At 43.9% G+C, this 72,089-nt stretch overlaps 3 protein-coding genes and 1 long non-coding RNA gene across 4 annotated transcripts; 1 reads left to right on the plus strand and 3 right to left on the minus strand.

The window, feature by feature from the left end:
* Nucleotides 1–5,958: 5,958 nt before the first annotated feature.
* On the minus strand, nt 5,959–18,157 carry LOC125939828 (uncharacterized). Its single transcript, XM_049655289.1, has 5 exons — nt 17,760–18,157; nt 17,325–17,439; nt 9,803–9,885; nt 6,689–6,908; nt 5,959–6,068 (listed from the first exon to the last, which is right to left on the minus strand). Exons 1-5 carry the CDS (start codon nt 17,955–17,957, stop codon nt 5,959–5,961), a joined length of 726 nt encoding a protein of 241 aa, XP_049511246.1. The 5' UTR covers nt 17,958–18,157.
* A 4,784-nt stretch (nt 18,158–22,941) lies between these two features.
* On the plus strand, nt 22,942–25,210 carry LOC119465266 (uncharacterized). The gene is made up of 2 exons (XM_037726069.2): nt 22,942–23,999; nt 24,631–25,210. Exons 1-2 carry the CDS (start codon nt 23,218–23,220, stop codon nt 25,208–25,210), a joined length of 1,362 nt encoding a protein of 453 aa, XP_037581997.1. The 5' UTR covers nt 22,942–23,217.
* Nucleotides 25,211–25,245: 35 nt separating this feature from the next.
* Nucleotides 25,246–27,693, minus strand: LOC119465267 (myb/SANT-like DNA-binding domain-containing protein 1). The gene is made up of 3 exons (XM_037726070.2): nt 26,994–27,693; nt 26,037–26,178; nt 25,246–25,614 (listed from the first exon to the last, which is right to left on the minus strand). Exons 1-3 carry the CDS (start codon nt 27,227–27,229, stop codon nt 25,246–25,248), a joined length of 747 nt encoding a protein of 248 aa, XP_037581998.1. The 5' UTR covers nt 27,230–27,693.
* An 18,261-nt stretch (nt 27,694–45,954) lies between these two features.
* Nucleotides 45,955–51,531, minus strand: LOC125940333 (uncharacterized). Its single transcript, XR_007463550.1, has 3 exons — nt 49,163–51,531; nt 47,766–47,853; nt 45,955–46,816 (listed from the first exon to the last, which is right to left on the minus strand). It is a non-coding gene; the product is annotated as an uncharacterized LOC125940333 (long non-coding RNA).
* Nucleotides 51,532–72,089: the final 20,558 nt, after the last annotated feature.

Here is a 72,089-nt window from a genome sequence, read left to right on the forward strand (position 1 = left end):
TGGGGAATCATGGTTTACCCGTCGCAATCGATCTGTGTGCAATTCTAACCGTAGCCCCCTGTCAGATGTTTACGGCAGTATCATACATCAATAGGATGTATTTTCTCCTTTTTTGCCATTTGTTTGCTGAAGAGGCCAACCGCATAGGTGGCGAATCGTGTGTATGTGTGAAAGCTTTTTATTTACAAAAGTCCTGAGGCTCGACTATTTCAAGCCGAGGCGGGCCGCACCCACGATGGCACCGTTAGGCCCAGACTTTCAGCGACATCGTGGGCCCTCTGGACAGCCCGTAGCTGGTCTTGAAAAGATTAACTGTGTAGCATCTTCTTCCAATGGAGCCATTCTTCTTCAGGGTTGGTGAGAGTCGCAGGACATTCTGCAAGCATGTGTCGGATCCCAATTCTTGACCTCCCTTTCTGGATAAATTCGTGTATGTTTTTCTTACACTTTATCTTTGTGTAAAGCCAGTGATAAAAGAGGCTAGGACTAGGACAACTACCTTATTATAGGAACAGGCCTTTAAAACATTTGAAAAATCATCGACATATCCAACACACGAAGTAAATTGCTCCATCAAGCTGATATGCCACATCAGAATCAATGCTAGCTCCAAGATACTACCCTTATCGGTGCAACACACGACCCGATGCATGTGCCGCTACGTTGTGCTTAAAAATCTTCAGTAGAAGAGACAAGTGCTGCTCGATGATAAAACTTTACGAGCGACAAGAAGCTATCATAAAGCCAACAGGCAATGAAGCCAAGGAAAGCATCGGGTAAATTAGGTGTGGTTGAAATTGGAATGTAGAAAATAATGAAGAAAAGGCAAACGAAAGGGTGGACGAAAAGATAACTTTTCGATAACCTGCAACCTCCGCATTACGCGTGCGTTGCACTACCAGTTGTGCTACGGCGACGGTCATCAATTCGTTCACTAACTTAAGTATTTATGTTTACTAGATCTAGCCCTAGGTGTGTTAGCCAGCGCCACTCACAACCATGGTGGGCGGATGTGTAACATCCTTTTTAGCCCGATGGCGTCCCGAACACGTGACTGTGGTAGTGGAACTGGTAGTGCAACACAAGCTTAAGGCAGAGGTTACGGGTTCTGCTCCCGCTGGCGACAAGTTATCTTTTCGTCCACTTTCAATTCACTTTTATTCATTATTTTCTACATTCAAATTTCAACCACACTTAACTTTCCCGATGCTTTCATTGGCTTCATTGTCTGTTGGTATTATGTGGCTAAAATTTACGAAATCGAGCCGCTCGGTTCCCCTTCTTCTTTCGTTTATTGATTGCGAGGCTCTCGAATCTGGAAGCCTTGATATCATTAGGTAGCTTGCGAGGGTTTATTAGCCATGTGCCTTCTCTCCCAAGATGACGTGTTCGTGACGCCATCGGGCTAAAAAGGATGTTCCACATCTGCCCACCATGGCTCTGAGTTGCGCTGGCTAACACACCTACTCTAAACAGAGGAACCTTTTACAAAGGTGCACATTTGCACATTTTTGTGCACCTATAACTTAAAAGTTACATGAATGTAGCTTGAAGAAAGCGAACGGAGGGGCCCGATTTTTATTATGATATCATAAGGAGCCAACAAACAATGACACCAAGGACACTTGTTGTCCTTGGTGTCATTGTTTGTTGGCTTCTTATGATATCAATGTTGCTTTACATTTATAACCTTTCTAGTGGTTACAATTGTAAAGGTTTCTTTATATAGGTTACATGCATTTTTTAGGAATGTAACGCTTGCAAAGGTATACCGTCTTTCAGAAAGACCTAGGTTACTTGCTCCAACATTTTCACGGCGCAATGCTTCAGGTAAAACGTCCTTTATTATAAAATGTGCTTCGTGTCTGCTCAAGGTCACAAAACAGAACTCTCCTGCACGGGGATTTGACGCGTACGAATATTATCCAATCAGGAAAAGGGTGCACAAACAACGCGAACCAAAATAATATTGTGATATTCAAAAATGTCCATGGACTTCAGTATTATTGAGAATAGACAAAGGTACACAATATATACTGCAACTTCCTGAGTCTTGGCTGTACAAAAGAAAACCAACGTTACGAAAATGATGCACATATTGTCACTTGCAACAGAAGGCCATTATAGCAAGAAGTACTGCACTGGCAGAGACGAGCACAAGCCAAGAAGATGGCTGACCCCAAAACGAAAACTTCTTCCTCTCTCCATGTGTGAAAACTGGCTCGCGCTCGCCGCAGCTCGTGACGTGGTGGCAATTTCCCCCTGTGAAAAAAACGGGCATCGTCCAGATGCTAGTGCTAGTCGACGTAGGTATAGGGAAAAAAACAGAGGGAACGAACGTAAAGTATGCACACGTGGGGGTGAGGGAGAGCAAAAAATAAGTCATAAAGTTGAGACGCTGCCGCACTATCGCGCGAAATAAGGCTTGAGTCGTACAACGTGCACAATCTCCGACTGGTCCCTTCGACGCTGGGGCGACATAGCACTATGCGGGAAAACCTCGTAGTTCACGTCACTAATGCGACGCAGCACTTTGTAGGGTCCAAAGTAGCGACTGAGCAGTTTCTCTGACATCCCCTGGCGGCGCACCGGCGTCCACACCCAAACTTGATCGCCCGTGTGGTATTTCACTTGGCGATGGCGAAGATTGTAGCGGCGTGCATCTACACTCTGCTGTAGCGTGATGTGTAGGCGTGCCAATTGGCGAGCTTCTTCGGCGTACTGCGTAAATTGCTCTACGTCAGGGGTGAGCAACGCGTCGTAATCGTGTGGAAGCATCACATCCAGCATGGTCTGAACCTCACGTCCATAGACAAGACGAAACGGCGTGAATCGCGTTGTCTCCTGGATGGCAGAGTTGTACGCAAATGTTACGTACGGTAGAACCTGATCCCACGTCTTGTGCTGTACATCGGTGTATATGGATAACATGTCGGCGATGGTTTTGTTCAATCGTTCCGTCAACCCGTTGGTCTGCGAATGATATGCAGTGGTCTTGCGATGGCTCTTGTAGCTTGGCTTGAATACGTCGTCAATAAGCTGGGCCGTGAAAGCTGTGCCTCTGTCAGTGATCACGTACGATGGGGCTCCATGTCGAAGAACGATCTGGTCTATAAAAAACTGGGAACATCGGCAGTCGTAGTGCGTTGTAGACCCTTGTCTCGGCGTATCTGATTAAGGAGTCTGTGGCGACTACTATCCATTTGTAGCGGCGGACGATGATGGAAAAGGCCCGAGTAAATCCATTCCTATTTGATCGAATGGTGCCCTGGGTGGTGCGATGGGTTGTAGCAGCCCCGCGGGCTTCAGTGGCGGGGCAAGTGGGGCACTTCAGACCGGTGAGAACAGTGTCCATCATTATTTGGAATGTCGCAGGTGCAGAACACAAGCCGAAAGGGAGCATTTTGAACTCATACAGGCCATCCGGTGTAACACAGGCAGTCCTCTCGCGATCTCGTTCATCAACTTCAATCTGCCAGTATCCGCTTTTCAAATCTATAGATGAAAAATACTTGGCGCGTCGCAGTCTGTGGAGTGAATCATCAATGCGGGGCAGTGGATAGATGTCTTTTTTAGTCACACTGTTTAGCCACCTGTAGGCAACGCAGAAAGGTAGCGTTCCATCCTTTTTCACGAGGACGAGCAGCGATGACCAGGGACTTTTGGAAGGCTGTATAACATCGTCCTCTTCGACTTGCATATGTATCGCGTCACGTTATTTGGCCGAAACTCGGTAAGGCTGTTGTTTCATGGGCGAGACGTCGGTTTACGTAATGATTCGGTGTCTCGTGATGGGCGTCTGACGCAACTTAGAGGACGAGGCGAAACATTCTTGGAATTGAAGCAGCAATTCATGCAGCGCTATTCGTTGTTCCTCCGGTACAGCCGAATTAATGTCTACTTTGACAAGTGATGCAGTCGCGGCCCCCGGTGTCGATGGGAGAGCATTGTCCAGTGATGCAGATGTAAAACGTTCAGCAATCTCAGTTATGTGGTAGGCTAGAGCGATGGCAGTGCGACGAAAAAGGTGACGGTACTCATTAGTAAAATTTGTCACAAGCAGCGTAGAACGTCCGTCACGAAGCGTGACAAGGCTGCGAGCGGCGCAGATACCTACTATGAGCAAGGGCGACAAGTTGCCTTCAGCGAGTGTCTCACCGTCACGTAACTTGTCGCACAGGACATCAACGAGGACACTAGAACTAGGGGGTAACGCGACGTTGTCGGCATAAACGCGAAATGTGCTGGGATGGGTGTCGTCGGTTTCTCATTCTGACATAACGGGTAGTTATTTAACGTGTCAAATGCATGAAAACATACAGAACGCTCAGCACAAGAAACACAGGTTGTCTTGACAATCTATAAGCAGAAAAATTTGCATACAAGCTAAACTGTGCTTATGAGTCAGAGTGAGCAATCCGGTGCCGTCTCGCACAGATGATCTCTGTGAACACAACACGTCAACGTACTTCTAGAAATGTATACAGTGAAATCTCGATGATACGAATCTCACGGGGTCACTGAAAATATTCGTATTAGCCGAAATTCGTATCATCAAAACACAATTAAAACTAGCTAAATTAAAGAGTCAGAGGTGAATTCACTCAGGCACGCGCACGTAAAAAGCATTTACAGTATAGATCACTTATAACGTAACTGTTTATAGCGCAGAACTGGCTACAACGCAGCTTTTTCTGACTCCCGTTTACCCTCCCATAGAACTCCATGTATACGCATACCCCTTACAGTGCAGCCGCGTGAGACGAAATACCGGTTATAATGTGGCTTCCGCTGGAAAATCTCGCCGACAAGGGCGGTAGCGAGCACGCTTCTCAACGAGGTGCGCCCATCGACGAAGGCGATGCGAAGGAGGACCATGAGACGTGGAGCATGAGCCAAAGGCGATAAAATCGTCACCGCGCGCCGAATGTGCGAGTGAAAGCGCGCCTTCACGCACGGAGAGCGAACGCACAGCGGAGAGCAAACACGACTTCCGTCACGGCCGGGCTCGCCAGCCCGGCCCTGCTTCCGTCGCGCGAAAGGCCGGGGGGTATGGGAGGAATGGGGGGGGGAGGCGTCGCTGTGCTGCGGGGCACCAAATGCGTATCTTGCAACCGGGCACAAGGGTGACTGCCCTTATAAAAATTTCTAGCAACATTTTAAGACAGTCTTTAGACAATTGTTACTAGAACCTACCAACAGTCAATTGAAGTCCTACCAACTGTCTTTATACATACTAACAACCCCCTAGTAACGCCCTGTCAACAATTGGCCACCAACTCCCAATAGAAACATGTTCATAGGACGTCTTTAGACTTCCTACCAATTTCATATTAACATTTGTCTTTATACACCCTATTAACATTCTTTCAAAAGAAGAATGTTCATATATCTTCTGCCAGCTTTCTACCAACCCCCTATAACATTCTTCCAATTGAAGAATATTTGTAAACGTTCTGTCAACTACCTATCAATCCCCTATTAAAAAGTCTTTATACACCATATTAACATTCTTCCAATAGAAGACTGCTTGTATAGACGTCAACTTCCTACCAATCGCCTATCAACATTTGTCTTTATACACCCTAGTTACATCCTGTCAACAATTGGCCACCGTACTTCGATTGAAGCATGTTCATAGACAATCTGCAAACATTCTAGTAACGAACAACCAACACAAGTCTTTAGGCTCTGTAGTAACATTGTGGCAACATTTTATTTACACATTTTTCTGTACTTGCTACTGACGTTTTACTAGCCCCCTAGTAACATTTGTCCTACATATATTTAGCCGCCCTATAGTAGCATATTGTAAACATTTGTCAGTATTTGTGAACATGTTGGTAAACAGCAATATGCAACCTAGAATGTGCATGTACATGGAAAAAAGATGCAAGTGTGCACTTGAAAGAAGTTTATTTGAACAAAATTTGAAAAATTATAGAATATAAAAAATAACTAATTTGGTTGCTGCACTGCATCTGGAGCGTAATCACGAGCCAGCATCGACGACGGCGTGTTTTTCACATTAAGTGCCGATGTTTCTTTATAATTTTGCAGTGTGAACCCTGCACAGAAGCAAGATGGTCACTGTTAATTAACATCATGTTCAGGTTAACACATCACATACAGAGAACAGCTTTTTAACAAGGTTGACATGCAAGTTCACATGAATGCTAACATTGTAGCCGTCATCCCTGTATACTTGCAGAGGAAATGGCAAGGATGGGGCACATTTATACAATGCATATACTTTACTGCATTGAGAAAGGGTGCAAGGTTGTTTCCGTAAAAGAGGGAACAGCCTAAAACTACTGTTACAGTCCCTAAAGCTCTGGCCTGCAAGATTTCAGTTTCCCAAAATATTCTCTTAACCAATTTCCTGCATAGATAAATTACTCACTCAAAAAGTCAATTACATGGTTTATCTTTAATATTTAATGCAAACAATAATATGAAAGCAATCAATTTTGCCTAAAGTACAATACTCTCTATGAGATCTATAAATTCATATGCAAGAGTATTTGGCTAACATGCATGACTCATTACGGCTAGTAAAGAAAAGTGCACCATGAACAAGTGGGCTTCGTTGTTGGCAATATCAGTACAAACAGGCAAGAGGAGACTAGCTGGAGTTCGGGATTAAAATATATGTCCTTTAAAGCACAGAAGGATTTTGCATACATACCGAGCACTGCATTCACCCTCCGAGGGTCCAATGCCTCTTTGACAACATTTTCCTTGTGGGCATTTGATTTCTTCCCAAATAGAGATTTGTTAATCAGCTCCTCAGGAGTGAAGACTGCCCGGAGGAGACCCATTGCAAAGCGGCAGGCTGAGTTGCTACTATCTTTTTTCAGCCGAGCAAGGGTCCCCTCCTCTACGAGCACCCCGTCGCCGATGTCAACCTGCCAAGTCGAGAAAACAAAAGAGAAGAATGAGTGAATATTTCTCAGATTATACAAACGGACAGACAACTGCCCAGAATGGGTCATGCGATGTTAGTAAAAATGAAAAGACCATGACTTGCAGTGATAGAATGGAGTATGCTGTTCAAGGCTAAAGAAACGAGCAAGAACAGTATTTCATGTCAACTTCCTGAGAGGCCTTGGTACTACAATATAGATGCATTCGCATTACTGCACATTACCTGGCCGTTATTCTCTCATCAGCACACAAGTATTTTGACATACTGGTTGATGTATGCAGTTTTCTAGTGATACATTCTTTGAATACGCAAGATGTGTGCAAAGTGTCCTGCACTATCCCGTGTGAATAATGCAACATGGCAGTGCATGCTCCAGAGACTGCTGCCCTAGACCAGCGGTCTGGCATATAACAGCTCCAAAATTTTGAGCAGTGTAGCTCAAGGAATCCAAATGCAGAATATATCTTTGTTCACTCCTGTATGTGGCATTGAGTTAACCAGGCAGTTGCGCCAGGTTTCCGTTTTAGAACCAACTGCCTGTTAAAAGTCTGCTCGTCTACTTCAGTGCAAGTGAGCACTTCAACGCCTTATGGCCCCTTTCGTTCTCGGCCCTTACTATTTGGCCACTGAGTCATTGATGACAGACACTACGCAGACACCGTTAAATTGAACAGTGGCTTCCAGCCTGCATAACATCAGAGCCCATTTCTACTTGTGCCTAAAGCTGCGACTATGAACGAAATGTGGTCAACGGTTTCCGCACAGATTGTGATCCCATAAATTGCGCAGTAACGAGTCTCACACGCTGTCATGATGGTCTTTCCACGAAATGCGAATATGGCATGTACATTGGTTTTGTTAAATCCAAACTGTAGAGTAAAAATCTGTCGCAAGTGCGGTTCAACTGGTTTTAGCCACAAACAGGACTTGAATGCTGTTCACAGAAACCCCTGGTCGATCTACAAGACAAACGTGGTGGTGCAGACATCTCCACTTTGGCATACCATGCCTGGAGAAAGTCGGTAAAAACATTCATTGTGATCCATGCATTTCTGTGGAATACATATGAGGCTGGGAGGTGGCTCACAATCTTGAATGAGTGACAATTTAGCTTTGGCTGATAACAAAAGGCCACAGTTTGCATGAGCCACATGCACAGCGAGCAAGAGATGCACCCTGCTCATTTTACCTCCATGGCATGTACCGGCACTCACATTCAATGTCTCACTTGACAGCACCACTTCGAATTCGTCGGCATAAATATTTGTGATGGCGCAAGAACTGATATCTCATTCCCATTCATAGAAGTGCACTTACAGGAAAACAGCACAGCGTTCAATATATCCAGTGTTGCGGTCAACAAGAGTTATAGGCAAAGCAGTGTTATGCTTTAGCGTGGGATTTCCACGTGGATATTACAACTGTTTGATGAGGACTATAATTCGAAACAAAAGTTTCACACAGATGGATCGTCAGTAATAGACCTGTCTGCATTTTGGGTACATATTAAGTAGCTTTTACCGTAAATTGCAACTGTTTAGTCTGACAAGCTTTCCAGCATTCTGGAGGGATTAAAAAAAAGCCAAGAACAAACCAGTAAATACAGGCTCCGATGTTTTTACGAGAATATACAGCTGGTAGTTGCATCTCGAGATTTATGTATTACCTTTGCATCTCTAATGCATGTTCACAAGCAGTGCATAGATAAATTTATCGGAGAACACATTTAAAAGCATGTTTGTCACCCTAGCGAGTTCTCGCATTCTAGTATTTGCACAGTTAGCCAAGCATAACTAATTAACTATTAGAGCTTCATACTTAAAACATATCGTGAGAATGGTGCAGGGTATTTTACAAAACGTTTCAATCAATGCTATTTACATCCTTACTAATCGCACAATTATTTTTGCATCATAAAGAAAGCCCACAATATGAAGAAATGGACACAACTATGCACTGGTGTGCCATGATCGTTGCGCTCTCGAAAGTGCTACACTGGTACAAACAGAGTTTCTAGCCTTGCACACTGGTGTTGAATCAATTACATGGCTGGGACGTAGGCATCGACTTTGAAATTCAGGCCAGCAATTTATCTCAGCTGCACTGCGAAAGCAACAGGTGCAGCCATTCCCAATGGCGATCAGCAGAACAAAACCTGAAATCATCGGAACCCTGCATCTTTCTCAGTGTCAGCGCTTAAACCTAAAGTGTTGTTTATGTGCGACACTATCGAAAACACTGTGATCATGCCATGCAAGCATGTAGCCCTGTGGTTTTTTTTCTCTCTATCTTGTGGGCCTTCTTAGTGGCGCTGCAAACGATTTCACAATCAGTAGGAAGCACAATACTGCTGCATAAGATGTTTCCTAGAATGGTCTAGAATTTACCCATTGGAAGTTCTACACTAGATTTAAGGCTTGAAAAGTTAATCTTGACTAATTAGGCAACTAAACATTATGCAAAAATTGTTTGCACTTGGTCCATAGGGTGGTCAACAACATCAAACAGGTTAGCACGGCTTAATCGTTTGGTACAAGATGACGCAATTGGCGCAGCACTTCTGTGGGTGTGTTAGCTAGGACTCCTTGTGTATGTCCGGCTGATGAGGCTCATTCAGATTGTTACGTGTTATCTTCTGTCTGTAAGTTTCTTCATTCTGCATGGTTCTTAATAAAGTTGTACACGTTAAAATTTGTTGTTTCCACTACAGCAGTTAGATTATATCAAAGTTGGGACCCAGGAAGAAAGTTAACTGCAGCCTCCTTTTTTTTACTTAGCACTGGTAGAAACGAAACAAAATAATGCATATATGGAGTTTCTTTCAAGCATAAAACTACATAAACTACACTGAGGCAGCACTTTCATATAACTTACTTTGCGTGAGGAAACTGAAACACTTTCTGTAACAGAAGCCTTCTCAAGCATGTGCTTCAGTCTTTTGACCATCTTGGAGGCATCTGAAACAAAGGACAGCAGGCAAACAGCAATACAATGTGCAAATGGTTATATAAAGCATAGAATAGTAACTATTTAGCTGTCTCGTATTTAGGGTTGCGCTATTAACAAACTTTTCAAATCAAGTACAAATATTCAAGAAAACAACCTGGAAGCATGAAATACTGCATACCTTTTTAAATTTCAAAAGTGAGATAGAAAGGGTGCATGGAGCCCATTTTATTTTTAAAAAAAGGTAGTACAAGGCTCATTTACATTATTTCATACATATGCCATTTACAACTGCACTTCCTGCCAAATGAGAAGCTTGTAAATGAGACGCAAGAAGTTGATTGTAGTAGAACCCCGCTGTTAATTACGTTCCCGGGTGCTGCGTTTTCCCGGCTGTTGCGTCGTTTTTGGCCGGTCCTGGCACAGCTTCCATGGAACCCAATGCATTGGTAACCCCACTGTTACGTCGCAACTGTGGGACCGTTCCCGCATCATACGTTGCGAACTGCCACCCCGCGCTTGCCTGAGCGGCCATTTTGACTTTTCATGTCACTTGGCTTGGTTGCTTGACGATGGCAGTGGCCGCCCAAAGTGCCGGGGGCAACACTTATGGCGTATTTTCGGTTTCCACCAGCAAAAGTATGTCCCTTGAGATTCGCGTTTGCTATCTAAAGATGATGTCTATGACGCGTTGCGGCCTTAAAATTGATTTTGGCTCATAGATTTTTCGTATAAAGTCCAAGGGTGATAACGCCGTTGCCACGCCGCATGCTGTGAAGCGTGAAAGCGTGCGAGGGGAGCCGATGACCGTGTCTAAATATCGGGCGCGAAAAAAAGGCAGAGAGGAAGTGCGCCAGGTTTCCGTTTTAGAACCAACTGCCTGTTAAAAGTCTGCTCGTCTACTTCAGTGCAAGTGAGCACTTCAACGCCTTATGGCCCCTTTCGTTCTCGGCCCTTACTATTTGGCCACTGAGTCATTGATGACAGACACTACGCAGACACCGTTAAATTGAACAGTGGCTTCCAGCCTGCATAACATCAGAGCCCATTTCTACTTGTGCCTAAAGCTGCGACTATGAACGAAATGTGGTCAACGGGTTCCGCAGAGATTGTGATCCCATAAATTGCGCAGTAACGAGTCTCACACGCTGTCATGATGGTCTTTCCACGAAATGCGAATATGGCATGTACATTGATTTTGTTAAATCCAAACTGTAGAGTAAAATTCTGTCGCAAGTGCGGTTCAACTGGTTTTAGCCACAAACAGGACTTGAATGCTGTTCACAGAAACCCCTGGTCGATCTACAAGACAAACGTGGTGGTGCAGACATCTCCACTTTGGCATACCATGCCTGGAGAAAGTCGGTAAAAACATTCATTGTGATCCATGCATTTCTGTGGAATACATATGAGGCTGGGAGGTGGCTCACAATCTTGAATGAGTGACAATTTAGCTTTGGCTGATAACAAAAGGCCACAGTTTGCATGAGCCACATGCACAGCGAGCAAGAGATGCACCCTGCTCATTTTACCTCCATGGCATGTACCGGCACTCACATTCAATGTCTCACTTGACAGCACCACTTCGAATTCGTCGGCATAAATATTTGTGATGGCGCAAGAACTGATATCTCATTCCCATTCATAGAAGTGCACTTACAGGAAAACAGCACAGCGTTCAATATATCCAGTGTTGCGGTCAACAAGAGTTATAGGCAAAGCAGTGTTATGCTTTAGCGTGGGATTTCCACGTGGATATTACAACTGTTTGATGAGGACTATAATTCGAAACAAAAGTTTCACACAGATGGATCGTCAGTAATAGACCTGTCTGCATTTTGGGTACATATTAAGTAGCTTTTACCGTAAATTGCAACTGTTTAGTCTGACAAGCTTTCCAGCATTCTGGAGGGATTAAAAAAAAGCCAAGAACAAACCAGTCAATACAGGCTCCGATGTTTTTACGAGAATTTACAGCTGGTAGTTGCATCTCGAGATTTATGTATTACCTTTGCATCTCTAATGCATGTTCACAAGCAGTGCATAGATAAAGTTATCGGAGAACACATTTAAAAGCATGTTTGTCACCCTAGCGAGTTCTCGCATTCTAGTATTTGCACAGTTAGCCAAGCATAACTAATTAACTATTAGAGCTTCATACTTAAAACATATCGTGAGAATGGTGCAGGGTATTTTACAAAACGTTTCAATCAATGCTATTTACATCCTTACTAATCGCACAATTATTTTTGCATCATAAAGAAAGCCCACAATATGAAGAAATGGACACAACTATGCACTGGTGTGCCATGATCGTTGCGCTCTCGAAAGTGCTACACTGGTACAAACAGAGTTTCTAGCCTTGCACACTGGTGTTGAATCAATTACATGGCTGGGACGTAGGCATCGACTTTGAAATTCAGGCCAGCAATTTATCTCAGCTGCACTCCGAAAGCAACAGGTGCAGCCATTCCCAATGGCGATCAGCAGAACAAAACCTGAAATCATCGGAACCCTGCATCTTTCTCAGTGTCAGCGCTTAAACCTAAAGTGTTGTTTATGTGCGACACTATCGAAAACACTGTGATCATGCCATGCAAGCATGTAGCCCTGTGGTTTTTTTCTCTCTATCTTGTGGGCCTTCTTAGTGGCGCTGCAAACGATTTCACAATCAGTAGGAAGCACAATACTGCTGCATAAGATGTTTCCTAGAATGGTCTAGAATTTACCCATTGGAAGTTCTACACTAGATTTAAGGCTTGAAAAGTTAATCTTGACTAATTAGGCAACTAAACATTATGCAAAAATTGTTTGCACTTGGTCCATAGGGTGGTCAACAACATCAAACAGGTTAGCACGGCTTAATCGTTTGGTACAAGATGACGCAATTGGCGCAGCACTTCTGTGGGTGTGTTAGCTAGGACTCCTTGTGTATGTCCGGCTGATGAGGCTCATTCAGATTGTTACGTGTTATCTTCTGTCTGTAAGTTTCTTCATTCTGCATGGTTCTTAATAAAGTTGTACACGTTAAAATTTGTTGTTTCCACTACAGCAGTTAGATTATATCAAAGTTGGGACCCAGGAAGAAAGTTAACTGCAGCCTCCTTTTTTTTTACTTAGCACTGGTAGAAACGAAACAAAATAATGCATATATGGAGTTTCTTTCAAGCATAAAACTACATAAACTACACTGAGGCAGCACTTTCATATAACTTACTTTGCGTGAGGAAACTGAAACACTTTCTGTAACAGAAGCCTTCTCAAGCATGTGCTTCAGTCTTTTGACCATCTTGGAGGCATCTGAAACAAAGTACAGCAGGCAAACAGCAATACAATGTGCAAATGGTTATATAAAGCATAGAATAGTAACTATTTAGCTGTCTCGTATTAAGGGTTGCGCTATTAACAAACTTTTCAAATCAAGTACAAATATTCAAGAAAACAACCTGGAAGCATGAAATACTGCATACCTTTTTAAATTTCAAAAGTGAGATAGAAAGGGTGCATGGAGCCCATTTTATTTTTAAAAAAAGGTAGTACAAGGCTCATTTACATTATTTCATACATATGCCATTTACAACTGCACTTCCTGCCAAATGAGAAGCTTGTAAATGAGACGCAAGAAGTTGATTGTAGTAGAACCCCGCTGTTAATTACGTTCCCGGGTGCTGCGTTTTCCCGGCTGTTGCGTCGTTTTTGGCCGGTCCTGGCACAGCTCCCATGGAACCCAATGCATTGGTAACCCCACTGTTACGTCGCAACTGTGGGACCGTTCCCGCATCATACGTTGCGAACTGCCACCCCGCGCTTGCCTGAGCGGCCATTTTGACTTTTCATGTCACTTGGCTTGGTTGCTTGACGATGGCAGTGGCCGCCCAAAGTGCCGGGGGCAACACTTATGGCGTATTTTCGGTTTCCACCAGCAAAAGTATGTCCCTTGAGATTCGCGTTTGCTATCTAAAGATGATGTCTATGACGCGTTGCGGCCTTAAAATTGATTTTGGCTCATAGATTTTTCGTATAAAGTCCAAGGGTGATAACGCCGTTGCCACGCCGCATGCTGTGAAGCGTGAAAGCGTGCGAGGGGAGCCGATGACCGTGTCTAAATATCGGGCGTGAAAAAAAGGCAGAGAGGAAGTGCGCCTTCTTCCGTTGCGCTCGATGCACCGGCGAGGGAGCGAGGGATGGCGGGCAGCGTTGTGTTCTGGCATCAACTGCGTACTGCGTGGCGGCACGCGGTCGTGCAGGCCATATGTTAAGCAATCTGCGTTGGGGGCAGAGTCTACGCAGTGTAGATGCGTCGACGGCTCGTAGCTTTGTGCGTGCCGTGTTCTCGGCGCTTAGTTCGCGTTGAAGCGATAGGCAAGAGCATGAAGGTCACTTGGCTCGCTTCTGCAGCGGCACTTAAATTCCTCACGCCAGCGTTTGACAGCGCGTCCGCGCTCATCGAGTGTGATGTGTTCATGTTTGTGAGGTCACGTGACAGACAGGTGAAGTGGGTGTAGCCAGAAAACATTGAACTGATAGCAGAAGGCTAATGGTGAAAAGGCGTCGAATCAGGAATGATAATTTTCTTTTGTGCGGTTGAGTCATGCATAATCAGTATGTACACATATCAGATGGGGAGCTATCGCGGCTCTCGTGACGTCGCGTGACAGACAGGCGAAGTTGGGAGTGGCCTGAAAATGTTTTGACCAATCGTGGAGGCTGATTGCAGAAATTGGAATCAAAACAGTTTGTAATCATTTTACGTTATAGCGCCCCAGTACACCTAGACAATCCCTTTGAAAAATCTCAGGGTAACTATTTTTGATAATACAGCTTCCGGTTTAAACAATATAGCAACAGATTGCGCTTCAATGCACTTAGCACCAGGAAGGAAAGAGATCACTGCATTAGCACTGCTGCTGTTAATTGGTATAACAAAGAAAAGCGTTTAGAGGATGAGTGGCACATATGCATGCGCTAGTGTAGTTTGTTATGGTTCTTGCCTAAACTCTATCTCGGTAGTTCCTTGAAGCACTGTGCATGCTGCAAGACTCCTTAGCCAGTACGAAAGTCGAATTCCACTCACAACATTCATACACGCCGCATCGTCTGCTTACCATCTTCTCGATGGGTGCATTTATGCAACCAGTGTTCTGGCATTGTAAACATAAGCTGTATTTACATGAATGCGACAGTGGGACTTCACTTAATCCATACGCTTTCTCCGCATTTCCTAGCAGCATCCTTAGTCCATACGTATTAAGGGCAAATGTCATCATAAATGTTCACCCATGCTGCACCGTCTGCTTGGCACCTATTTGCCGTTCGCTCGCCACTGTCACCACGTACCATACTATAGTCCGGTACAACTTAAGAAGGCAGGAGAGGCCCCGCCCAGATGATCGAACCGCGGCAGCCAATTGCCTCCGCGACTAAAGAAGTAGTCTCGCTGACGTGACGCGGCCCAGTTCAAAGTGCGGGCTGCCATGTTTTCTCCATCGGCGGGGTCACCAGCTGTCCGGCCCATGACATTCGTCCAGAGTGCGCGCCCGTTGGTGGAGGCTCCTGTGCATCCGCCCTTGAGGGGCAAATGCCCCTGCCTTCTAAAGTTGTACCCGACTACAGAGCGGAATATTTAATAATGATGCAGGGTACAATTAGGCTTTCATGACTTTCTGCATTGTAAACACATCACCAATGCCAATGCTATGGTGCCATCTGCTAACCGGAAATCAAACCACCTTAACGGCTTACGCGCAGCCTCTGTAGACCTAACAGCATAAAACAAACAGCCGATTTCAATATAACGACAATATTGGTAATGCTTTGCAGTTAGTGTGAGATGCACTAAGTGATGCAAGATTTTACCACTTATTTATTCCTGTCAAGCAGAGGGCCAGTAACAAAGGTGAACTTGGATCGAAGTGGGCAGTCTGGCCTGTATGGGCAATGCCATGTTCCGGCATAATCGCAAATAGGGTGGCTATTATGGTTACTGGCAGTAACCACCCCAGTTACTGGCGGTATCTAACGTGCATGCACAAAGGGCCCAACATGTCACATATTGCTGTAACTTATCATGTGCCTAATAAAATTGAAACTTTAATCGGATAGTTATGCCCAGAACTATATTTCACTGGGCAATTACATTGCCTGTGTACATCTCCTACCTTCGGCAGTTCTGCAATTTACTTGTGAGATAGATGAGAGATGTATCCCTGTGAGAATGAGCTCCTAAACCAACCCTGAGCTTTGAAATTTGTTATAGAATGGCAGTTGTGCAAGAGCGTACGATAAACATACAGCTGCAAGAATTTTTCCAAATAATGCAGTAATGGCAAAGTTACATGCATTTCATTAACTATTCGGCTGCCATGCTTTCTTTCTTGCTTGCCTTCACTACTGTCCCCACAGACACTCTCACAAATTTCATGCTGGGCAGCAAAAACTACAGGTCCTGTCAACCAAGCAGAACATAGACCCAGAAGGGCTCCTCCAATGTCCGCCTCTGCATGACAGTGACTGAATAAAAACTTCACGGAAGAATCAGTGCTGCACAATAGGCAAGCCTTTCTTAAAACACACAGCTGGCTTTTTGTCACGGCACTCTCATTCTCTGTAAATTTACCTGTCAACATTTTTTAAGACTGCAAACAAGAAAACAGAGCCAAGGGAGAATAGAAGCCGCAGGGCTTCCACAAAGCCATAGTGTTGCTATGTTTGCCAAAGGTGATCGTCGCGACATTCGGTACAGAGTATGCATAGGGTGTTTAAAATTTCATTAATAATTGGGGCCCTCTAAGCCCATTTTTGCTGCACTTCAATGTGTGTCAGCTTTGTGTCTAGTTTTATTTCACACTAATAAGCTTTTAATGTTAACTACCTGCAAGCGCTACATATTGATGTTTTATAATATATTACCCTAGTTTTATGGGCAAGCTAGAAGTGATTACGCTGAACCTAAGTAATGGCTTGCCATAGTAATGTTTAGTAGTTGCAAGAACTAACCAATCATGTTTATGTAAGCAGTTTCCCATGGGTAATTGAACAAGGGCAGTATCCTCTATAGTGTGGCCTAACTGCAATGGGCGCTATCTGAGCATGGGATCAAATATGGCTAGCTTGCTTATTTAACATATTAGTTAAAAAGCTTATTAGAAGCACAGTCTTGACTTTAAAGGCACACTGATACTTTCAACACTCCCGTAAAGATTCATAGCTTACCACAGATAATCGTCACAAGGAACACTTAGTTGTATTACCAGAAACACCTTTAAAAGAATTTCGTAAAAATTTTATATGAGTCATGATATTAAACCACACGCTTTTAAGCTTCAATGAGAAGTATGTGCGACTCCTGAAGCTTCAGAAAATAGAAAAAAAAACAATATTATTTTCTAATATTCAACTCAAAATACTTAGAAGGTGGTAATGAAGCGCCGTGTTTGAAACACAAACTTACCAAGGCAGTCACGCGACTTAGCAAGCCCCAATTCCAGGTCTGCCTTTTGTTTTTTGAGTTGGCTTACCCTGCCCTCCAGGGAAGTCAGTTTGACGGCGCAGTTGCACCTAGGTTCCTGCAAGCATTAGTAGTAGTGACAAGGTGTGTAACTTAAACTTTTTCTTAAACTTTTGATAAGTCACTTTGTTTGGTATTGTACTAGAAACTTACTAACATGCTCAAATAACTTCGCTCTTTAGTGCTCCTTTCAAACCCTGCCCATATACCAAAGACAATGATGTATGCACAAAGTCATATTTCATTTCATTCACTGGGCATTGTGCAAGCTTCCAAGTAAGCACATCAACACGATATAACAGAACACAAACAGCACTTTGTTCCCTTTCACATTACTCATGTTTTTCTTATAATGTAAGCAATAAAAGTAATATTTACCACCGCGTCGCTTCCCAAGGCTGAATCATCAGATCCAGCAGCGGCTGCCATCCTGGCCCTCTTTTTCTCTAACACAGTGAGCTTTCCTGCAAAGATGTCCATCAGTATAATTACACAATGTAAAGAGCAAGACTGCTGCAACTCTGCTGTGCTAACAATAACTATAAAATGACAGCAACAGGACAAGTGCAGCACCATGATTTTATGCCTGTCAACCTCTAATAGATACTTTTCACCACATCTGCTGCCTTTTTTGCACCTCTGCCATTGCTGGTTACCTCACAACACTCACACAGCTCGCAGCTCTAGTGTCAGTTGATCAGTTGGCCACAACATTTTACAAAGTTGCAAAGCGCAAATGCTTAAATATGTGTTGTGATGACTAATGTGAGCTACATGGAATTCTACCCGTGCACTTTGATAAGCTCACAGGAACCTACAGGACCACACTAGAATTTTAAAATCCTCATGTGGACTGGCATTGACAAATAAAAGCTTCACATCGGAAGATACACGTTGACATCATAACCTACTTGTTATTGTGAACAAGCTACACTTCACTGGCGCAAGTGTAGGTATACAAAACTGCTTCACAAGTGGATTCGTGAAGAATCTGAGAACTTGTGAATGTGAAGAATTAGAGGAAGTCTCAGGACTTTTACAAGATATGTACCTAGCACTCACCAAATCCTGCAATATGTTGCAATGGAGATGCTATACCAATCAATAAAGATGAACCTTTAATAAAAAAAAAGATTTCACCCTCACATACAAGCCTTAAATGTTCGCAATTACGGAAACAAATACCCTCAAATAATTTGCATAAATAGGCCCAAATAGATGATGCAGGCAGCAAGTAGAAACAACAGGAGTTCACTGTCGGTCGTATTCAATGTGTACTGTGAAATTCCTGTTCTCTAGCAATAACACGCTTTCCCCAGCCGCTTGAGAAACTTTGTGTCTATTGAACAAGGCTACCCTGAGAAGCCAATATGGTTTCTTCTTTCATTTTTTAGTCTTATTGAAGATAGTGCAGAATCCATCTTTTACCCTTTACAATGTTTCATCCTAGTCAGGTGGGCTTCCACTCAACTTTGCGCTTCATGTGGAAATACACTCAATTTATTGACTGTGTTATCGATGATTGCTAGACAAATTTTGGTGCTGTCACACTGCTGCAAATCTTGGCATGCAAAAAGCATCAACTTGCTTTAACACTATTTAATCAAGAGGGACAGCCATCACCGACACATGCATTACTATAAAGTGCATGCCAATCCTGCATTAATCTCGGGAGCAGCTATGATCTAAAGCAGGCACCCTCAATACATCAATCAATACACTACATCAGATACCACATTTCATACTTTGCATGCTATATGCTGCGGCAAGCAACCCAAGTAGCATTCTCATCACTCTGCACATTTTACAGCGCCGTTATATTTTGATCGGCAAGCTTTTGACAGAATAACTGCATCATATATCAGGTTACATCAAATAATATATTATTCATGCACCTTTGTACTTCCAGTATTTGGCATATGAGTTTGCTCACAAATGCAAGGCGTGCACTGGGGCCGGTGGTAGCAGCAAGGTGCCATTCCACTCATTTGGTGATAATTAGATTCATATCGGTGACACCTATGTAAATATATAATTTCGCTGCCTGAAACTCGGGACAGGTAATGTTGCATTAAATTAGATGAAAGATACCTAACATGGTGGCAAAAAAAATTTGGGCTACAAATGTAAACAGTGAGAAAAAGGCTTTGCCTGCTATATACGAAATAGAGTAGAATTGCTTCCCAGACATGCAAACTAATGACGAATTGCTCCACCCACCAAGTATGCACAAACTGCATTCCGAGTGGAAGCCTGTTCACACAAATCTTGCATGCAGCAAGAATATACAGCACAAACTGATGAAGACAGCACATGGAATGAGACAAAATGGAGAGCTGTCTTATTTCACTTACCCTGCTGTTTACTACTCTGTCTTCGCCTGCTTGTGCTGCAAGTAGTTGCAATACCTTAAGTAGCAAACAAAGACATCAAGCATAGCATAGGGGAAATTATATAGATTTATTAGTTGAATTAAAGAAATGACAAAAAAATGCCAATGAAAGTGGACGAAAAAAGAATTGGCTGCAGGTGGGGCACGAACCTACGTCTTCGGATTACATTTGTGATGCTCTTACCAACTCAGCTACCGCGGTGCCATTTCCCCATCCACTTTCTGAGGTATCTGAAAGCGATGACGCCTTCTGATAGCATGTGTGGGCTTATTAACCAGTTGCCTTCACCTAAAAAGGTCACATACACGCGACGCCTGTGGCAGAAAGGATGTTCCACATATGCCATCAAGGCAGTGAGCGGCGGCGCTGGCTAACACTCCCAGGGTTAATTGTAGTAGCAAAACAAATACCTCAGAAAGTATAGACACGAAATGGCACCGCGGAATTGGTAAGAACATCGCACGCGTAATGTGAAGACGTGGGTTCCTGCCCCACTTGCGGCCAGTATTTTTTTTTCTTTCGTAATAAGTACAATTCACCCTATGCTATCCTTGTGATCTGTTAGTTGGCTTATGTCATGATATGAGAAAAATCAGGCCCTTGGTTTCTTTCTTCCCGTTGATTACTTGCAATGTAACACAACTAGCCTTAATAAATGCCGCACGCTGCAACATCATGCAAAAGGAGGACTCCATGAAAAGAACAAAAATTCAACTGCGGCAACAGCACTACACAAAGAATACACTCAGTGGTGTACTGTCCCTTTGCATGCCCACTGTATCTATATATGTCCTGAAATTGTCTAAATCACGGCGCTGTGCGTGTGTCAAAATTCTGTCCTTGTCCTGTCGCGCTGCATAGCGTTATCACATATCCTGAAAGCTAACTGTACTATAGGCCCACCGCAACCAAGCTTGACTATATGCTTAATGAATATTGGACTGATTACTGCTTCACTGCAAGTACACAGAAGAATTTGTTAAGTGCAAGAGAGAGGTGTCAAGAACTACATGCAGCTTTTGAGTTACATTGAGCTTTTCAGCGCATTACAAAACAAAACAAATAGATGTGCATGAAATAAAATTTAAAGTAGAAGCCATCCTTAATGATTCTCTATATTGACACGTACACATGTTTATCTTTCACCGGTGGCCGCTTTCAACATTGGCTGACAAATGTTAAACGTTATCGCTCGGCGCAGGACGCGCCTGCATTGGAAGCTTCTCGGACGTTATCAATGCTTCTATCCGTCGTCTGTGGTCACCGACGCCCATGTAATCTGATTGTATGAGCGACGCGAATTGTCTAGAACTTTCCGGAAGACACGCGGGCATCAGGGATTAATCTGGACCCTTCGATGACTCAGGTATAAAAGCCAACGCGTTTCGCCGCTGATCAGATTTCGACGATCGCCGACTGTGTTCGCCGCTATCGTTGTGCTTCAAGTGTAACTTGCTTTTGTGGGCACAGGTTCGCCCAATAAAGAATAAGTTTCGTCATTCCCAGTTTTACGACTGTTTGCTTCATCGTCACTACTACGTGACATCTGGTGGAGGTGCTTTTATGTCCTTGTACCGGACCCCCCCGTCCAGCCGTGAGCCAAGCCCACACCGTCTAGAAGACGTCGACGCCTACCCCGACCAGCGAGCTAGTCGCAGGCTACTGAACCTGCCACCGGAGTACGAACCCCTACCTGAGAAGACCAAGAGGACAAAAGTCATGACCTCGGCAGCAGCTACCATGACAGCCCCTGTGCCAACATCTGCGGTCGTGATGCAACAATCCAGGGAGCCGCCGACTTTCCGCGGTTCGCCATGTGAAGACGCCGAAAGCTGGCTGGAGGCATACGACCGGGTCGCTACGTTCAACAAGTGGGACTGCGACGAAAAGCTGCGCCATGTTTACTTCTCTCTTGAAGATGGCGCCAGAACCTGGTTCGAGAATAGGGAACGTTCACTAACAACCTGGGACCTCTTCCGAGCCACCTTCCTGGACACCTTCACGAGCATCGTCCGTAAAGAAAGAGCTGCAGCCTTGCTGGAAAACCGTGTACAGCTCCCGAATGAGGGCATCGGTATGTACACTGAAGAAATGACTCGATTGTTCCGGCACGCCGATCCAGCTATGCCCGAAGACAAGAAAGTTCGCTTGCTCATGCGGGGAGTTAAGCAGGTGCTATTCGCCGGACTGGTACGGAATCCACCAACAACAGTCCAAGACTTTCTCTCGGAGGCTACGACGATCGAGAAAGCACTGGACATGCGCAACCGGCAATACAATCGCCGTTCGACGCCACACTACGCCGAAGTCCAAGGACTTTCCGACGACCTACGAGACACCATCAGGGCGATAGTACGCGAAGAGCTGCGGAAGTTGCTACCGTCGTCGCAGCCTCAAGTTGCTTCCATCGCCGATATCGTGCGGGAGGAAATCCAGCAATCGCTAGGACTTCCCGAATCGCCGCAACCCCAGCCGGAAGCGATGACATACGCCGCCGTCGCCCGTCGTCAAGGCCCCCCTCCGCGCTCGCGCCAGGGCCTCGTAACGCCGCAATTCCGTCGCCCAGCGCCGCCGCCGCAGCCAGCACGCCCGCCCGTCGCCCAGCGCAGCTACCCGAGAAAAACGGACATTTGGCGCGCTCCCGACCACCGCCCGCTCTGCTATCCCTGCGGGGAAGCCGGCCATGTCTACCGCCGATGCCCATACCGCGAGATGGGCCTACGAGGGTTCGCCGTCAACGCGCCACGTCCACAGCTTGGCGAGCGACCACGTGACATCGCCGACTACCTCGCCGGAGCTCAGTGGCAACCACGACGACCCTCACGCTCGCCGTCACCAGGCCGCTACATCTCGCCCCATCGCCGTCAGTGCACCGGTCCCACTCGGGGCCGATCTCCCAGTCCTTACCCGGGAAACTAAAGGCAGCAACCGATGGAGGTGCGGTTGCTGTACGACGCAATACCGAAGATCCTCCACCGCCGACGAAGAAGATTCGCGAATCACCACGACGAGGTATCAGCACACCGCCTGGCAAGAGCCCTAACGACAACACTTCGCCGCCGAAAGAAGACCTACCGACGCGACGTAGCAGCAGCGGAGCAAGCCGACGCAGCCGTGATCCGACGCCACGACTTAACCGCAACGCCAGTCGACGGTCTACCGACTAATACCCCTGTCACACGGCACGTGTAATGTCATTTGCAGTAAATGACATTCATACCGAATGTCATTGCGGTCTTGCGTTCCCAGTCTACACGGGTAAACAAAATGGCATTCGCAATTGATGGCAATGTTTATCGGCAGGCTGCTATGATAACGAAACCTGCGAAATCGTGCTATTTATTTACACATTTTTACTATTTTGTAAGTAATGCAATGATAAACATTGGAAGGTTATTTGCAAATATATTGCAAAGCCATACGACAGCATTAGTGGAAAAGAAATGCTTATAAATATCCAAAGCAAGACTGGCTCAAAGCCGCTTACGATTCCATCCGCAGCTGGCGCTATGGCGGACGGTGAAAGCGTTGTCGAATTTATGACAGTGACAAATGACGAGCAATGCAAACAAGCATTAATTGTTCTCCAGCTGTTGAGGATGAAGCGTCGAAACCGGCTGAAGCGGATCAAGCTTGCTACTGAGGCATGCGCAAGGACAACGAGGGATTTGGAGCTGCGTCTGCAAGCCAATACGGTCACGTTGGCCGCTGTTTGGGCTGCCACTTCGCCAGGGATTATCCGAGAACGATGGTGCTTCCCAAGAAACGAAAATTGGTTTGAGGACACTCTCCCTCACCTGGGTGAAGTTAATTTCAAGCAGGCGTTCCGCGTGAACCCTTCCACATTCAGATACCTGGTGATATCATTGCAGTGCGTCTTGGAGCGTCAGGTCACCAACATGCGCAAGCCAATTAGCGCGGAAAAACGCGTAGCCGTGGGATTGTACCGCCTCTGTTCCAGCGCCGAAGATCGTACGATTGCACACCTGTTTGGCATCGGCCGATCTACTGTGAACATTGTGTACAGAGAGTTTTGCCGAGCAGTTGTGGACATTCATGAAGGCACCTGGGTGCGCATGCCACGGAAGGAGGAAATTGCCGAGCAGATGCGCGAGTTTCACGCCGTAACTGGTTTCCCGCAGGCCATGGGTGCACTAGACGGCTGCCACTTTCCCATATCTCCGCCCAAGAAAGATGCAGTCGACTACTATAACTACAAGGGATGGTACGCTTTTTTTTACGTTGTCTTTATATGTGGTAGCAGCACAGGGTCAGGACAAAACATCAAATAATTGAAAACTGCGTTACGAATAAATGTACTTTATTGGAAAATCAGTAAGTAGAAGTGAAAGCACGTGCCAAGGAATTAAGCTTTCTTTAAAAATGTGAAGTTTGGGATATTCAGGCATATGCAGCTCGTACAATGAAAAACACACTTTCATATCGGCACTTTTATTTAAATATGTGAGAATTCTTTTCTCTGCTTGTGATTAGTGCCGCATAAGACCTCGTTATTTTCCTTGAATAACATTCAGGAAGTAGCATCTATACCTTATATTTCTTCCTTCACAATCGTGTAGTAAACATGTTCAGGATACTTACCAGCCCATACTAAAATGCTAGTAGCTTCAGTATGAAATTATTCCACCGAAGAGATTGTCAATTTAAAAACCATCGTTAAAGAAAGTTTCGTTTAAAGGTGACAAAATTTATATCTTATAAAACCTGTACGAATTCAAATATTTATGTGTATGCTGCTGCTAATACCCTGAAACGTGATGTTAATAAAATGTTTAGTTTTTTAATTCACTTCGGATAATTTCTCCACACTGCTGGCAAACAATTATTTCATGCAGGTACAGCATCATACTGCTTGCAGTTGCCGACCACCGCTACCGCTTCTTGTACTTGAACGTGGGGAGCCCGGGTAGATGCCACGACGCCCATGTTTACGGACGGTCAAGATTGAAGACAATAGTGGAGAGTGATCACTTCAACTCTCCGGTGTCAGTAATTGAAGGAGTGCCTGTACTACCCATCATGCTCTGTGACCAAGCATTTCCGCTGACACCGCATTTAATGAAACCATATGCAAATGCCCCAAGTGGTTCTAAGCAAGCAATCTTCAACTACAACCTGTCAAAGTCGAGGCGCATTGTGGAAAACGCATTCGGCCGAGTGAAAGCACGCTTCAGGTTCATTCTGAAGAGAATGGAATGCAAACTGTCCAATGCCAAACTGGCCATTAGGGCATCCTGCACTTTACACAACATCTGCGAATGCTTTCGAGATCATGTGGATGAGCAGTGGATACAGGATGTGTACACCTTCAACGAAATGTACAAGCAGCCCCTGCACAATTCTGATGCATGCATTGGCGAAGGCGAGGATATAAGGGCTGCGCTTGCAGAGTATTTTTGGAAACGAGCCCAATGAACATAGTTGACCACAAGCAGCTCAAACACCATGCTTTATTTTGCCAAATACTTCACGAGCGCGTCAGTCAACAGTTTTTCTGTAGCTGCTGATTCGCGCACAATGTCAAGTTCCATTCGCCGTAGCTCCAACTCTTGCTTCCTGCTTTCGTTTAGGTCAGCACACAACTGCCGGTTCGTAGCGACTAGTTGCGCTAGGAGAGTCTTTTGTGTGGTGCGCCTGCTCGTTTGATTGTTTTGCTGGCTGTTTACTTCTGCCTGTGGTTGGGCCCAACAGTCGTCTGTGCTGTATGGTGATGAGGGCAAGTATAATGTACTTGTATTATGTGAACATTCATCTGGTGATGCTGGAGGTGGCTGGGAGTCTTCTTCGCCCAACGGCCCGTGCTCCATACTATGAATAATCTGAGAAAATGAAAGAGAATATAGCACATGTGAACATATTTGTAAAGAGACTGTTTGCAATGAGTGTTCTGATTGTTACCACAGAAGCAAAAAGCAACTACCTCTCGCATGCAGCCTTCACAAGCTGAGTAGGCGTATTACCCGTTTCTATAATAAATATTCTACATATACTCTCGCATCTTGCAGCCACACAATGTTTATGTTGGTACACCATCAAGTGTGAATTCATGTTGACATTCTTACCCAGCCACAACAGCAGTTGTGCATAATGAATTGATAAACAAGTCATGTTTGCCGCATGTGATGCCAACAACGGAACACACTAAATCAGTGTGCCTTCTTCCTGGTAAGTGATACAAAACAAAACATCTTTCGTACGCAGGTTGCACAGGATCCCTGCATGCTACAAAATATGTACTTACTATTTCAACAGTGGCGTCTTCGCCACACGTTTCTTCAGTGAGGCTGCTGTCGTTCATTGGCAGGCTGCCAAGGAACCTAGAAATGTCCTTGTAAAATCTCCACGTAATGGCTCCTTGTCCGGTCGTCTTTCGGCTGAGGTTCCTGCAAGAAACATATGGCATAATCTTCAGAGAATTGTACTATGTTACTGCTAGTAGGGATGCCAGTACCCTTTCAAAACATGCAGTTCGTAAGCTATATCTGCCCAACAATGCATTGCAATTATGCTCCTTTCGGTACTTCTGCTATTACAACTGCTTCACGTTCATCTAGTCAAGGTGAGAGCAGCGTTAGCAAATATTTCTAGACGACAGTGCTTTTGAAAAAAGTATGCATTTGCTTGTTTTCTACTTAAACCACGCAGTCGACATGCAGGAATATTTGGCACGAGAAACGCAAAGAATGCAAAAATGCCTTGGGAAAAGTACTAGTACCTAGAGTGCAAAGTCAAAAAAATTCTGCAACCAAGAACTACGCACAGCTGCATTAGGAAGCGTTTGCAAGCCCTGCTGTAGTAAAAGCTCAAATCACTACGATGTCCCACTCTACGAAATCTTAAAAAAAATGCATATAAAGAATGAAGACACATCGTTTCTAATTAGCGCCGCGTGAAGGGCGCATCGAAAGCATGTTTCTTATCATGTGCCTGTTATAACGCGTGGCGCCCCAGCACAAGTTGCCCAGTCCGAACGGGGGTTCGCCCAACACAAAATCAAGCGACATTCGCGCCTTTCAGTCTATTATCCACTAACAGCGTACTTCGCTGCGTGTGCCATGGCCGGACTAGAGGGGAGACGGGATACGCGTGCACATTGTGCGTGCTTCGCACCTCCCTGTCCGGCTTAGCGGGTGCGCAGTTAAGCAACTAAACAGCATGCACGCGAGGAGTTTGGCCTTGTACGGAAGTGTTCACTTACCGGTACCGGTTTCCCAAATTTTCTATCTTGCTTTTAATTTCTTTCACACTCTTCTCCACCCCTTGCGCACGCAGGCACTCGGCTATGGCGACGTAGACTTTCAGGTTGCGCTTCGTCTTGCGCAAGTCACTGAGGTGGTCCTCCCAGACTTTCAAAAGCGCGCGCGTCTCGTCGTCGCTCCAGTGGGTTTTGTGCTTCTCATTTTCTGCTGACGAAGCTGCCCGGTTGCCTTCCATGGTTGGTACAAGGGTTAACGCGGCACCACTTCGCAGAAAAACAACATGCAGACGGGAATGAACAAGCGTTTCTAAACATGGCCGACAAGAGCTAGGTACTGATAAGTGGTGATAACTGCTGATAACGTCCTGCCGGAGTCTGGGAACAAGAATATAATGCACAAACCGCTTCAACTGGCATGCTGTACGTCATAAAATATTTACAAGATTTATAACTGCAAATAATAAGAACTTTTACCCTAATTCTATTTAGTTTTAAGTTATCGTTATTGTAACCTTTTGCCAAGCCCCTGTCGTCGAGATTACACAAGTCGCGCGCGAATGAGTTCGGGAAACTCATTCAATGGGCGAATGCCATTAGCTGTGAATGTCATTCGCTATGCCCGTGTAGAAGCAACAAAAATGGCATTAACACGTAATCTCATTCGCTGCGAATGACATTACACGTGCCGTGTGACAGGGGTATAAGACGTGCTAATCGATGGTCATCACGTCACTGCTCTCGTCGACACTGGAGCCGACTATTCCGTCTTCAGTGGCCCGTTCGCCGCCAAGTTGAAGAAAGTGAAGACTGCCTGGCAAGGACCCGATATCCGTACAGCGGGAGGCCACCTAATAACGCCGGCTGGAATCTGCACAGCACGAGTCACTGTGAACAACCGCACTTACCCGGCGAGCTTCGTAATCCTGCAGCACTGCTCCAGGGATGTCATCCTAGGCATGGACTTTCTAAACCAACACGGTGCAGTCATCGACTTAAGGTCCAAGTCGGTAACGCTTTCAACGCACAACGCGATACCACCGGATACAGACATCAGTTACCATGCCTTGAATGTGCTAGAAGAACAAGTCACCGTTCCGCCTCGCTCCAGCGTAATGATTTCCGTCGGTACCGAAGTGCCTGCAGACATGGAGGGCGTCATCGAGGGCGATCATCACTTACTGCTCGACCGTGAAATTTGCGTCGCTAGAGGCATAGCTGAGCTACGTGCAGGGAAAGCAAGGGTGATGCTCACGAACTTCAGCCCCGAATACAAGCACATTAACAAAGGCACGACGGTCGCGTACATCGAATAAATAATACAAGCCAGCAGTGCTTTCGCCTTCACGGATTCCAGTGCACCTGCAACGACGACTATAGTACCTGAACCAACTTTCGACGTCAATCAGAACCTTTCCAGGCATAGGAAAGAACAACTAAAGGCTCTGCTCCTGCAATACAAGGACTGCTTCTCGTCGTCGTCAAAAGTTCGACAAACCCCTGTCGCCAAGCACCGCATCATAACCGACGAAAATGTCCGCCCACTCCGTCAGAGCCCGTACCGAGTTTCGGCGCGCGAACGCGAGGCCATAAGGCAACAAGTCGACGAAATGCTACGCGACGACATCATCCAGCCGTCCAAGAGTCCGTGGGCGTCCCCCGTGGTGTTAGTGAAGAAGAAGGATGGAACCCTACGTTTCTGCGTCGATTATCGTCGCCTCAACAAGATCACGAAGAAGGACGTATACCCCCTCCCACGGATTGACGACGCCTTGGATCGACTCTACAACGCAAAGTATTTTTTGTCGATGGACCTCAAAACCGGCTACTGGCAAATCGAAGTCGACGAGAGGGACCGGGAGAAGACTGCCTTTATAACACCAGACGGACTGTTCGAGTTCAAGGTCATGCCGTTTGGTCTTTGCTCGGCACCTGCGACTTTCCAACGCGTCATGGATACAGTACTGGCAGGCTTGAAGTGGCAGACTTGCCTCGTGTATTTGAGGTCGGACTATGAGGTCGTGCCAGACGGCATTTCGCAATCACAGCGGCGCCGCGCACGACCCGAAGTCATCCATGTGGTGCGTCTTAAGCCTTTCTACGCCCGCTGACGAACTTAGGTACTTTGTTACTTTATTTTTTTTTCTTTAATACGCGTGGTTTTGTTTTCGCTTTCACATTTGTTTGTAGCATCGGGACGATGCTTTTTAAGGGGAGGGTATTGACACGTACACATGTTTATCTTTCACCGGTGGCCGCTTTCAACATTGGCTCACAAATGTTAAATGTTATCGCTCGGCGCAGGACGCGCCTGCATTGGAAGCTTCTCGGACGTTATCAATGCTTCTATCCGTCGTCTGTGGTCACCGACGCCCATGTAATCTGATTGTATGAGCGACGCGAATTGTCTAGAACTTTCCGGAAGACACGCGGGCATCAGGGATTAATCTGGAACCTTCGATGACAGGTATAAAAGCCGACGCGTTTCGCCGCTGATCAGATTTCGACGATCGCCGACTGTGTTCGCCGCTATCGTTGTGCTTCAAGTGTAACTTGCTTTTGTGGGCACAGGTTCGCCCAATAAAGAATAAGTTTCGTCATTCCCAGTTTTACGACTGTTTGCTTCATCGTCACTACTACGTGACAATATCATGTGAAGCATTTCTGAAAAGTATAGATGATGCAAATGTGTGCAGGGAGTAGGGACAATATTATGATGACTATAGTAGGAAGCTGAAATGACAATGCTGGCACAATAACCATGGTGTGAAGACAAATGTGTGAAGACAGTGCAATTGGTGCAACAAAGCGATGATGCCATGACGATAATGGTGAAATTACGATGATGGCACGGTCACATATGACAATGCAGTGGCAGCAACAGAGTAAAAATGGCCGAAAGATGACATGACAACAAAAAAATTATCACAATGTCATGCAAGCAAATAAATGATGACAACAGCATGAAGACAGCATGTTGCTGTTGGAGCTCAAGTTTTCAGTCACGTGCATTACCTGCCACTGCCGCCTGCCTTAATTCGCACTATATCCAATGTCTACGCTCTGTCTGGTACCGGCCAATCAGGCTATTTTAACTGGCATTATATCCAGTGTTTTTATGCACTATGTCTGATACTAGCCAATTAAGCTGCTTTAATTCACACTATGTCCAATGTTTGTTCACACCATGTCCAGCGGCTTTTCGAGCTTCACCACCTCCAGATAGGCCAACATTTTGAGGACAGATTGTTGCATCCTGGCTATGACCTGTATCTGATTAGGCAAAGAAATGCTTTGTGTTTAAAAGAAGCAGGTGCGAGGAGCATGGTCCGATACAGCTGTGTAAATTACACATCTTCCCTATTACGGCTGATGAATATTCAGTTAGGGTTGCTGCAGCATCGTTAGTATAGCTGACCAATGTCTTGTAAATGCATGGCCTTCTATTATCTATATGATAGTACTCTTTCGCTACTCCGATTGGGCTGATCAGGTTGTGCTGCTGTGAAGGATGGCGCTTGGCAAGAATTGAAAACCTTAATGGAGAACAGGACAACAGCTTGCCGATGGGATAATTGGTTCGTAATTCTTCGGAAAACCTTTGTGCTAGTCTGTTTTGCTAACAGGTCAAATGTGCCGGTTTATGGAAACAACCTAGATACAGTCTTGGTTCTGAATTCAACCAATTCGAGTAATCCAGTGTAACAATGAAACGCAGACATTTCATTGAAAGAAGAGAAGTTAACATGAAAATGGAGGCTTAAGTGATTAACAGTGGTAAAACAAGGGACATATTATCGGCCATGCGTTGGGGGGAACACACAAAACGGGATAATAAGACGTTCTAGAGCACAATTAATCTATTCCGAATTTCCTGCTGGATTGCATTCAGCTTCGACACGTGCCGCACGGAGCACAGTCTTGGGTCCAGCGAAAACAATAGGCGCGTATTGCACTTGGGGGCTTGAACTTGGCCTCAGAAACAACGCGCGTGCGGATGGCCGTAGCTACCATCCGCGCCTTTCACTCGACTGGCACACTGGTGTTACCAGCAAGATTACGTGCCGCCGCTGAGGGTGCATTCGATTAAGCACGCGGCGGTGCGTAATCTATAACGCCAGCGTGCGAATAAAAGGCGCGGATATCTCCGGCCAAGCGCTCGCGCGTTGTTAACATATTTGAGGTTCGTACAGCACAAGGTGCAGCCATTTCGAACCACCAACAAAACCAAGAAGCTGTCGTACTCACCCACTGCTAACAGAGTCGCTGGCGCCGGCGGTTTCCCCTCCTGCCACACGATGTCCACAGCCGTTCCCGCTAGCCTTCATATCGCGGCGGCTGGGTCCTCCAAAATAGCCATCCCTACAGCCGCGTTCGCGACGTTCTTGACGGGATAGACATCCCACTTATTCTCTGTAAGCCACTTCACCAACACGTGGTCCATGGCTGCAGTGTATCGGAATAAACAAAACCACGTGGTGCGGCGCGCGTAGGATGGCAAGGGCAAGAATCGCGTGCCCGCGTCTTTTATCCCCCTGTGCAGCGCGGTTGAGGTGTCCTCTATTGAGAGACAGTTGTCGCGTTGCACTTTGGCCCAATCTTTCACCCTTTCCAACTATAATCTCTTCTCTTGTATAAATGTCAAAATTGCATTGAATTGGATCTGATCGGATCGATTTGATGAACTGTTTATTAGCAATATTGCAAAACTCGAAGGCTAAGTTTTTGCGTACTATAGGTGCCAAAAGTGACGTCAAGGTAGCCATATTCTAAACATAACATTAAGCGAATCAAAGCATGCAGTTGCGTAAATCAAAGATAATGAAAAGTCAATTTCGCTCAAATTAAGCAGACTGAAAAACAGGTAAATACAATTTCAGCGCGCGCGCACGCGTGCTCGCATCTCAGTTTTGTTTTCAGGAAGCTAAAACGCCATACAGAATGCTCTCACCGCACTTGACATGAAGTACAGCTTCGAACAGCCCGTGTAACATTTTGTCGTATGCATTAGACATGACAAACCCAGACACGCAGAATTCACATATTTTTAACGAGGTGCGAAGTTAAATTTCATTTCAATGAAGTTAAATCCATTTCAGTTAAATTAAATTCATCAAAACAGTGAAACGCTGATGTTTGAAACATAAGAAAAGTAATGATTGCTTAATCATTAATAAGAAATGGAAAAATCAATCATCAAAACACATGGGCACCGTACAGACATGCACACAATCATACAGTACCTACAACACTTTGCAAATACATATATAAAAATTAATTTAAAAGTTTAATCAGACCTTCATTATGATACTTGAAAATCGTGGGAAGAAAAATATGAAATCGTACATCGCCACATACAGAAATAAAAAGAATACTTCGGTAGGGCTTATGCACATTCTTCTTTCTGAAGAATATATATATATATATATATATATATATCCTGCAAAAGAAGTCATGTTTGAATACACGTACCCGTTTTTAACGTGAGTTATGCAGACTTGAAAAAAATCGTGTATGTGCGGCAGATAGCAATTCTACTTCTTGAGATGTATGACGTAATAGTTCAGGGGAAATCCGCTGAACTATTATCTTGCCTTTGTTTCGAGTAGTCGACAAATTCGACTTCGCCCTGCCATCTCCTAGCCGCCTGGGTAGCTCAGATGGTAGAGCGGCTGCCCCGGAAAGGCGGTGGTCCCGGGTTCGAGTCCCGGACCAGGACGAATTTTTCATCATCTGGGAGGCTTTCTTTCGAGGAATCCAGTTGGGTTTCCCTTCTACCAATTGCTACATTTGGGTGGATGTCTCAGTTTCCCTTTAATTACTTCTTGAGCTGGATCGTGCACCTCGAAGAGGATGGCATAATGTAAAATTGACTAACGAACAAAGTTCACCAATCACCTTTAAATTATCTTAACGCACATATTCACAATTCGGAGCGCTGTACAGTACTAGCTGGCTTGATTTCTCTTGATTATTACATTAACTTCCTAGCACCAATAAGTTTAGCACTATCAATATTAGGTGAAGAATTAAAAAAGCTGAAACTTCAAACGCGTATATATATATATATATATTTATATAGGACTACGTAAGTATATGATGCCCTGTCATACCGACCGTGCCAAGCCCACCAAGTACAGATTTTTTAATGTACAGATTTAAGGACCAACAAGAACATTGTAACTGAAGTTACGGGCAGGGTCAATGCGGGGTATTGCCGTGGCCATTAAAGCAATCGCCGATATGCTGCAACAAATGAAAATCCCTAAAATATCCCGATCGAAATAAATTAAAATGCAGTCGAGAGCGGTAGCAGTCAAATCGTATCAAGAGCGGCTTTTTGTAAAACAAACCTTATTTTCCTAGAAAGAGAAAATAACTACGACTGAAACCGTTTCTTCTTTGTTTCTTGAAGTAACCAGTTTTCCCAGATTGTCACCTAATTAACCTCGCACAGAATGCTCAGAGGCCTGAGGATGGGCCTGTATCAGTGAACGAGCCCATGCCTGGCGCGAGTGATCGAGGCCTGCGGCTGAGCCTTACAACCAAGGGAACTCGTCTCCGCGCACTTTGGGAAAGAATATATAGAAAAAACTAGCGTCACTCTCACAATTTCCTTCCAAGTGAATATAAATTGTGAACTCACAGGCTTCAATTCGGAAATTGCAATACATGCTGTAATTATAGGCAAGTAGTTGGTTCATTTGCGAAAAATTCTTTCTCGATTATAGAATTTAATTTCGTGAGCGAATAAGGTCGACCTGTTTTGTGGCGGAGAAAAACCATCGCTTTCCCCCCAAACACTTCACTAAATTATTCAATCGATGCTTTGTGCCATTTGTGCTGAAAGATGTCGAAAAGAAAAAGGTACATCATGTAAACACTTCACTTTCTTCCCGGATGTAAGAATAACGAGAGTAACAATTCCAATTCGATCTAAGTACTTCTTGCCTCAAACAACTCATCTATGTAGCGGCTCAAGCTCCAGAGAGGCACTTACACGAACATACACATATTACATCGCATGCACCCCACAGCCTACAGGGACGAATGCCCATGGTGTGGAGCCACACCAACCCTATACCACATTACGTGGGAGTGCACGCGACACAGCATAGAACATCATGACACGAACACCACGAGGGAGCAATGGGAGGCACTGCTGTCCAGCTCGGCCCTCGATGACCAGCTCAAGCTGATTCAGAGAGCAGAGAAGATGGCAAGAGCCAGCGGAGCCCTGGTCTAGGGGCCCCGACCATTAGCGATGCCCCATTGGGGCAAGACAAAAATATCTTTGCATTAAAGTTTATCTATCTATCTATCTATCTATCGATCTATCTATCTATCTATCTATCGCTAACAAGCTTGTTTTCTTCCTTCTTGAGGTAAATATGCTCACTGTTTGACGTACGCGTTGTTAGTGTTCAAGTGCCCAACAAGAATGAGATGCTGAAATATGTGACGATAAAGAGAAAGTGATTGTAGAGAGGAAAAGGTGCTATTTTCTGCAACCCTTTATGCCACTATAAGAATTCGCATAGCCATAACTGCGCTTTTTGCGTGACGAGGGACTGGACTGGACTGGACAAACTTTATTTGGGTCCTGCAGGACGCGCTCAGGGCGTAGCGGGCGTCTCCCACGTAGGGACCGACAGGGAATACCTGGCGGCCGCTTCGTGGGCCTGCTGAACGGTCCATTGCTGGTCGGCGAGGAGCGAGCTTTTGAGGGACTTCTCCCACTTGTCCGAGCATCCCAGCTTTTATTTTAATAACCACCTATTCCTTAAAGAAGGCTTTTCAAAAAAGGAGTGAGGGAGGGAGACAGCGAGAGAGAGAGATGCATCTAAACTAAAGCCGCAGCTTTCCCACTTAAGTTATCTTCTTTCTTTTCTGCCAACTAAAACCACCCACAAATAAAAAAAACGAAAGAGACATTTAATGAGGAAGTGAGCGATTCGAACGTCATTGCAGTTTTGTGACTATTTTGATTATGTTTATTTTGTCATGACCAGAAACGACTAGAACGAAAGTCAGTCTAAGCCAATCACGACCAAGCCAAGCCCAGAGTTGATTGTGTAGGTGTTCCCATGCTGTTCCTGCAGGTGATTGCTTCATTAAACAATCTAAATTCATCAGTCGATACTTTGTGTCATTTGCGCTGAAAGATACCGAAAAGGAAAAGGTACTACAAGCAGTATCTGTACGATGCCACCTGCGATGTTCCAGTTCGGACGCTACATCGAAAAAAGAACGCGGCAGCAGAAAGTAATGCTTTTGCTGTTCCTAGTTCTTGCGACAGTATCAGCAACGTAGTTCATTCGGACTCGGAAAGCGATACCGACACGACGACGGCTGAGCTTTCCAACGGAGACGACAATGAGATATGTAGTGTGCACTCTGACTCGGATCGCTCTTCAAACCAAAGTTCAGACGGCACCTACACCTCGAGCGACGACGACGACTGCGAGCCAAGAGCCGACGAGGGTTCAAGAACTAGCGAACTGGTAAGTTTATTGCAGCAGGCTGTTTTGGCGACCTTTTCGGGACATAGAGGTTGAAGTTTCGAATGTTGGTTTTGTATTGGCGATGGTCTGTGTATCGTTTCGCAGGACAGAGTGATGGGCTAATTCTTATTGCATTATGCGAGGTGTACGGCAAACAAGGATCGTAGCGCCGCGTCTTTGTCTTTCTTGTCTATGTGCCCCGTTTGCGCTGCTCATCTAAAGGGGAAGAAGTGCATAAAATTGCAATCTGATGTGGCAAGCCGTAGTGAGGGTCTCCGGAATAATTTTGGAAGCCTGACGTACTTGTTTAGCGTGCACATAAATATAAGGGAGTGGATATTGTGCCGGCAGCCGGCATTTTACAATCCCCAGATTATATGCGGGCACTGTCATCCAATTCGCTGTCGTGACTGCGGGACCACAGCCAAAAATTTATTTATTTATTGCAGTAAGTTCCCATAATTAAACGTAATTGTTTTTTCATATCCGCAATTATTTAAAATGTTATGAGCTAAAATGGCACCATTGGCTGGCTCGCATTAATGCATGTCCTGGAAGCGTGGCTGTATGGACTACCCCAAGGCACATAAATGCCCTTTTCTTCTAACCACGTTTTAACCGGCAAGGTTCCCGTGTGAAGCTTTTTCTTCAAGCTTCACACGGGAACCTTGCCGGTTAAAACGTGGTTAGAAGAAAAGGGCATTTATGTGCCTTGGGGTAGCAGATGCTTTCTGTGCAACAAATCTGAAACTATTGAACATGTTTTTATTGACTGTAATAATGCTATATTCTTTTGGGATATATTACAGAGAACTTTAAAGATAGACCTACCCCTAAATCCACATGGCATTCGTTTTCTGCCGCCTGAACGCGATTGTGAACAGATGGACGTTATCTTCTTACTCGGGCTACATGCAGTCTGGCGTTCTCTGTTGGCATATAGACACTGTGATGTTAAAGGCCGATCTGTGCATGATTATTTTGTTGAAATGGTTGTGAAAGTACGTGATGTGTACAAAACGACTGACTGTCATGAAGATGTGATATCAATGTGGGATGCTTTAGCACTTATAAAACGAGTGTGATCTGACAAACTCCTGTTCAGGCTTGTAGCCAAGCTGGAAATAAAGAAAAAAAAGTATAGACTAGTGGTTATCACGTTCGCCTTGAGACCAGGCGTACGCTAGTTCGAATCCCGCCTTGGCTAGAAGTTTCATTTTTTTTTCTTGGTATCACGCTTTGCTTTTTTTTCCTCTCTGGTGGCGCGGTCGGTTCAGCCCCGGCGCCGCGGCAGAAGCGTAGCAACACCCCAAATAAAAAAAGGTACTGCTCCAGTCACGTAGACTGCTCTCTCCCTGATAGTGAGATTATATTTGGATCATCAAAACAGTGATGCGTAGACTGCTCCCTCACTGATATTGAGATTAAATTTGGATCATCAAAACAGTGATGCGTTTATTTAGGAATGCCGGAATAATAACCGTGAATGGCCGGGCTCAACCGACCACGCCACCAAACAGAGAGGAAAAAAAAGCATTCTTTTTTTTTCCTCTCTGTTTGGTGGCGCGGTCGGTGCGGCCGCCGCGGCCGCAATCGAACCCGCGATCTCGAGATTAGCAGCGCAATGCCATAGCCAATAAGCTACCATGGTGGCTACGCTCCACATCAGAACCTTTTCAGATTCCTCTGTGCCATGAATACGCCGCTGCCAATAAATGTTTGTAGATCTGTGCCAACATACTTGAGCCATGCGTCAACAGGGCGCTTGAGCTCTTCTCTCTCCCGTGCACTGTGCGTTGGGTGCTTGTTAAGGAGCTCCAGGTCGTCAAAATTATTCCGGAGTGCCCCACGTCGGCAACCTTTATAATTAGATCGTAGTTTTGGCATGAAAATCAAAGGTAGTAATTTTTTTCATTGTTTGCATGCTCAGTAAGTGCTGAAGAAATCTACCCATCACTAGGCAGTGTTCTTTGTCTTTTCACAACACCAAGATGCACACAGGCAATTCTTTTGTCATGCCGCCGCTTCCATTTCGTATTACATATTCACACATATTCCAAGGTCAAAATTACAAAGATCAGCATTACTTATGCATGCACTCAAGTTCGTTGTTATTGCCTCGCGGAAATACACGTGTAAAGCTTTCTAAATTCTTAATAATGCTGCGCGAGCATTGGCCGCATGGTGAGAAACTGCGAAATCTGCTAGTACACACATTCAACATTCCAGTGCGAGCATTGTCTGCTGCAGTTCTTCATTTAGAAGAACACATGCTCTGCGAAAGTATATATGCTGTCCTGTTTAGAAAAAAACACCACTGTGAAGTAGAAGGTGCATAAATAAGATGTGCTTTTCATTTTTGTTGTGTATTTCATGAGCCCGCACTTACAGCTGGTGCAGTAATATTAACCTCTTAACTGTGCTGCGAGAAATTTCGGAAAGAAAATTATAATAAAGTGCAGAATTTTTTTAGGAAGGGATACTTTGAACAAATTTTTCGACAATCTATGATATGAGGTATAGCTATTTAATTTTTACTGGTCATATAGAAAAGAAAATAGCAAAAGTGATTGTGTACTATTTATTTGTCAAGATTGCAAGAAACTGAACGTATACACATATGCAAAAACTGGAAAGTGCATGATGAGTCAACTTGTCAGCACCAAAGGACACTCGTGATGAGTTCCTCTGGTGAAAAAAAGGACATTGCTGCTTTATATTTTGGGTTTTGTTAATATTGTAACATTTATCAGGGCTTAAAGCTTGACGGCTCTCAGTGGCGTGACCTTTCTTCAAACAACTTGATTGAAATTAGTTCATTGGTTGCCTAATATGCATGAAACACGTCTGTGTAATGCATTCTTGAAAAATTAGACATCAGAGCGACATTCCTCTTAAAATAATTTGTCATTAGAGGGCAGTGCATTTGTTCAATAATCTTTAGTGTTTTGTATAACATGCTAGTAAAGATAGGAACTTCAGAATAGGAAAGCCACTTCACCTTAGTACTTCTGCCTTCATACACTGATTAGCATGTTTTCTTGGTACTACTAAGATTCTTGTGGCCTGCAACTGGGCAAATGCCATATACTCAGTCTACATGTAACCAGATATTCTTATCATTGTACTAATTTTTTCAGGAAGAGCCCTTGTACCAAGATGCGAAGCTGTCAAGAGGTCAAAGTCTGGTCATGGTGATGGCACACAGCCTGCGGCATCATTCTTCCAAAGAACCTACAGAAAGCCTCCTTCAATTGATTGATGCCCATATGCCTGAAGGCACTCTTTTCCCAAAAACTAAGTTCTTGTTTTTTAAGAACTTCTCCTCCTTGTATGAGTGTGAGCGTGTGACTCATGCATATTGCTCCGAGTGCTTAGAATAGATCACTGCTCTTCTATGTGCAACAGCTGAGGTACAGTGCTCGAAGTGCTCGCTCATTCACAAGGTTGAAGACCTTTTAAGGAAAAGTTCTTTTTTTCTAACTGTTGACATTGACAGGCAGGTTAAAGAGTTGCTGTTAAGTGGAAAGATATCTCGTTGCCGCACTGGGGTTCAGTATGATGTCAATGACATTACTCAGAGTGCCTCATATAACAAATTACCTATGACAGGAGATGACTTATCAGTAACCTGGAACACTGACGGTGTCCCGCTGTTTGAGTCTTCAGGACACAGTGTGTGGCCTGTTCTTCTACAAGTAAATGAACTTCCGTACAAAGAGAGAGTGAACAAGCTGTTGTGTGGGTTGTGGTTTGGTGCAACGAAACCAAGAATGGATACCTTTTTGAGGCCATTCACGCAAACAATGAATCGACTTTCTTCAGAAGGAATTTCTTGGTTTGATGAAGGATGTTCTTTGAGTAAGACATGCCGTGTCTACCCCGGACCATACAGTGTGCACACAGTTGCACGCTGCATGCTCATGAACATGACCCAATTTAATGGTGCTTATGGCTGTGCTTGGTGTGAGCACACTGGAGAAGTTGTGACAAAGGGTAGAGGGCACGCAAGAGTTTTTGCAATGCAAGAGCCTGCACCGAAATTAAGAACAGATGAAAGCTTTTTGCTTTATGCTCAGAGGGCACAGAAGAAGTGGGGACCTAGCCGAGGCACTAAAGGTCCAAGTATTCTTTCTTTTATGGCATTTTTTAGCTTTACCACCTCATTTGTTGTTGACTACAAGCATGCGGTGTGCAATGGCTTTGTGAGGACTACAACATTTATGTGGTTCAACAACAAAAGGCACAGTGGCTGTAGCCTCCGGCGTCACCTTCCCCAAATTGATGAAAGGCTGAAGCAACTAACTCCAGTTTGGGAGATGAATTGCTTGCCACGATCGCTCACAGAAATGAAATTCTGGAAGGCATCTGAGTGGAGAGATTGGTTACTTTTTATTCTCCACTTGTATTGAAAGGCTGCCTTCCAAGTAATTGTTACAGGAACTAGACCAAGTTTGTTGGCATTATGCATTTTTGTTTGCAGTCTACTGTTCCAATGGACAAAATTGCAAAGGTCAAAAAACTTCTAATAGAGTTCCTGAGAGAGTATGAAGAAATTTATAGAAAGGGGAGTATGACATATAATTCCCACATCCTCATTTACATGGTGGACAATGTCAGGCAATGGGGACCACTTTGGAGCTTCTCAGCCTGCCCCTTTGAGTCTATGAATGGCAAGCTTGTGCGTTTTGTGAATGGGACAAGATTTGCGCATTTGCAAATCATTGAGAAATTGTGTATTTTGCAGAGTCTGGGCAGGTTTTGTCCGCAAGTATGCACTGGCAGAAGGAGGACTTGAAGTTTTTTTGTTAAGTCCTTGCTGAAAGGTTACAAGCTAAGAAAGACGTGTGTTCAAGTTGGAAACATATTACTTTTGGGAATGAAATTCAAGAAGGGACCAGCAGGAAATACGGAAAGGCTACAGTGGGTGCTTTCACCTATTGTGTAGCTGCTATGGATAGGTCGAGAAGGAAAAAATTTTATATTTTGTATTATTATGTGATGTGTGTAATTTAGATGTATTTGCTCCATTTTCCTTTTCTTTTCTAGATTTTCTTTTGTTCTCTTACATTGATATTACAAATGTGCATTCTGTGTTATGCTGCTATCCTTCATTGTATTATGCAGGTCCTTACTTATACGTTCTCCATATATGAAATAAATTATTAGCTGAGGCAGAGTGGATTTTCAGTGCTCCTGCCTGTCTGCTCCTATTTTTTGTAACTTAGTGAAAGGTGCAAAACACTTCTGACATTGCAACAAAGTAAACTATTATGCAGCCAAATACTGCATTACGATTTGCACTATAGAAATAAAAAAAACTACTTTCAGTTGTAAACTTATAAATATGGTTCCTTATGTTCTATTGTACACTGCAATGTTGTTGTGAACAAGCTTTATATTCTTTTCTGTGAATTCGCATTCACTGTTATTATTTGTGTGCATTTATACATGTTGGCAGCAGCCTGATGTGTTTTTGAATGTCTCAGTATATAATTGGCTGCTTATGTCTTCTTTACCTTGATACCTTAATACTTTCCCTATTGTCTGAAAAATAAATATTTATCTAATTCATGCCTCTTGGAGTTTGTCTCCACAAAATTGTTGAGCTACAGTGGACTACTGTGGGTAAATCTGACTGCATGCAGAATTTATTTAGAGGTATACCGACCATATTCATAATTGCTAGTCTTTCACAGCTTGCACAGTTGTTTTAAAACTTGCCATTGTTCCACGATTATTTCCTGTGTATGGAACATAGCACTCGACATACACTTCAGAGTTGTTCACTGCTATTGGCACATTTGCAGTCAAAAATAAAGCAGCTTTAATTAGCAAAGCATAGAACTAACTGCTAATGCACCGGTCACCTACAAACTTTTAAGCGACATAAACAGGTGCGTGCACTTCGCAGACTATAGCTCATTTAGCTGTAAAATGGGAGGAAACGGGAATGGCAAACAATAAATTGAAAGGGGAAAATAGAACGCTCATTAAGTTTCAGCATAAATTGGGGCTGCGTTTACTTTGCTCTACAAATGTGAAAATTGCCGCGGAATTCGGCTGCTGCTGCTGGTGATCGTGAGCCGATTTGTCTAGAAAGGTCGATCAAAGGGCATGCTTATAACCAGGGTAATTTGACAGAATTGTTGTTATGCATATCAAAGTGTTGAATATGCATACATTAGTGGATGCTCTTAAGAAAGGTGAGAATATATTAATCTAAAACGATCACTATAAGAACTGAATAAAGTTGATATATTAGTTGATATATATTAGAATATTCGTTGGTTCAATCGTGCTTAGGTGTCCGTGGTTCGACGACCCTCTAAATGTTGTATAAACATGGGGACGTACGCTATATATATGTAGTCATGATGTCTAACTATGTATATGTGAAACAGTGTTTTAATTATTAACCCATTCTAAAGCTTTGAAAGATAGTACGAGCTGTGACCTACTTAAGATATATGTCCAGAAAAAAACTCTTTTGACAGTATGGCAAAACATTCTTTACACAAACGTAACACGTCTTTTAACGGTGTATGAACAAATGTTCTTTAGACAAAAGTTAGAAGGAAGTCTGTTAACGGTGTATTTAAAATATTCTTTATACAAAAGTAAGAGGGAAGTCTGTTAACGGTGTATGAACAAATGTTCTTTAGACAAAAGTTAGAAGGAAGTCTGTTAATGGTGTATTTAAAATATTCTTTATACAAAAGTAAGAAGGAAGTCTGTTAACGGTGTATTTAAAATATTCTTTATACAAAAGTAAGAAGGAGGTCTTTTAACGGTGTATGAACATTTGTTACTAGAATCTAAAATTAAATAGGGTGTCAGTAGAGTAAATAGAAAGTTGGTAGGCGTTCTACAGAATGTTAATAGACATATTTGTAAGGGTGGCGACGCAATCTCCCACCGAAAGGAGCAAAGCTGGAAGGCAACGCAGGGGGGGGGGGAGGGAAGGAGGGAGGGGGGCGGCTTCTAGTCTGCCAACAAATGCGTTCTTGTACTTAGCGCCTGTGCCGGGTGTCGGGATTGTCGCGCGCACCGTGTCTTGAAAGCGATCTCCACACGGCTCTGACCTTTGTATGCGCTGTGCTTACGCCGCTCAGTTTCCGTTGAAGCGATAGACCGCAGAAACCTTTGCTCGCTGCGGCGGCCGCGCGCAAAAGCAAGAAAAGCCAAAAAAAGCGCCACCGCGGCAGCGTCAAACTCTTCGCGCCCAGTCGCGGCCTCCGCGCCTCCGCACCAAAAGAACGGAGAAAGCGCGTGACTGCGCGCTGTTCTTTTTTGCGGCCGTCGGTGGGGCTGCGTTTATTCGTATCAACCGACGCGGGTCGATAATCGATTCGTAACAACCGTTCTCTAGCACGTTGCAAAGTAATGGGGCTCAGCCGGGACCATAGAAAAATTCGTATCATCCAGAAATTCATATTAGCCGTGATTGTATCATCGAGATTCCACTAGTATACGATTTCTTGCTGAGAAATTACGTACAGAAGCGGTGACATTCGCAGCTTCAATTTTTGACCGCGTTCAGACTAAACGATACTCGGCGCTCGTATACTTCACTATCAAAAGCAAAGAAACAATACATGAAGTTCTTCGCAACATCCTATACTTGTTTGAGGGTAATCTTCATGAAGCTTTTCGCTAAATATGTACTACAGCCTTAACAACAAACATTATGAAAGCACTTTTATCATTTTTGTCGCTGTACTAATCTTGCACTCCGCATAACAAGGCACACAACATGAACCATAAAAATGCGCCAAGTGCTGGACTTACCTTTTGAGGCGTACTCGGCAAACGCTCCTTCGTGTCAGGTCTGGCGGCATCGACTGCACGAACGGTCCTTCCGCCCATACAAAAATACTTGCTTACTTTCTTTAGAACTCTTACCAACTTTCTATCAACTTAGTAACACTCTATGTACTTTTACTTTCTATTAACACATCTTACAAGAAAGTTGGTAGGATCTGTCTTTACTTCGGTTTGAAGAAAGTTTGTTTAAAGAAAGTTTAAAGAAAATTGTTAGGCTCTGTTTTAACTTTTGTTTGTAGGCAGTTTTTCAAAGAAAGTTGGTAGGCTCTGTTTTTACTTCGGTTGAAAGAAAGTTTTCAAAAAGTTGGTAGGCTGTGTTTTAACTTTTGTTTGTACGAAGTTTGTTCAAAGAAAGCTTAAAAAAAGTTAGTAGGCTCTGTTTTTATTTTCGTTAGAAGAAAACTTCTTTAAAGCACCATTAAAGAAAGTTGATAGGCTCCGTTCTTGTTTTCGCTTGAAGCAAGTTCGTTTGAAGAAAGTTTAAGGAAAGTTGGTAGGCTCTGTCTTTACTTTTGTGTAAAGAAAAATATAACAATTGTATTTGTTTCATTCATTTGCTCATTTAACACTGCAATAAAGAAGCATAACATGCAATATCGTTAATACAATAATTAGTACGAATAAACTAAGTGTCATACTGATAATTGCTTCCTGCAGTTTAAGAGAAAGCGAGGAGACAGAATAATATTTGCTATTACGCGTGCATATATAATTAGCAGTAGCTAAGGTAAAATATCTTAGCCTGCCCCAGTGAAATTGTATATAACGTTTTCCTGCTTCAAAAAAAAAGGTAGTTGTACACTGACTGGTACTCGAACCCGGGACTTCTGCTTGTGAGGCAGAGACGCTACCACTACTCCACGTATTATAGTAGCACCAGCTGGAACTATACAATACCTAGACTTTCTGACATGTCGTAAGGCCAATTATTTGTTTTCTCGACGCTTACCTTTTTTCAGAATTCGGCTTCTTAAGAAACATTTCCTTTACGAATTTATGCAAACTATACACAAACCTTTCCCAAATGCAGTACCTGCGGTCACTCTTAAAAGAGCCTTTCTTTTCAAAACTGCGGATGATTATTGTGTTGATATATTGGCGGGATTCGTACGGCAGTAAGGATTCCGTAAATGCTTGCTTGGGCACACAAGTGAATAATTTACGATTGTCAGTTTACTGAGTAGTCAGTTGTGTACCTGGCATGGCCGTATCTGTTTGTTTGCGCTTGCGTGCAAGCAGTACGCCTGTTGCACTTCACCCGAAGCTTCAGCTGCTGTATCACGCCAGCCATCGCCACGTTTTGTTCCCTTTATTCCTGACGCTAAGAGGAAATATCGTCTCATCAATTCAAGATAAGGGCACATATTCTCGAAAACACTATACTTGACGCCATAATTAACGTGTATATGGGCGGTGACCGCGGATATCTGTTCGATAAGTGTCATATTAGCCCGTAGACCGTCCGTCATTTCAAGCAGACAGAGCCGAACGGGCGGCGCGTGGATTGGCTCATGCTTCAGATACGACTTCTCTTGAGTGACAAATGCGAATCTCGAAGGCTATGCTCCTGAAGCCATGCGAATCAGGGAGGCAGGTTCCTTTTCGTTAACCGCAGTGTGGCGCTGCTGCAATGTTTTGTTGCCAATTAATCCAATCCAATCCAAGTTGCTGTAGTGCATGGACCACGTTGGCTGTGCGCCAGTTCTCGTTGCAGTGAGGTGGTAGTTGAATTTTACATTAGAAGTGCCTAGGCAAAATGTGCTTCTTATCGTGTGCATTAACCATCGCACAACCTCTGGACTCGTGAAATGCCGTGTGTTCGCCATGGGTTTCGTGCGATACGCCAGTGTCAACCCTTACAAAAATTTTTGTAGAAAGTCTATATAAAGTGTATAGACATCTGTCTATGAAGTCAACAGACTTTTTGTAGACATTTCTTTAGACTAGTCTACAGACAGTCTATGGACTTATGGCCATACACTAATTGTAGACTAGTCTACAAAATGTCTGAGTCTATAGACTGACTATAGACTGTCTATAGATCAATGAATTTTCACTTTTGTAGACAAATGTCTGTAGAATGTCTATAGACAAAAGTCTATAGGCTTATATAGTTCTGCTTTTGTAGAAATAAGTCTATAAAATGTCTATAGACAGATGTCTATAGACTATCTATAGACTATTCCTATAGACCAGTCTATAGACAGTCTATGGACTTATGGCCATACACTTTTTCTAGACCAGTCTACAAAATGTCTGAGTCTATAGACTGACTATAGACGGTCTATAGATCAATGAAAATTCACTTTTGTAAACAAATGTCTGCAGAATGTCTATAGACAAAAGTCTATAGGCTCATTTAGTTCTACTTTTGTATACGTGTCTATAAAATATCTACAAACGTCTATAGACTATCTATAGACTATTACTATAGACCAGTCTATAGACAGTCTATGGACTTATGGCCTTACACTTTTTGTAGAATGTGGTAGTCTACCTACAGAGAGTTCCTGTAGATCAGTCTATAGCTAATCCATAGACTTCAGCCTTACAATTTTACAGGGTGTCCCAGCTAACTTAAATTTACTGAAGCTGTTCAATGAAAATAATATTAAGAAAAGACGGTGCAATAAGATCCGATTTTAAGACCTATGGCGTGCATTCGGCCTTGAATTCAGAGGTCTGACCTTCAGGTCTTTTTATGATCATATATCTTGCACCGTGTTGTTTTTAACCTTTCATTTTCATTGACCAGCTTGGCTAAAATTACTGGGACACCATATATACTAGATAATACACCACATTTTTCTAACTATGTTTCGGCAGGCAATGTTATTCCATAAACACTCGCTGCTGGGGTTTGCTAATAAGCAGATTATTGGAAATGTCTATAAAAATTTATTGTATCCAGTATGCATATGGGAACATACATAGGGAACTGTACATAGAAAAGCATGCATGCAGATGGAAGCAGTCAAAAATCTAAAATGTATGCAGCCGTGAATCATTATGTAAAGCTGCATGAGCATTTGTGTAATTGCACATTGAAGAAAGTTTAGTCGCATGCAATGCATTCGCTTGAATGAAATCTATCTACAAGGTAGTTAAAATTTTTGTTTACATATGGCGGCAACAAAATTTTGAACGTATATTATGCATGTGCACCTGTTGCTTCCCATCTGCATTTATGCATTCATGTTAATAGATTAATAATGATCCTGAACCAGCTGTACTCTCATATGTAGCAGAAAGAAATATTTCAAGCAATTCCACTAGTGCAGACTCATGTAGTGCAAAAAAGAAAACAAGTGCACCGATATTGAATTAAATGTTTTTATTGAACGATATAATACATTAATTTATTAAAATGCATGTCTTATGCTATCATCAAAAGAGAATATTTACATATTTAAAGCTGCTTCCCCTTGGCAAGCACGGTTGCCTGGCTGGCCTTGACCTTCGTGTCAGCCGTTCCGAAGGTGCTGCAGGTGCATGCTGCAAATATGTAGATACGACAATGTGAGGCAAAAATAACAAATGTGTATTCTTTTAACGTTCATAAGCAGTTTGAGCGAATATATTCAGCTGCTTTAAGTCAATCCTTATTACGGTTTAACTATGCCTAATGGCTGCTTGTCAATACAAAACAGTACCATCGCATAATGTTTCACTCTACCGTATGATGAACAATTAAACTGTTACAATTGCTGCTGGCGCCAGCAACAGTATGTTACATTTTATGACAAGCCCATATGACACATTAATGTACTTAATTAACCCAAATGATCTCTATATTAATTGCTGAAACTAGGCTACACAGTTGGACTGTTTACATTTTTGGCTGGTAATTAAATATACCCGTGCGGAATAATATGCTCAAATGAGTGACTGGAGTATTGAACGTATCATGACAAAGATTGTCATTTATTTTCCTTAATACACATTTAAATGTCTTTCTTATACTCTTAACTGATACATCATTGGCCATAACTTCAATAGAAGGCAGATGGATTGATTGTGTTGATATGGTCACTTAGTTTCCTATAGATAATCATATCTTTTGGGCATGCTGACACGGTTGCAAGTTAGGTATACCACATGAGCACCAGAAATACCCCGTGAGCACTTTCTGTGTTGTGGCACGACACATATGTACCTCCTGGGAAACAAAATTGAACTGTCATTACAATGAATGCTATCACAGTAAATAATTGAAGGCGCTCTATAACATAAGTATATTTTTCTAGAGTTTCGAGGTTCAGGACACTTAGGCAATGCAAAAAGATTGAGTAAGAAATGTCCCATGTCAGCATGCTTCACTTTCATTTCTTTTTCAGAAAATGATACCAATTTGTAATTTTTTGGGGGAGTTGAAATGCTTCAAAAATATGTTTAAGACAGCGATTCTCTGGAAACATTGTATGGAAATAACAAGACAGCATACCTATGTTGTCATTTTCAATTTCCCTGATGTTTTTCCAAGCTTTCCCTGGCTGTTTTCATGAAAATTCCCTGGCAGTCTATGACACCCGCTGTTTAGGGGCAATAAAAAATATTGTGGTTTAATGCTTGCATAATTGTAATTATAAAGAATGACACGTCAGTCACTTGAAATGCACTATTAGATTCAGCTGAGTTGAATCACTTGTTTAATAAAGCTGACAAGGGCTTGGCGAAGTTCGTAATTCATGGCAACACGAGCACAGCACAGAAAATCTTCAAACTCTCCTCAAACCCAATGGCTTCAGTTTCAAACGTGTAAAGCGTGCTTCCCCGAGCCACTAATTTATTGTTCTCCAATTCTTTCGGTTAAGTTGCGAAGCTGCGATTGACTGAGCTTATCGCGAGTTTCGTGCTCTGAAAGCTTTTGCGGTTATATATATTTATACTGGTTGCCAGGAGCCCCATAAATACTCCGACTTTTGACTTACGAAAACGGCAGCACACGCGGCTTGCTGATGCATGACCCGCAAACACGGCCTTTCATCTGAGTACGCTAGCATTTATTCAACTGTACTATCGCGATGGAAAGAAACGCGAACAGCGGAGCGCGTGGCCGAAGCATAACTGAATGTATAGTGCGCGCCGTCCAGTCATCACCATTCACAGGCGCGTATGTCCGGTTTGATTGCGCTGTGCGATGATGCACCCCCTATATTGCGATATTTTCTTTCTATTTTACTTCTCTTTTATTTGAAAACGACAAAAGGTGACGTCGCAGTAATGATGAGAGCGCAAACTGTACTAACAGAAACAAAAATATCGCAGTATAGGGGGTGCATCATCGCACAGAGCAATCAAACCGGACATGCGCGCATGTCCATGGTGATGACTGGACGGCGCGCACTATGCCTTCAGTTATGCTTCGGCCACGCGCTCCGCTGTTCGCGTTTCTTTCCATCGTGATAGTACGTCTCTTTTAGACAATTCGTCACTCTAGCACAATTTCGAGGTATATACATAAAGCGCTTTAGATGAGTTTTATTAGACAGGCAGCGCAGCGTTTATGGCCGCCGATCGAGCGCCACAAAACGAGACCTGCCCACAGTACGCCGCTTAACACACACAATCCGCGCTTATTTCTGCTCAGTATCCACGTTAAACATGGTGTATTTCCTTTTTCACGGACATTGACAATGACGGTGAAATGAACAAGCGCGAGCGATCGCTTGCCGTTAAACATTCCCTATAGTAGAATCGAGAACCCGAGCGCGTTTACAAAGCAAACGTCAAACCGACACTACGCCCGAGTCGCCTACATTACATGCAGCCGGTTCGCGCTACGAAATACGCTCACCTAGTCATGAGCTAGTGACGGAAAACATCTTCGCTAAAACTTACCGTTCAGTGTAGTTGACGTGTGATGCCACAAAGTCGAGACGAATACACAGACACCAAGGTGCAGGCAGCTCACCAGCAGCAACAAGCGTTGACTTGCCTGGCGCAGCCGTTGAGAATTCAAATCGACGCGGAGAGATGGCGCGCCGCCGTTGCTGCCGCTGCGCATGCGCAGGCGCTGCGGCCGGCGACGGCGTACGTGCTCCGAGAAATCTGAGCGCCTTTGCCCGTTTCTCTTCTTTTTTTTTATTGTCGCTCTCTCTCTCTCTCTCTGCGTTCCATGCGCGCGAAACCGGTTGCTTTAACCTTCCATTTTTCAGTTCTTTCCATGGAAAAAGGAAATGCCTTGGCGCGCTGTATTACAAACGCTGTGGGCTATCGCATGGAGCAGGAGTGCACACTTGGATGAACGCAGTGTTTGTAAAAACCGTTAGCACGCACGTCAGGCGCTAGCATTATGGCCAGCGACGATGAGTAATGTAGTGCATTTCTAGCATAGCTTTCAACGTACCGCCAAATGGGATACCTAGCTGCGCACATGTTAGTGCAGTCTGTTCCGGTGATATGTCAAAGCAATCAATACACTAATGACGTACGCATATGCTCGGCCGCACAGGCATATAGCGCCTGGAAAGGACTGGGTGGGCTCAGAGTATCAGCGCACATTGTAAGTGAACGAGAAGCTTTAATGAATTTATAGCGCGGGATATCAGTCTGCGAAAAACCACCCGATGTTAGTGATGCAGCCTAGATATGGGGAGAACCTAAAGAGTATCTGAGAATCAGACGACACATAAGGCGCACACCACATACACGACATCGGTTCATCGCACACTAGCAAATTCTGCGTTGTCAGCTGTACACATTACAAGTCTCTGTGCTGTTAGCATGATGCCTGTTTGTAATCCGCTTCTCGCTAAAACTGGCATTCATAACCTCTATTTACATGATTGGATCGGCATTTTGCTTTCTTTATTTTACTGCCGCAAAAGTAATGCTATGAAAAACAACTGTAAAGACTGTCTTGGGATTGCCGAGAGCGACTACGGAGGTCATATAATGTGGTGAACAAATGCGGAAGTATATACACCATGTCTATAATAAACTCTACAAGAAGGCTTTAAAGAAATGTCAGCAGTATATTCAATCCCAGTGGCTTATATCAAACGTAGCTCCGTATTATCCGCCTGTAACTCCGCTTGGTTACAGCGTACACGGGTTGGGCCGAGTTTAACGACTCTTGTCTATAGACGGCAAGTAAACCTGAAGCAATAACACTTTTACAATATCGGCTGTCCTTTAGTTCATCTCACAGCATACCGCAATCGGTATACGGTCTGTTCGCTCGAGTTAACATGATCTTTGGTGATATCCCACCCTATAGCCTTCACCGGGGGTGGGGGGGGGATATAGGAAGCCATTAAAAATAATTTCAATCACATAGAAGTATATATGCCGCCTCCGTGTGGTTCGCAAGGAAAAATTATCGTTGGGGATGCATTCCCGACTAACTATAGGTGCCGGGCCCAGAGGTTACATGTTAACAACCAGTGCAATACTGGATGAAACTCGGCGAGCTAGCACACTCTTAAACACCTAATCATCTGGTAAAATAACAATTAAGGACTGCGTAATTCAATGACAGAGATGCCATGGTGACCTTTATTGCTTTTCTCTGTAGACATTCTATAAACTGGCAATCGGCTAAAGAAATAGCAAACAGAAAAAATTTTGCATATAAACGGCGTATAGACCGCTAATATAGACAAAAAATACAATTTAACGACTTTTGTCAAGACTAAATTTATAGACGGGGAATAGATAAAAGAAGTAGACACCTTATCAACTTTCGCCTATAGAAAATCTATAAACCGGGCGTATACAAAATAATCAACACCTTATCGACTGTCGCCTATAGACAGTCCTTAGACACAGAATGAACAACAATAAATAGACACGCTATCGACTTTGGTCTATACGTAGTCTATAGAGTGGAAGATCACAATAAGAAACAAACAACTTATCGACTTCTTTCTGTAGACCGACTATATAATGGCAGTAGACAAAAAGAAATAAAAATCTTATTAACTTTTGTGTATAGACAGTCTATAGACAATGAATGGACAAGAATAAATAGAGACCGTATCGAATTTTTTTCTATAGGTTGTCTATAGAGAGGAAGTAGACAAAAATAAGCAAACATCTTATCGACTTTTTTCTGTAGACCGACTATGGAATGGGAGTAGACAAAAAGAAATAAAAATGTTATTAACTTTTGTCTATAGACAGTCTATAGACAATGAATGGGCAAGAATAAATAGAAACTGTATCGACTTTTTGCTATAGATAGTCTATAGAGAGGAAGTAGACAAGAAGAAACAGACATCTTATCGACTTCTTTCTATAGACTGACTATAGAATGGGAGTAGACAAAAAGTAATAAAAATCCTATTCAACTTTTGTCTATAGACAGTCTATAGACAATGAATGAACAAGAATAAATAGAGTCTGTATCGACTTTTTTCTATAGATAGTCTATAGAGAGCAAGTAGACAAGAAGAAACAAACACCTTATTGACTTCTTTCTATAGACTGTCTATAGAATGTGAGTAGACAAAAAGAAATAAAAATCCTATCAACTTTTGTCTATAGACAGTCTATAGATTATTTATCAACAAAAGAACAAATCTATAGAAAGGCAAAGTTGTCTAGAAGAAGTCTATAGACATTCTACAGACAGTCTAAACTCATTTTTGTAAGGGAACAGTGTCTTACTGCGCCCGTCCAAGTACCTTTGTTCCCGCCTGCCTGCGCTCTCTCGTGAAAAGCCTGGTACTGGGGCTTGATCTCAGTGTATGGAAGAATTTGTTGTAGGTTGTGAATTCGTGGTGCTGTAGTTCATCGGCAGCTCTACAGTGTTTGCGCCCGAAAGCGAGTTGGTGCCACGGTACCCGTGAGACGAAAGAGCGTTTGTTGACTACGTCTTGAAAGGTAAGCAAGTTTGGCGCTTGTGCGCGTTGTTGTAGCTTATGGTTCATGTAATGAGCTTTGTGTAACAAGAGTAGAGCGCATTCTGAGCGCAAGTTGTCCATGTTTCTGTGCACATTTAGTAAGCAATTTTACGAAGCTTCCGTTGATGTTATCGCGTACTTGCATTTTCCTGTGAAGTATGCTACCCCGTCTGATTGCTCTGACTGAATGTGAACACAATTATGGAAACACTGCAAGTTACTGTTTGTTGGGTAGTTTCCCGGCAGAAAATTATTCCGTATTTAAGCATTTCCGCGAGTACACTGCAGGTGTGTATAGGTCGATGTGTCAAGGGCTTCACGCGTTGGCACAGGATAGCTATGTTTGACGCTTGCGCACATATTAGCTTGTACGAAGACTTTTTTGTATACAGTTCACTTTCAAAGCCCGCATCGCGAGAACCTGTCTGTATTCTATATTGAACTATAGAACCTGTCGTGTTCTATATTGCAAGGCAGATATACGCAGATATTGCAATGACGAGGTTTCTTTTTAATTGAGACATCCCAATCAGACGCTGGCTTTTACTATATATACATATTCATCTAAAGAACAGTATGCCAGCTCTTCCAGTCATATATAGGTAATGACTGTGCCTTGTAGTAATAAAGTAAGGGCTGCGATTTCGTGGCGCTACTTTGCGCTCTATCCTACGTCACTCTTACCACCCACCGTGAACGGCCGGCTATTCCAGTTCACAACACGGGCGGCGCGTCGGTCAAACCACTGACGAACAGCAAGAAGGAATATCATCGCTATACAAACACGGCCTAGGGTTAAAAAGACTTTTCATGTGCTCAATATTTTTTTTTCATAATCCAATGCTCTTTTGCTTTATTACATATTTGAGCTTCGGTGATTTTCCTGGTAGTCTTCCGTGCTCACGTTGGCTTCGACGGGAATTCAGGGCGAAGGCTCCTTTCCCAAGCGTATCACCCCTGAAGGAAGCCGAACGCCAGGCCGGGGTACGCTTGTACCCTTTTGAACCAGTGGGTGCCCGGCGGCGGTGGGAATCGAACCCACAGCCTCCCGCAGCCGAGGCGGGCGTTCTACCACTAGGCCACTGGCTGCGGTATTCCTGTTTGCTGCATTACCGCATGGAATCTCACTTGTTACAAGATAACCATGTAACTTCCTGAGATATAATGATGAGAGATTTGTAGGAGACGCACATTAATGTACCTGCTAGTGTGAGGCTCTTTGGAATTCAGTATTACACCTGATATGACAGCTTTCCAGATTCACATTGCAATAAATTATTCATTTCTTGCAGTTGAAGGCTATGCGGATTCTGGAGGCATCCCACAGGAACCTGCAGCACTGCTGCAAGCTGGAAAGCACCACTATAAAACACCTGATCTGCGTGCTTTTACAAATGTGCGTACAAAACTGTCATTGCCTTGTGTGTTGTAGGATATGTTTCTGTAATATGCAATCATTTTACTGTGTGTGCTATTTTCATGATTTCTAGTGGCAAATCACTTGCATTTCACTTTTGGTCATCTGGCGGGCCCTCAGTTTAATGAACTTACCTTTAACTAGCCTCCTCTGAGCTAAATATAACTCTGACTTGAGTAACTGCGTGATATACTCTGTACAGACTGTATATTAATCTAGTCAGATTGCCTTTTTAAGATAATCGTTGAGAAGCATGAGGTATCGAGATGTGTATCTTTTTGTTATTTTTATTATGGAGTATTGTGAAGCTCACTTCTCACACTATTGCCTGTGCGCCTATATTGTTCCCCCTAATCGGTCACACTTATGTATTGCGTACCGTACTTCATCTCCTAAAATTAGCATACAAACATCAAGATTTTCGTCTTTATTAGGTAGCTGCTGAATCCCTAGCCACAGTATGAGAAGGTAATTCCTCAAGCATATAACTAACCAATAACCTTTTAATGTGACAAGTACAATATGCACCCGAAGTGCAGGTTGGCTTCAAGCAGGAAGCTGGTCTCCTTTGTATTTTACAGAAATTTGAGGTGGTAACGCAAACTGCTAAATCACAACAATCCGCACAGCGCAGTAGTTGCAAGCCACCACGACAGTGCAGCTGAATGCTGAGTGTTCGCCGTTACATTGGCACTTTTTTTCTGCGGGCAGTAGCAAGCCACGACAGTGCAGCTGAACACTGAGCGTTCGCCTTTGCATTGGCATTTTTTTCGGCGTGTCTCTGCCCTTCTCCAGTTGACATTGGATAAAGCTTTTTCTTTCCTGTCACTTATCTGAAATGCAAACAATCCTTTTTTACCTTTTCTTTCATATTACTTGTCAATTGCCTATAGAACAAGCTTCCAGTGACATGGTAACAGTGCTGACTACTGCCCAGAACATGTGTGCATCTGTGGTTTGTGGTACCACATGCTCACACCCTCGGATTTACTGAGATGTCACAAGGAAGCTTGCTTCATGCTCAAGCTGCCCTGCACTTGGTGGAAATATTGAAATAGTCACTTTTTATATAATAATTTGTTGTGGTTTTAGCAAATTGAGTTTTCAAACTGTGAATAATGCGCACTAGAGGGTCTATAAAAATGTTTTCTACCACCTAAAGACATGGTTTAGGCAAAAAGTGCTTTACGCATGTCATCGCATTTATTGAGTTCGGCATATCTCGCTGAAGCCATTCTAAAAACTTTGAGTATCTTTACTGCAACTGATTTACAGCTACTTTATACAAGTGTACGATTCCTACATGTCACACATGCATATTATGTGCAGCAGGTTTGCTTCAGCAATGCTTCAGTCACTTTTTGGGTGGCATTCCAATACCCACAAGTACGTCGCCCAAAACGAAGCTTTGCACCCCAGAGGCAGAGGTGTGAATGCCACTCTAAGTATGTGTGGCAAGGCAGTCAGTTGAAATCTTCGTTTTGATTGTGGGTCATTCGAAGTCAAATTCTTGTGGATGACTGCATTATGCTACCTCGTCCAGATACAATTCATAAGGCTAACTATTATTGCATTTTTCCTCCTTTAGGCTTGCAGCAAGAGGGATATCAAGAACACGGGAGATATCCAGACCACATTATAGTCACTGCTTGCTTGTGGCTTCTTAGAGCATGTATGAAAGGGTTGGAAAATAAACATCAGTGTTTCAAAAGATTGGTGTGTTTCGCTAACAGGTACATACTTTTATATGTTCAAGGTTGAATCAGCGCACTACCAGACAATTTTTAAAAAATACTGGAAAAAGTCGATAAATGTCACCAGGATGTTTCTAGGGCGAGCAACAGAAACTTGGAAAAAAGTTACAAGGATGATTCTAGGGCGGACAGCAAAAAGTAGGAAAAAGTTAATAGGATGTTTCTAGGTCAAGAAACAGAAAGTTGGAAAAAAGTTACAACGATGTTTCTAGGGTGAAGGGCAAAAAGTAGGGAAAATGTTGCTAGGATGTTTCTAAGAAATAAAAAGATGCCCTGCTTTTGTTCATTCATTCAAGGATGTTCATTCATCGTTTCAAGAAAGTTTGTAAATGAAATTTTAATTGAATATCGGTGGCCAATAGTCGACAGGATGTTGGTATGAAGTACTTAGAAAGTTTAAAAACGGTTTGAGAACTTTCAATAGACCGCTCGTAGTTTTTAGTAACATTTGTCTAAAAAATGTAATTGAAAGTTACTAGAATTTTTTGTAAGGGCGGCATAAACACTGTTGAATTTCGGATGAACTACAGCACGTGATAGCACAACAACCAACACATTTCCCGTGCTATGTGAACCGCTGAGAGGTCGGCGAGAGTACCAGAGGCTGCTAATGAGCCGGGAACAAAGAAAGCGCGAATGGAAAGAACTGCGATGACCACTAACGCCGCACCGCACGAAAGATACAGCTAGCTAGCAGCGTTGCACAGTGCCAGGGGGCTTAGCAAACGCTGATGTGCACAAAAAACCACACATTTTCTCTCGGCAAAGCGTGAATATGATTCAACTACCACATCGACCGTCCGCAATACAGCCCATACAGCGCTCACATACTGACAGCCCAAGGTTTGAAGTGTGGTAACATTTTGACAGCGGAACACGGGAAAATGACGTCATTTAGCATGATAGAGGCACCGGAAGCTTTTCAAGAGACGGATAAATGTCATGGCGGCCATATTGTTTACATCGTCGTCTACCGTGTCGTCTGCTCGGTGTTCCACGGTAATCGTGATCCTATGGATGGTGGCGGCTGGTATTCACATGTTATGCGTGTGATGCGGCGCGTTTCAACAACGTTTCTTTCACCATCAAGGACAGCAACCCGCGGAGCAGCCGTATCAACCGGTCAGGGCCATTAAATCGTAGCATATTGTCGTTTGGTTTGTGAATGTTTGTGAACGCAACAAGGTGTTCGTGTTTTAATGCGGCGTTATCGACGACGCATTTGGTGTCGAGTAGCGTCGTCGATGTACTTCGTTCTGGCTTGTGTGCCGTTCTGCGGGTATGTATAGTTCATGAGGAGTGCCGTCTCTGCACCGGACACTGCCGTCACACCGGCTCGATTTGCGCCCTAGCGAGCGCCTCAGAACGTCCGCACTGTCTGTCGCGAGTGCTTTCGGACACTGCTTGTGTTCTGTGTGTGTGTGTGTGTGTGCGTGCGGGCGGGCGCGTGTCTGTGCGTGCGCACGCGTCTGATATGCGTCGTTATTGTGTCAGCGATTTGAAAACGTGTTTTCCAATTTGTTGACGGCGTGCGCGAATGCCAGGATATGCTGCATGTTCGTCATTTAACGACCCTGCCTGAATGTAGAGACATTTTGGTGGTTCGAGGTCAGCTTTCAACGCATCGCAAAGCGTTGCCTTGCTCTGAACCATCACTGCACGAACTATTTCGTTATTTCTCCGTTAACTGCAAATTCAGTTTTTTGTAGTATATACACAGAAAATGGTTACCAAGTTGCCACGCTAATCTCGTTTTTGCCACTGTTGAGCATATATGAGGTTTTTTTTTACTACGTCAAGCTTTCTCAGCATACAGTGCACAAGTTCTGAAAGACTTAGTGCAAATAATTTTTCAAGCAGTAATTGGCTATGGTGTTGGGCTGCTGAGCACGAGGTCGCGGGATCGAATCCCGGCCACGGCGGCCGCATTTTGATGGGGGCGAAATGCGAAAACACCCATGTACTTAGATTTAGGTGCACGTTAAAGAACCCCAGGTGGTCCAAATTTCCGGAGTCCCCCACTACGGCGTGCCTCATAATCAGAACTGGTTTTGGCACGTAAAACCCCATAATTTAATTAATTTAATTAATTGTGCTGATCCTATGCAAGTTTTAGTGATTTATGGTTATGTAATTTAGTTTTTTTTATTTTGTTTTGTAAAGTGCAATAGATTTTGGCTGTTATTTTTGGACATTTATTCGCCGACCGATTTACACTGTGTTTGTGTTTCTTTTTTTTACATGTGGGCATGCATGGCCAGTTCATGCCTGCCTGCTACAGTTTGGCATAAACAGGCACTATCACGCTCTTAAAATATGGGCAATGAAAAGTGATTAGCAGATTTGACAGTCTTGTGGGGGCTGTGACATAACTAACGCGAACATGACTAACGGAAAAAAAGTGGGATAGGACAGAGTGCTTTGTCCTGTCCCGCCTTTTTTTTCGTTGATCGCGCTAGTAAATAAGTCACAGCAACTGCATCAACACCAGCTAACGCAACTTTCTTCTTTAATTATTCGTCTAGGCGGGGGGGGGGGGGGCACACTTAGCTGTTTGAAAAATGTGCTGCTTGAAATTTGTGCGTTACTACCTCTAACTGACATCTCTGATGCAAGCAATATGATTCGGATGTGACAAAGCGCATGCGTAAAAACTGCATGCAATAAAATCATTTGCCAACTCGTTCTTGATGGAAGCGTTTTCAATGAGCCAGCTTCTTTTATTGTGCATAAAAACAAACCTATAGCATTGTTTCTGAAACTGTGAAGGTAACCAACCCTATATTGTATTAAAATCTTCGGGTGATATACTCTGAACAAGGGACGTACTCTATAACAACAGCTTTTGGCAATATCACTGTCAGTGCGCGCTTGTTGGCTGGTTGAGCAATGCGTCACACGAAGGCAATAGCATTGCCGTAAGGAATAATCCAAGAATACGTCACCAAGTGAAAATCGTCGCATCATTAGGACTGACATGAGTTATGATGAGGATGTGTGTGTCCATTGTATGAAATTGCAGTAATTAAACACTGGAGCTCTTATTCGCTCTACACGTTATGCTGGTATATGTCACAATGGTTAGATGTCGTCATATAGCAATCTGATTATGTCCATGCATGTGCTACAAACGACTCATCATAAAATCTCGCTGTCATTTATGAGCTTTTGTATGAACTACGACTTAGTGCATGCACTTTTTATGCAGTTTATAGTCATCGTTAAGATCTCGTTGCTCATATGACTACAGTGCATACGCCTCCCACGCTATATCGCACACCTCGTACATAATCTCCTTAGGTTGGCGCAACACATCGCACACATCTCGCGCATGCGTACATCTCGCACATGCATTCACATAGCACCTCGCATAGATCTCGTAAACTTCATGAAGTCTGCGTAGCTCATGCGCACAGATCTCGCACATTTTCTACGCTATGTCGTTCAATATGCGTAGCACATCGCTCACTTCTCGTCAAATCTGTGCGATATGCATACATCTCGCACATTTCTCGCACAATTGGCATACAAATTTTTCAATAGGAAGGTGCTGGCTAAACAATCCTCTCCGAAGAGCTGTCTAACTTTATAAGTTTTTGCACTTTTTAACGGCTTTTCACATTTGCCGAAAGTGAAGTAACAATGTTTCAGTAATCTATGTCCGATATGGAAAATATGCGCACCTTGCGTGTATTTCGATTATAGCAAGAAAGTAATCTGCGCGTAGCAAAAGCTATTCTTTACTGAAGAAACCACCGCTTGCAAAAAATAAAATCATGTGTCAAGTTCGTGCAGCTTTCTACTGAATACTCGATTAAATGCACTTCTCGCTTTCACCAGAAAATGGTGTCAGGGACAACATTCCAACTTATTCAATAAACGAGAGCGTTTGAAGAGAAATTGGAGGTAAAATAAAATCAGTGATATTTTACCGCAAGAATGATCCTGATTCGATATTTGCATTATCATAATATCATCGTCTTTGGCTATTCCAAGCGTTATTTTTGGCAGTTCGTATGAAATTTGGTATTGTACACAATTCCCAGAATACAAAAGAAAATGATATGCTACTTTTCCCAGATGCACTGGTCTGTATGCAAATGTATGGTCAAAATGTATGCTCTCAACTGTTTGCTCTCTATGTAGCATCACCTGCACGGAACACTGCGAAGAGCAGCAACGCTTAAGCTCTTTATTTTTACTGGCTTCCCTTTTTTTCGCGAAGCTTTAAATGGCAACTCCAGCAGTTTTTTTCAGCCTTTTAGGTTATTATCATTTTCATATGGCATTGACAGTCTTGTCACCAGTGATGTGGTTTAATTTGCTTAGAGATGCAGAAATTATTTTAAATAAAAACAAACCGGTGGGCGAAACCTAAACCGGAATGCGTAGCTGCTTGGAGTGACGTCTGTGATAAGTCGATGACGTCCCAACCTACACAACCGAAATGCGAGCTCGCAGAGCCCATTGTAAACACGCAGTAAAACTGGTGTTAACGCGAAAACAGTGAAGCTGATTCTGTCTTCTGACGACACGGGCAGCTTATCTACCTTATTCGAACTAGACAGTGGGGATTTCAGGGAGAATATGATCACCGTTGCGTTTGACCCGCCGCCGCGCGAAGTAGCTGACGTGTTCCAAGTTCAACGCATTGCGGCGCGGCAGGACAAAGGTTAAGCATCGCTCATAATGTTTGCTTGTTCTTTTGCACCAAATAAGCGTCACTTTTCCTTTTTTTTGCACCAAGTTTTTATTTGCACCAAGCGACAGCAATCCCTACTGTCGCTGCTGTTACCTCAACATGTAGATATGTTCAGCGATGAGCACATTTAAGGCACATTCACACCGAAGGCGCGGAAAGCGGCGGAAACCTCCTCGCCTACCGGGCATAGCAGGCGGAAAACAAGGCTTCCAGCCCGATCGCTTCTGGACCAATTTTTTTCAGCCCCGACGGAGCTTTCCACTTTCCCACAATCAATCAGGGCTCCAGAAGAAAAGCTGGCTCACAATGGCGTCCACCGAGCCAGCTGGATTTTGCGCTGCACTTTTCATCGGCACGATCAAAAGTTACCCAATGCTGTATGACAAAAGACACGACAGATACAAGGCCACTTAATACAAGAATCAGATATGGACTAAAATAGCGCAAGAACTTGCCGTGAATGGCAACTCCGCCGGGACTCGCCGTGGTTGCTTAGTGGCTATGGCGTTGCACTGCTAAGCACGAGGTCACGGGATCAAATCCCGGTACGGTGGCTGCATGCAATGGGGGTGAAATGCGAAACCACCCATGCACTTAGATTTAAATGGACGTTAAAGAACCCCAGGTGATGCAAATTACTGTTAAGAGACAAATCTTGAGCAAACAGCCACTTGTTCTCCGGAGTCAGGTGATCGTTCACGAATGTAGGCTTATCCTGATTCATTATGCCAATGGGCCTGGTTGACAGGCGCGTCTTCCAAGCTTTGTAGCACATTCGGCCTTCTTTTGCCGTGAACGAATACGCGCAAAAATGTTCGCGCCACCTTTAGCTGGGACCCTGTGCACAACATCAGTCTCTGTATGACTAATGGGACAACCAATTTTTTCTGCAATCTGTTGCGGAATTGCTTCACAACTCTCGCACTTCGAGAGTGCCTTGAAAACGGACCGCATTGAGCTTCATCCTACGAGGCCTTGCTCTGTTTTCAAAAAGTTTGTTGAAAACATCTGAGTTTCCTGATAAGACAACTAATTTTACTTCCTTTCCATGGTTATATTTATATTGCACATGAAAGTATAAATTAGAAAAAGCAGATTAGAAGATTTTTTTACAATCAATTTCTGAATACTACTGTTTACAGTCAGTTTCTCCATAACTGAAGAGGTTATAAGTTCAAAGCTGGTTCATTCAAGATGATAATGTAGAAAGCTTGCGATTATAATGAAAAGCATAAGGATTCTCTCTAGACCTAGTATCAAAAACACTTCTGAAATTCCATCAGTCTGCAAAGTTCATTCGCACATCGTTCAAATATTAATTGTATAATTTACTCGCCACGTAAGACATCTGCTTGATAAGAATTCATCGAAAAATGTTTAGAACAATGCATAATTCCATAGTTCACAATGACCCCTAAACGTCTAGCATTGCAAAAGGTTTTGTAGAAGTCAATGTCTGAGCTTTAAAGTATCATGGTACCTTTACATGCCTCAGCCCCAAGCTCCGCTGGGCATTTCTAATGCGATCCTAAGAATGTTGATTGCGATGTCACCTCAGTACCTTTTGAACACGGTGAAATAAGCAAAAATGCTTGGATTCCTCTAGTATAATCTTCAGCATAAACAACTCCACTACCTTAATAGTAGGCAATTGGCTACGATTAGGAAAATATTATATCTACTTCTCCTACAGCAAATATGGTAAAAGTTTTGAATGCATTTTACAGAACCACATAATAGGTATACATGTGCAAATGTGTTGTTATTGTTATTGATGTTAGGGAAAATGTCTGACGTCGTAGGTCAGTCACCATGCCAGACCCCAACACTATTTCCACGATTTACCGCACTTTCCCTTGCCGAACAACATTTTTAAAGCTTTTCTATAGCATTCGCAATGTTCTCAAATTCTGCCAGAAAATAGCTATGTCGTCTGCATAGTCGGTAAGCCACACTTCGTATTGAAGTGGTTGAAAGCACGAGTACATTCACTCTTTATAGCTGCTATACAGAATGAATGGCAAAAATGACAAAAATATAAACATCACAACAGTTGTGATAAGGGGCACCCCTAACCCACAGATCTCCTCACACGCATACGCGCGCCGACCGACTTGTTTACCATTAACTATGTTGGGAAATCCAAAAATTACACTTCCTGCGTTAACACTTCCATTATTCTAAAGCACCCTCAGGGCAGAAAAGATGAGAAATCAAGTGAAGATTAAAAAAAAACTAAAAAAAAGAAAGGAACCTATGAGTTCGCACATTCTGTTCTTTTTCAATCAGTCCTGTTTCTATGAAAAAGATTTTCGCCTGCATACCACCCTGTGAAAATGGATGTACAGCGAAGCTGTTCCCGGCGTTACAAAAGTGACACCACCGCAAGGCGTCACACCGTCGATATCAATGTAGCGTCCACGACTTCGTTGGCGCCCTTTAGGTTGGTGCTACGACGCGGCGGTACACGTTCGCGGCTTCCATACGCGTGCGCGTAACCCGCGTTAACGCAGTAAGCGTCACTGTTATTTTTTAGCAGTCTCGTCCCGATGTAGATTACGGTCGAAGCACACTCTGCACGACCCACGCACGACCGACAGAGCGCCCACTCAATGACAATTACATCGTGTGCACACATTCGTCACGTGCACCGGAGTGCAGCATATATCCTCAATCTAGTAGACCCTCCGCGTGGCGCAAGTGCGTTATTGAACGGACGCGGAAAACACACTAGCGCTTTTAAAGCACTTCATGGCGACATCAGCTGGAACCAGGGTCCAAGAATTTGGCTTCCGTGACCGGACGGTTGTCGATCTTGTCGAGCGTGGTGCTGAGGACTTTTCTTCATGCATTAAAATGACCACAGTCACACAGAAGACCCCATCCCTATACGCAGAGTAGCCAACGGGACTCTAAATCTGGTGAACCTCTGTCCCTTTTACCTCTTGTTTTCCTCCTCTTCCTCCTCTACAACACAGTGAACTATTTCATGAGACACTATGTCAAAAACATTTAGTATATCGACATTGGGGTCTTCCCAGTTGGTAACACACTCGGCTGCTTGGCGCAACCTTTGCATTGCCCTGCAGTTCGAACAGGCGGCATTGGTTAATGCCTTCGAGGCTTTGCAAGTGGTTGGACTCTGCCTGGCGTGCGATGCAAGAAATGCCGCATGATAGGAGTGGCGCCACTGTCAGCGCTGTGGAGTCTTCATCGTCCGAAGTTCAATCGATCGCGTCTACATCATCAGGCGAGACAGCAAAGCGTGGCCTGAAGCGCTACTTCTTACGAGGACTGGAAGTACGAGGCCATCACAATTAAGCGAAATGTGTGAAACGAGCTGCTGTAGCGGAATGACGTTTACCACCAAAGTATCTGACAACGCGAAAGACAGAGAGAGCGGCAACGTCGCCGAAGCCCATGAAAGACGATGACGAAAAGATGCAACGCGCTTCAGGTACCTCTCCGACGACGACCATGACATCCCTCCAGAATATGAGGTGGAGTTCGCCAACGACCCCGACGAATAAATGTAGTTTCATAAACATGGTGCCTCTCGGAAAAGTACTGTCATCACTCGGCAAAGTGGTTTCGTCGTGCTCAAAAGTGGCCTGATAGAGAAAGAATACTCAAAGCAATGTGCGTGAAACGCTGCTTTGTTGATAGCTCCGCAAATAACGCTCAACTGAGGGATCACAATATGGCAGCTTGGTTGGCTTGCGTTATGGCGACCTCTTAAGCAGCAATATTAATCTCGGAAACCTAACGTTCTTCTTCTCCTTCTTCTTTCTGGGGTTTTACGTGCCAAAACCAGTTCTGATTATGAGGCACGCCGTAGTGGAGGGCTCCGGATTAATTTTTACTACCTGGGGTTCTTTAACGTGCACTACAACGCAAGCACACGGGCGTTTTGCATTTCGTCTCCATCGAAATGCGGCCGCCGGGGCCGGCATTCAATCCCGCGATCTCGTGCTCAGCAGCGCAACGCCTCAGCTTACTAAGCCACCGCGGAAACCTAACGCAGAAGCAGTAAACTTCACTACATTTTTCCGCAACACTAAACTGAGCGGCATCATTAAGCTACACACTCAGCGACAAGTAATGCTGTTGCATGTACACATCATTGTAATTGCTAACCAAACGCTATTATTTTTTTGAAGACCTTCATGGTGCATCCTCTCAAGGTTGCACTTTCAAACGTATTTGCGGTCGTTGAGGTCGAAGATTACTTCGCAGCGGAAGTGCGGCAGAGTATTTGGTCCGTTTGGGCGGGAGATTGCGATTTACTCCACGGTATTGTGACATGTACTTCGCAAGGTGGAAGAGTTGTTCTCGTCTAGTTCTAGGTGTTTGAGCAAATGGGCAGCCATTCCGTCCTTGTGCACTTAGATCTCGAGTATCTCAAATTGCTTTTGTGGAGCTCTTTCAATATTTCTTTTCAGAGAAGGTACCACTGGGAAGAATGTACTATGCTTTCTACGAGCATGGTTTTATGCCTGTTTCTCACATGCAATGTATCAGTGTATCGAGTATATTCTCCATAACCCCAGTTGCTTCTTCGGTGATACTCGGAGGGTCGCGCAATTGCGGTCTCAAGGGCACGTCATCAGCATACAGAGTCTGACGACTTGAACCTTCCCTGATGGACAGCCACTCCTTGTAAAAGTGAATTGAACAAAGTAGACAGTGCTGCCGTAACTTTTCGAAGCGTGCGGCTTAAACGAGACAAAGAAGTAGCTCATGTTCAACAAAATTGTGCTGTAATACAACTAAATTTGTTGCTAGGACTTTTCAGTGAATGACAGGCAACGCATGCGCTCTTGGAACACTATGAAATAATTTTCACGCTACCAATCAAAATGCATTATTGAGTATTTACCAAATTAACTCAATTCATTGCCTAACTATATTACCGCACCCAATAAACTACATGAACATAAGCCAGTGATCTGAAAAACCACATCTATTTGCAAGAAATTTTGAAATCAGCACCAGATTTCAGATAAGTGCTGTCAGATGACGGTAAAATTCACTGTTGTTTCATTTGTTTGTTTAACAAATAACTTTCTTTTTCATTTGCATTAGGCACACAAATTACTGCAGTGCCGGAGCGTTTTGTTGGAAATTTCTGGACCGCGTTTCTCTAAACTTGTGCAATCCTCTAAATTCATTCCAAGTGGATGCCCCACTTGAAGGACGCATTGCTTGCAATTATTTTTCTCCTGTTGGAGGCAAGGCGAAATAATTTATTTCACCACGTCACGCAAAATGTCGCAGAGAAAAGTTCCGTGCTTTGCTGGCATCAAACTCACGTGCCCTTCAATAGCAATAATTTATTCTACGACTACTGTAAAAACGCGCAACTTCGAACCATGTCTGAACATCGTGTAAGTAGGCACTAACTGCAAACAGTTGAAGGTATGTGCGACATGATATTTCGTGATTTTGGTTCTCCTCAAAGCTGTGCCCTATGCACTTTACGTACTTTCTACCCTAACCTTTTATATACCACGCCCTCAACACGCACCACCACACCGAAACATCTGTTTTGATAGCACTGCGAGCCTTTAGTCACACTGGTGGTCATTTCCTTCAAGATAAGCTATTGCACATATATCATCATTCATGTTCGTACCGAACCCCTCATACAGCCATAGCGTTAAGCATATGATGCAGCATCAAGCTATAAGGTTGATCAGACGTGAGCGAGTATGCGTTTAAACATATGCAGAACACGACATTTTGTACGGCGTCATGCAGACGCGCTAAGCGATACCAAAGTATTTATTTGTGGCCGGCCTAGTGGTATGGTTAAAGCATGGTATACCACAGAAGTGTCAATCTCCACCTGTCAGTACTTGCAAAATATAACAAGTGCTGCAACACTGATGCCATTCCACAAATCACTCAATCGGGTTGGTAGCGAAGCGCAATTGAATCATTTGTCAATTTGCGTGAAGCATATGATGTTATGGTATCTCATCGAGTGGCAGAGAATAGTACGTCTTTTTTTTTTCTTCTTCAAAAGCGCCCATCAAAAGTGTGGAAGAAGATCCGGAAGTTTTTGCGGCAGTGACAAACACTCTAATCCGCGGTGGCTTCGCTTGGTTCACCGTGATGCACCGCAACCCACATTGAGGAAGCATTGATCAGAGGAAAGCTCGTATGCAGCTGTTGGGCTTGCTTGTGTTCCACGCATCTTAAGGTGAAACATGCCGTAAGCAATGAGATACAGCAGGCATACATCCATCCATAATTAAAACTATATGATCTGTCTCCCGTACTTGTGAAAGAACTGAATGCATATATAGAGTGAAGCGTTAGCAAAAGCCTTTTACCATTCACATTGCTGCGGCAATGCTAGTGAAAAAATCACCACTGTCCTGCTTGTGCTGTATCTAACTTTAAAAAAGGTTCAAGTTGACCAGGGTGTTTATAAAGATATCCTATATGGTAGCTCTTATACCTTAAGAGGAGCGTTTGTAACGAGGACCACTCCGACTTCCGTATACAAGTGCATGTGAAACTCGGAACTTCTAGTGAGTCAATTCTGAAAAATCTCAATCTAAAGTGTCTCAATCACTGTTGAAATGTGTTTTTATAAGGAGTGCTGCATATATCTAAAGATACATCAGATTGTAAATAAGTGTGTCGAAGTTTGCCGCGCATCTTTCCGCCGAAATGTTTTCTGCCAATACTATCGCCAAAATCTAATGGCCGATCGTGAAATAATGTAAAAGTAAAAAAAATATCATACTTCTAAATTATTACACCAAAAAAAAAACAATCAGCCTTTCTGAATACAAACAAACAACGCAGAAAACAAAGAATCGTACAAGCCTGCGTGGCCAGCAAGGGCTGCCACATAAGCACGTATTTGGCAACGTTTTTAAGACGTCCAGCAAGCAAATGAGCTTTCAATTTTGTGAACCGATGTTTCATAGGCGATAGAATATTTCAGTTTTAAATTAGGAAGAAAATTTATTTCATCTCTCGCAAAACAGCCACCATGCCGTTCGTTTTGGACACCACCTTGTACGGCGCACTCCGCTGGCAAACGTTTTAAGCAAAGATTTATAGGCTCACAATTGTCGGCGGCGGTGGTGGTGGTGGTGGTGGTGGTGGTGTCACGCTGAAAAGTGGGCCGATCCTGGCGATATTTCAGAATGGGTCCAAGCTCAATGGCACATACCAGGGGCAAAAAGAGAGAGAACAGAGAGAGTCAGAGAGAAAGAAAGAGTGAGAGAAAGGGAGAGAAGGAAAGAAATAGAGAGAGAAAGAAAGAGACAGAGAGAAAAATAGCGAAACAAACAAAAAAGTGGTCGCAGTTTCACCTGAAAGGCGAAGCATCAATTGCGATAGCAAACTTGTAGAGAGCTATACGGAGTAATGATATTAGCTTTATATCAGCTGTATAAACTTGGACATGCAGCAGCATCGGCAACACGCAGAACTGTTGTCGACTGCCATCGGCGTTTTGCCCGCGTTCGCTCAAAATGCGTGCGGCGTTGGTGACTGTTGCCGGAGCCTGTGATATAAATAGGCACTTGGTGCCGCAGCTAAACGTCGCCTCCCTTCCCTCCCCCTCCCCCACGGCTTCTCGCGCGTCAGAAGAAGGTGCGTTTGCTCTACATATATGCTGATTGTAAAGGAGAAAAGAGACGCCTACTTCTGCCGCCCTTAAGCGAGCACGGCGCGGAACGCGCGTTTGTTCTCCGCCGTGCGTTCACTCCCCGTGAAAGACGCGCCCCTCGCGCCCTTTCACTCGCACATACAGCGTTCGGTGCGCGGCGACGATTTCTTCTCCAAATGACGTCATACGGAACCTCACGGCGACGGCGACGCCGACGGCAGAAATCTGCTTTTGAGTGTCCATATAATTGCTATCGCAATAAAAATCACCACGAAGGTCACATGCACACATGACAAGCTTTTAAGTGAAGCTTTATAGGCTCACAAGTGTCGGTGGTGGTGGTGGTGGTGGCACGTTGAAAAGTGGGTCGATCCTGGCGATATTTCAGAAAGGGTACAAGCTCAATGGCACATACCAGGGGCAAAAAGAGAGAGAACAGAGAGAGTCAGAGAGAAAGAAAGAGTGACAGAAATGGAGAGAAGGAAAGAAATAGAGAGAGAAAGAGACAGAGAGAAAAATAACGAAACAAACAAAAAATCACCACGAATGTCACATGCACACATGACAAGCTTTTAAGTGAAGCTTTATAGGCTCACAAGTGTCGGCGGTGGTGGTGGTGGTGGCACGTTGACAAGTGGGTCGATCCTGGCGATATTTCAGAAAGGGTCCAAGCTCAATGGCACATACCAGGGGCAAAAAGAGAGAGAACAGAGAGAGTCAGAGAGAAAGAAAGAGTGAGAGAAAGGGAGAGAATGAAAGAAATAGAGAGAGAAAGAAAGAGACAGAGAGAAAAATAACGAAACAAACAAAAAATCACCACGGAGGTCACATGCACACATGACAAGCTTTTAAGTGAAGCTTTATAGGCTCACAAGTGTCGGCGGTGGTGGTGGTGGTGGCACGTTGAAAAGTGGGTCGATCCAGGCGATTGTGCAGAAAGGGTCCAAGCTCAATGGCACATACCAGGGGCAAAAAAAGAGAGAACAGAGAAAGTCAGAGAGAAAGAAATAGTGAGAGAAAGGGAGAGAAGGAAAGAAATAGAGAGAAAAAGAAAGAGACAGAGAGAAAAATAACGAAACAAACAAAAATCACCACGAAGGTCACATGCACACATGACAAGCTTTTAAGTGGAGCTTTATAGGCTCACAAGTGTCGGCGGTGGTGGTGGTGGTGGCACGTTGAAAAGTGGGTCGATCCAGGCGATTGTGCAGAAAGGGTCCAAGCTCAATTGTAGACAAAAGGGACAAAAAATAAAGAGTGAAAGAGAGAGAGAAACAAAGAAACAGAGAGAGAGAAAGTAAGGAATGTACAGAGACAGAAAGCGAGAGAGAGAAAGAAAGAAATGAAGAGAGAAAGAGAAAGAAAGAGAGAGATAAAGATCAACAGAGAGAGAGAGAGAGAAACCAAGAAAGAAAATCATCACGACGGTAAGATACACACATGGCAAGCTTCGCTTAACCCCATTTTCTCGACAGCTGAAGTGCTGGTGATTTTTTTAGTGACACAATCAATTTTTTTTTCGTATGACTGGACGTTGTGATATTATCGTAACAGCATTTGTGCTGCAATGCCTAGCTCTTGTAATATTTTGGGACATGTAGTTATCATAAGCGGAGGAATCAACAAAATTAATATAAATATTTTATATATAGTCTATGTTGCGTCCGATTGAAGCGGCATGTGCGTTAAAATAAATTTTTGAATTGGAAGAATATTTTAATTGTGAAAATTGCAATGATTTGCCTTTTACTATGCCCTGTCGTTCGGCCGGGTTCTTTGAGAAATATTGTCGTTAGGGAAAACACACTAGAGGACTGACGGCGAAAGTTTTCTGTCTTCAAAGCACTTCTGTAAGAAGGCAGCAATGAGTATTCAATCGTCAAGTATAGCTTCCTCCATTAGTAATGCTCACAAAAGGCAGCCATATCTGCAAGCGAACGCAGGGTTTACCAGAAAAAAATGCCTTAGTGGTTGCACAGCTAAAGGGGACGAGGGTAGAAGATTTATATTTGATGTGTGGTCACAGGAACGTCCAAAGGCTCTTCGAATATAAATCGACCATGCATTGAAGTCCGCGTGCACAGACGAATGGTAAGGTTTATGTCCAGTATCTTGGCATACGTTCATTGGCAAGCATTGAGCTGTACGGTTTTTCCTGCAGTTGTTTTAACGTTCGTGATCCTGCATGTCTTGCTAGTGTCGGAAGACAGTCAAATACAGTGAGGACGCCTAGCTAAGGCGCTCAATTAACCTTCAATTGACGTCATGAGCAAATAACATTTATTTAACGTCATACTAGATACTTACTTGCCATCTCACCTATTTTCTATAAATTTCACTTGCTAAATTAGAGTCCTTTGCGCGTGCAAACTATATCATTCAGAAATTTGAAAAATTCTCGTATCAGATTTATGGACATCTTTGTTCGTTCAGTACAAAGTGGAAGTGTTTTCAGTGGAATTTTAAATTCTACCGCGTCCCCTGTTGTTCTAGTTAAATGAAAGACAACAGTTTGTGATTTTGCGTGCATTATCGGCACCTAAACAAGGTAACCAAGAAGGACGTCTATCCGCTACCACGCATTGAAGATGCCCTCGATTGCCTCCATGGAGCACATTATTTTTCATCCGTAGACTTTCGCTCCGGGTACTGGAAAATTGCGGTCGATGAAATGGACCATAAGAAGACGGCTTTTATTACTCCTGACAGCCTTTATTATTTCAAAGTGATGCCTATCGGTTTATGTAATGCCCCAGCCACATTTGAACGAATGATGGACGCCCTTCTACACGGTTTCAAGTGGTCCATCTGCCTCTCTTACTTGGATGATGTCATCACCCGCCATGGTTGCTCAGTGGCTATAGTGTTGGGCTGCTAAGCACGAGGTCGCGGGATCGAATCCCGGTCACGGTGGCCGCATTTAGATGGGGGCGAAATGCGATAACACCCATGTACTTAGATTTCAGTGCACGTTAAAGAACCCCAGGTGGTCCAAATTGCCGGAGTCCCCCACTACGGCGTGCCTCATAATAAGATCGTGGTTTTGGCACGTAAAACGCCACAGTTTGGACGAAGTAATCGTTTTTTCTCTGACTTTTGCGACGCACCTTGAACGCCTATCGACGGTCCTATCTGTTTTTCGTCGGGTGGGGCTACAACTCAATTCATCCAAATGCTACTTCGGTCGTCCTGCAATTTCTGTGCTCGGACATCTCGTCGATTCTTCTGGTGTACGCCTTATCAAGATAAAATGCGGGCAGTGAAGGACTTTCCCGTGCCAACGTGCTCCAAGGACGTTCGCAGCTTCTTCGGCCTCTGCTCCTACTTCTGTCGGTTTGTTCGCAATTTTCTGGACGTTTCACGTCCTCTTACTCAGCTCCTTAAGAAATACGCTGCCTTCATTTGCGGCCGTGAGCAAGCTGGTGCTTTCACCGAGCTGATCCAGCTGCTCACTTCCCCTCCCATTCTTGGTCACTTTGATGCATCAGCTCCAACAGAAGCCCCTACCGATGCTAGTAGTCACCATATTGGAGCTATCCTGGCTAAGAAACAACAAGGGCAGGAACGTGTTTTTGCTTACCCCAGCCACCTTCTTTCCCCTGCTGAGCGCAAAATTCTATCACTGAGCGCGAGTTGCTGGCTCTCGTTTGGGCGGTGGGTAAATTCCGCCCCTATTTCTATGGCCCGCGATTCATACTCATCACTGATCACCACACTCTGTGTTGGCTTTCTTCCCTGAAAGATCCTTTTGGGCCCCTTGGCCGCTGAGCTCTGCGCCTTCAAGAATACTACTCAGTTGTATGCAAGACCGGCCGGTTAAACCAAGATGCGGACTGCTTATCACGCCATCCTGTCGACCCACCATGACGTTTCTACGGCCTGCATACCTGTCACCGTTCACTCTTTGAGTGATTATAAGGATATCGGCGAGGAACAGCGCTGGGACGACTTCATAAAAGACCTTGTTCAACGGCTCACTTCAACGACGCCCTAACCTTCCCTTCGCCTGTTTGAATGTCACGATGGCATATTGTACCGCTCCAGCATGCGCCCTGACGGCTCTGGCCAACTCTTAGTTGTCCCTGCGCCGACTTCCGGTCACCTTGGCGTGTCACCGACGTATGACAGCGTTCGTCAGCGCTTCTTTTGACCTGGTCTTTACCGTGACTTCTGCCATTATATCAGTGCGTGTAACGTTTGTCAACGACGAAAAAAGCCGATCACACTATCTGCTTGCCGCCTTACACCACTTGACGTACCATCAGAACCATTCTTCAGTGTAGGTATTGATCTATTAGGCCCCTTTCCTACGTCTGTTTCGGGAAATAAGTGGATTTCTGTAGCAACAGACTACGCCACCCGATACGCAATCACACGGGCTCTTCCGACAAGCTGTGCAACCGATGTCGCCGA

Source organism: Dermacentor silvarum, chromosome 9 (genome assembly GCF_013339745.2).
Source record: "Dermacentor silvarum isolate Dsil-2018 chromosome 9, BIME_Dsil_1.4, whole genome shotgun sequence".
Taxonomy (NCBI): domain Eukaryota; kingdom Metazoa; phylum Arthropoda; class Arachnida; order Ixodida; family Ixodidae; genus Dermacentor; species Dermacentor silvarum.

What these genes read in the sequence shown, in the direction of transcription:
- LOC125939828 (XM_049655289.1), bottom strand. Translation starts at nt 17,957, where the DNA reads ATGGTGCTGCACTTGTCCTGTTGCTGTCATTTTATAGTTATTGTTAGC. An exon ending in TAAGTCGCGTGACTGCCTTG is followed by an intron (nt 9,886 to 17,324) that starts GTAAGTTTGTGT and finishes CCTTTGTTTCAG; the next exon opens with ATGCCTCCAAGATGGTCAAA. An exon ending in GAGGGTGAATGCAGTGCTCG is followed by an intron (nt 6,069 to 6,688) that starts GTATGTATGCAA and finishes GCTTCTGTGCAG; the next exon opens with GGTTCACACTGCAAAATTAT.
- LOC119465266 (XM_037726069.2), top strand. Translation starts at nt 23,218, where the DNA reads ATGCTTATAAATATCCAAAGCAAGACTGGCTCAAAGCCGCTTACGATT. An exon ending in TACTATAACTACAAGGGATG is followed by an intron (nt 24,000 to 24,630) that starts GTACGCTTTTTT and finishes TATTTCATGCAG; the next exon opens with GTACAGCATCATACTGCTTG.
- LOC119465267 (XM_037726070.2), bottom strand. Translation starts at nt 27,229, where the DNA reads ATGGAAGGCAACCGGGCAGCTTCGTCAGCAGAAAATGAGAAGCACAAA. An exon ending in AATTTGGGAAACCGGTACCG is followed by an intron (nt 26,179 to 26,993) that starts GTAAGTGAACAC and finishes TGTTTCTTGCAG; the next exon opens with GAACCTCAGCCGAAAGACGA. An exon ending in AAGACGCCACTGTTGAAATA is followed by an intron (nt 25,615 to 26,036) that starts GTAAGTACATAT and finishes TCATTTTCTCAG; the next exon opens with ATTATTCATAGTATGGAGCA.